Below are 70,446 nucleotides of genomic sequence, written 5' to 3' on the forward strand. Positions count from 1 at the left end.
AAGAGGCATGAATGTATTAGGGGGCCGTTCAGTGGGAGGAGGTGGGTGGAAGGACGGTGTGTAGAGGTAGCCTGGAGAAAGGGCCGCTGAGCGCTGGTGGAGCGGTTGTGTGGAAGTGTGTTCTGGCTGCCGTGTTCTGTAGTGCTGGCCAGTGAAGTGGCATTATCTGTTGGGCAGAGGCTTATATTTGAGACTTGCTGAGAAGGGAAGAATGTTTTGTTGCATGAAGGACTTGCACTGGCATCCTGTGACCCCCTTAATGAGGTATCTGAGGAAAATAAAGGAGGAAAGAAATGGAAAGGGTAGAGATTTATTCCCTTTATTAAGGCTTCTTGTTGTTGACATGTAGTCTCTGTATTTATGTTCCTTTTTCTTTTTCCTTTTATGCCCTGAATGGGCATGTTTACTGCTCATATTGCTCAGCTCTTGCCTCTTTACCAGTCTGCTGCTCCCCAATACTCGTGTTTTAACAGCTTTTCTTTCTACCTCTGTGTGAACAGAATTCTGAGTTGTATATCTCTCTTTAAAACTGGGGCGATGCATGTGTTCCGTAGGCTTTATCAAGCCCATACGGTTGTTATGATTTCTTAGATTTCTGTTGGTTCTTGGGTTATGTTTATCTTGTATGATAGATAATAAAGTCTAGATTCCTGAGTTTGTAAGTCTGTGCAGCATGATGCATTACTCTGTGGCTGTCCTAGTTTTTGTTCTGAAGCAGTGTAACTGTATTTGTATAATGATGCAAATGACTGTGGCTTCGTGATTCAAACTGTTCAGCTGTCCTGAGTTACAGAACCTCAACCTGTGCTTGCAGTAGGCTCTCCCCTTGGCTTGATCGGAATATGAACCGAAATTTCTTAAGCTGGTAGAGTTGTTAAATATATTGTATAGTGAGTTTGTAGCTTTAGTTATTTAGCCCTGATGTGGATGGTTCTGCAGTACCAGGTAAGTATGGTTATGCTGCATTCCTGTGTGAGTTGTCTAACGCAGTGCCAGGTTTGTGGGTACATTGGGAGCAAGCACAGTCTAAATGGAAGTGCGACTGTTGTATGTAGCATCTTTCTTAACTTATTTGTGTCTGTTGAATGTGGCCGGTGTCTAGTACTGACGTTAGCTTACCATGAAATGTGCTCTGTGCTCCTAATTAAAGCATTCTATTTTCTGTTTGCTGCTTCTTGTGTGTTCTGTCACATTTTTTCTTGTTGAAAAAAGCCCTCCTTGTCTTGACCTGTCAGAGACATATCCTCTTACTTTCAGAATCTATTTCTTTAAGCTGTTGCACCAGCCTACTTTCCTGAAGCTTTGGTCTCTGCTTATTTGTTACGAGCCCTCTGTGAATTGATTACAGTAAAATGTTATTAGATGTCCTGCTGATTACAAGTTTTGTGGATAAGCTACCTGTGCAGGTGGTAGACTTTCAGTTACAGGAAAACTCAAGCTTGCTGTATTTGCAGACTTCAAAAAGATGTTTAGAGAGTAGTTCCAAGTACTTTAAAAAAAGCATAGAAGGCAGCTGCAGGAAATTCCCACCAATTGAAGCATTTAGGAAGCATGACATAGCTCAGCAAATGAGAGGTGATAAATTTTGCCTTTTATTGGAAATTGATCCGTGCACTCCTCCTTTTTGATGTGCACTTCTGTGATCTGGGCATCTTCGAGCTTCAGACTGCTGGCTGAAATGATCCGTTTGATTATACAACCTTGTTATACGTAGGTGATATATGCAAAAATAGATTTTAAACTTATTTTGTTGGGGTTTTTTGGGGGAGTGTAGGGTGAAAATAAGCTATGCTGAGAAGGCAGAGATGATCTTCTTGTGCATGGTTTTGCTTTTTTTTTTTTTAATATTAGTAGCAGTGGCATAAAGTATATAAAGTATAATTTTCCTCTCGCCCACCGCTTCCATGGCTTCCTTGTAGGAGAGCAAGTAGCACATTGTGATGTCTCAACAAACCTTCTGAGATGGATTTCCAGCTGCTTGTTTGTGCTGGTGAACGAGTTGGATGCTGTCTCCTCCTCCTGTTGTTTCACTTGCCTTCCCGTCCCATCAAAGTGAAAGTACCAGCTGCTAATCCAAGGATGGATCCCTGTGTGGGGGCAGCTGTTGCTGGAATGTGTCTGGAATCTGCAGTTCTTATGTCTGCTGCTTCCTGCCTATTGCAAGTGCCCTGTGCAGAGGAAAGGAGTTGTTCCCTCACAGCACAGTTCTTTGTCTCCAGATGTGGTCTTTTGTAGGTGAAAGAATTGCCAGAGGCAATTGCTGACACTGTCTAGAACAAGGAAGATAACTTTGTTCTTTTTGTTATATCTGTTTATCATAAACCTGTTCTTTTTAAAATACCAGTGCGGAAGGTGAGATAGTCTCAGCTACAAAAATCTGTCCAGCTGTCTCTTCTCTGCTTAAGAACTCCATTATATGAACTGTCAGCATCTTTGACCCAGGGACAGAACAACTGTGGAAGGTGTTGACGTGAAGCTCTGAGCAGAGCCTTGTAGCCTACTCTCTGTCAAGGCTAACTATTAACCTTGAAAGATGAGGACATCTCAGATCTAGCTGCAGATGTTTAGTATCTTAGCTGCATAGTTTCCAGTTCCCCTTGGTCATATATAGCAGACAGATGATGTTGGGAGGCACCGGTCTTCCCCTTCATGTTAAAGCAGCAGTGCATGGTGATTATGCTGGGTCTGTATCTGATTTCTGACAGCATCCTAACTGTGGTTAGTTTTGTTCCTGTGAATTGAGTGTAGTTCATCAGATTGATGGTAAAATGAGGTAATTCCTCTGAAGAATGCAGCTTTTTTTTGGCCTCAAATACTTCTGTCTCTGGCCATGTAAGTATTGACAAAAACATTTACCTTGATGATGTCATTATATGGAAATTAATAAAAACAACTAAGAGAAGAGTTTAAAGGCTTTTTAGACAAATCTGATTGTTAAAGAGTATGTAAGACTTCTTTGTTAAAATATTAAAATTATGACAGTTGGGATTTCTTAGACTACTAATACATTTAAAACTAAGCTTAGGCCCAATGTTATAAAACAAATTAAATGAGCTTAAAATATGTTGTACTAGAAATCGTTGATTTAGCATATGGAAGTAAAGTTTGTTGAAATGCAGTTAGCGGATTTTAGTAATAGCCACTTCTGGTACAGAGATATTTTTGTTGTCAGAACTGACAAAAATGTTGGAATCTTAAATTTAGTCAAGCTAAGGAGAAAAAGCTCTTTGTTCCAGGTTTGCAAAGGGGAAGAGGAACTAATAAAAAGATCTATTAACTCTGAAAAATCTGAAGGCCTGACAAGCAGAAACGATCTATTTGGTCACCAGATTTACAAACAGAACTTACATGTTAGTGTGGAAGGAGCATACGTGTTCAAGTGGAGTACCTTACGTGGCTTAACACTTGGAGTTCAGTGTAAAAGAATCTCCCCGTCTAAAGGCAAACTTTTAAGTGACCTTCACTAGTATGTTTCAGTAGACTGAGTTGGTTTCATTCTTGGAGGAGAGGGGGGAGAGTACAAGTGCCAAACAAGTCAAAGTGAATATAAATTTCTCCTGTTTGCTGTTTTAAAATATTGTGGCTGCAGGGGAGACAGATGAGGGGCAGTCAGATGAGACAGCTGTGTGGGAGAAAATACCTTATTGATTGCTGTGGAACAGTGAAAAGAGAAAGAAGGTAACGGTTCAGTTTGGGGGAAAGAATCTGTGACACCTCATTTTCTGCCTTTTAAGTTTTCATCTGTACCCAAACATCAGGCTTCAAGGTTCTGGAAGATGGCTGTTCCAACAAAACGTGAGATTCATGCTTGTGAAATGCTGCCAATCAGCCTAAGCATGCATAACAAGCAAGAAAAGATGAGATCAGTATTCTTCCTTTGTGGTCACGGACTTGCTTTTTGGAAGCAGCATCAGGCATCTCGCATGGACACATTACCTTATATCTAAATTATTTTTATTTAGAAGGAAAACCTAAGCATTATCACCTGCCTTTGCAAGTATGCATAAAAATAATGTGTCGGAAGACTTAAGCATGTAGCTCAGATCTGAGTTGAGGTTTTGAAGTGTGTGACCTATCAACCTATTCTGTGCACATACATGCCAGTATAACCTTTATTAATGTTTTTTCCCCTCATATGCTGTATAAATGTTACTCTTGAATGGAAGAGAAAATCTGTGGATTCTGTGATATTCTCTCCCCTTGTTTTTTGGTGTTTGGTCAAGATTAAAATCCTCTGCTACCTGAAGTAGCATTGTATGAACGCAGTGTGAGTCAAACAGCAGTGGGCATTGCCCGGTGCGGTCATTGACCTGTAGTCTGTATGGATGTTTGTGGAGGGGCCTGTGCTTGTGGGGGGCAATGTGGAGAGCTGTTGGGGACATGAAAGGAGTTTGTGTAAAGAATAGAAGGGGTTTTCCTGATGATTATGGAAAAGAATCTGTGGTGTAAGCAAGCTAGAGGGGTCTGAAACAGTTAAAACTGGTGGGGACTCTTCAGGCCCTTCTGTGTGTGGCATTGCTTTTGGCATGTGTTCAAACCTAGACATCTCCGCACCTCTGCATCTGCCTTTTGCAGCTGTGTGGATTGGTTTGGCACTTCCCTTGATGTAGCAGTGTCCTTTTTGTTCTGTTTCAGGAGAGTTCTCCAAGGAAGACTGCTCTGCAGCTTCAAAATGGAGTGGTAGAGCAGTGTTCAAGACAGCCTTGAGTCAACCATGACTTGGGGCAGGGTGGGGGCATGCCAACAAATATCATCCATATGCTGAAGAAACAGGAGGAGGTCTCTTCTTTGTGTAGCCCGAGGAGATGCAGGTTCTGCCCGGGTTTGAGAACCATGCTGTGCTCAGTATGGCCCATTCACAGTGTTCCAGTGAAGGTGTCACAAACTCTGTGCCACAATACTTGAACACATTCATCTGTCTCTGGGCAAGTGTCAGATATTGGTGTAGTCCGTGTGCTGATATCAAGGACAAGAAATATGTTTGAGGCAGCTCTGACCTTGTGTTCAGCACAGCTGGTGTTATGCTCACCTCTGCATCTGCAGTGCTACAAGGCTTTCACTGTCCGGAAAACCATTTTGCATAAATGAGAATAGGTCAGTCCCTGGAGTGATAAGACCTGCTGCCTGGATTTTAATGAAGGTGCTAATTGCTGGCATGAAGGAGCACAGAGCTCACTGCTACTGGAAGAATTTCCCATCTTATGTTGTGCAGTAGCTAAAATGCTTATGTTACCTATCATCTGTTGAGGTGTCTGCATTCGAGTTTGTGATCCCAGTAGAGCAGACCTGTGAACAAGGTGTGGGTGAGCCTCTTGTCTGATCTTGAAAACCGACAGTTATTTATCTTGCTGATGTTCCTGTTTCAGATCATGTCCTCAGATCCATACAGGCCTGTCTTCTTAGCAAACATTTCACAGTGAAAGACTTAACTGCACTGTATCCTAGAATTCTAGATGGAGATACTGAGTGTCATTTGGAAGAAGCTTTTATTGGTCTGCTGCCAGAACCATTTGTGACATTTTTCTTTTAAACCTTCTGGGATCTTGTGTACTTTTGTGAGAAGGTGATTGTCATGGTCAGTGGAATGTTTCTGAAAAAAAAAAAGCCTGGAGAGCTTTTCAGTCCAGTCTTGAGAATGCACACCTGGCTGTTGGTGAATGAGCAGTCTTTGAAGCAGATAGTGAAGCGCTGTGAATTTGAGCCCCTCCAGAGTTAATGGAAGATTTGGGCACAGTACAGATGGTTCCTGGTGGTTGCTGGGTGCATCCTTGCATCCTAAGTTTGAAGGCATCTTACACAAGGAAGAAAAAGAAGGCTGCCTTTTAAAACAAGCTGTTACAGGATATGGTTAGTTAAAAAAAAAATCTCATTTAAGAACTGCAGTGCAATGGAACTTAGTCTTAAGAATTCCTTTTTTTGGGACATAGAATTGAAGACCTTTTTTGGAGAGGCTGCAAAGGACCAGTCTTATTACAGGTAGCCTTCCTGAGTGGAGATGTTAGGTCTTGTTTCCGTCCTTGACCTGACCACTGAGAATATAAGTGCAGTCAGACTTCTGATTTATGTCAGTGTGGACTGACGAATGTCAGTTAATGAAGTTACAGATCCAAGTTAGCTTCTAGGCTTAGTTCTCAAGTCTGGAATATTTACTGATATAATTTGATCCCTCTGAAAAAGGATCAGGAGACTCCTTCAACATATGTCAGTGAGAGTGGAATAAAAAACTTGCTATCTATGTAGCATTTCTAATTTCATCCATACTGACCATCTTTTACCACCTTTTCTTTTTGGAATTCTTTTCAGTATGCAAAGGTTAACAGTTCTTCAGGGGCTGTTTTTATTCTCACTGGAATGAGAACTGTTCAACCACCAGCGGAGGAAGTGGTTTCCCACTAACTTCCAGGATGGCCAGAAAGTGTTAAGTCTTGCAGTAGATTGTGTAAGTGCTTGGTGAAAGATTAGGAAGGAAGAAGCATCTTCTTTATTAGCGCACTCTCCTTTTCTCTACTATGCCTTTACCGCTTCTGCATGCTTTTGTTCCTGGTATCCCATGAAAATGTTGCCAGTCCTTTATCCAAGGACTCTATACTTTTTTTCTAATGTCTCAATAAAAGCAGGTGGAAGGCTTCCTTCACAGTTCTAATTGCTTCTGAATCAACAGTGCCCTTGGCACTCCTTGTTTGTCATGGGGAGATGTAGATGGAAGTATTGCAGTGAGATTAGAGGCTGTGGTAGAATGATTTAGTTGATAGCCACTCACCAAACTCCTGTCAATTTTGCTTAATGCCAGATGTAAGTCTGGTGACCTGCCATCGTGGTGCGTTGGAGTTTTCTGTGCTCAGTATTTAGCTGTGATGCTTGCTTTTTAGGCAGCAGATATACCTTAGGGGATAAGGAAAATAGATTTTTTTTTTTTAAAGTATCGGAAATAGATAGCAACTTCTCAACTTGACAGGAGGAGAATCATGGCAGCAGGAAAGATTTGTATTGTATCTTGGGAGAATTTGGTTGAAGTGAAGGGAATTTGAACTTTCATAAAGCTGGGAAAATCTCAACGCTTCTTCCTTTGCTTGCTGAATACTCTAATTGTACTGTACAACTTCCATACTCATTAACGTGTTGGTGTGTTGTGCTTGTACAGCTTGAATTTTATATAGGACAAAGGCAAGCAAAGCTGCATTCCATTAAAACAATTTTCAAAACATAAGTCATCTGATTTTATAGCTCAGGTACATTGAACAAAGAAGGTTCAGCTGTTTGAGTGTCATTTAGCAGAACGAGAAACTTTTCAGAGGTTGTGCTCAGACAGTTTTGACAGAGCTGGAAGAGAATGTGTATTTAATGACATAATTTCACAGTACAGCTGAGACAACCTGGCAGCTTAAAATCATCTGATGGGGGGGAGTCTCTTCCCCTGCCTCTAGCTTTGCAGTTTCTCCTCTTGCTCTCCTGTCCTCTGGCATTAACTGGTGCTTATCTTGCTGCAAGGAAAGCAGATTAAAACTGCTGACAGAACAAAAAGTCCTTCCCTCCTGGTGTAGTTTTCCGTGCTCTCGTGGTACAAAGTAGCTATCCCGTGGGCAGAAGGTGCTGGGGCTTGTTCATGTTGATACTCGAAACACAGAAATGGGAGGTAGAAGGCTAGTCAGTGTGCGAGGGGGAGCAGGACCTTTCCTTCTATAAGATGTCAGCTGTGAATGCTTCAACACATTTAAAAAACCCTAACCCATTCAGTTTATACTGTGTTAAATCTCAAATTAACATGAGTCTAGTCATGGCTTATTCTAAAATGGTGTACTCGGTTAATGCCATTGAAAAGAAATCTGACCTTCACAAGAAGAAAGTATGAAATAAATGCCAAACATGACTTAACAATAGCTACCAGGCAGCATTCCCTTTCTAGATTTAGGATTTCTAGTTGCAGTTCCTGACTCTTTCCATTGTTCAACTTCTGGTTGTCAGTAGTGGCGTGGTCCCTGGAAAGGCTCATCCTTTACCCTGATCTGTAGAATAGAGCAGCGTACCGTTGCTGCTCAGGCCCTTAGCATAGAGGGTGGTGGGGTAGTTTCACAAAAAGCTGATGCTACGTAGTTGTTGTGTGGTGTTAGTGGTTGTAACTCAAGCTCGCTGTATTTGAGAAGTATATGTGGACATAGGAATGCTTCTGACCCACCTTAATGTAACAGTGAATTGGTGAATGTAGACAGCATTGATTTATGTGATACTTGCCGCCGTGCTCTGTGTTGCGATGAGCTAGAAGCTTTTGCATCCTCTGAACACTTGACCTGACGTTTACTGGTGGCTGATAGCAATATTTTAAACTGTTCTAATTCAGTTTGGATTGATTATCCCCTCAGGTGAGATTAGCACTGTGCTATTGATACCTGCTTCAGATGAGATGCTCAGTTCTCTGGCAAACTGCAACTAGAGGAATTTTAGTAGTAGTTGCGTATTTATAGCATTTTATTTATTCTTTCGGCCAAATGAGTGTATTGGCCAAAAGTTCTGTTGAAGTAACACAAAGTTCATTTTGAGGTAATGAATTGTTCTGTTGTGGCACTGGGAGATTCAGTGAGGAGTAGGTTTCATGCTGGACTTGGAAGGTTGACACTAAACTTTCAGAAGGGAGTTAGTTTCAAGTCTGCTAAATTTCCAGTTCTTGAATTTGTTATTAGACTGATCTCTTGCATCAGGTGAAGCATTCATTTACCTTTATTCTGGAAATATGGTGGTTTGAATCTGAATTTACAGAGCTGGTAAGGTGAGTATTGCAGGAACAGATGATTAGCTAAGCAAGCCCTGCTGATTTAGTTAAATGCAGCCAAACCTCTGGTCTGTTCTTGGGGTGAGAACTCTGGATTAAAGAGACTCAATTATCTCAGATTAGCCTTAATTTAATCAAAAAATAAGTGTTTTGATAAGGTTATAAAAAAATAACCTACTAAAATAAGATTTTATGCCTCTCACTAGTGGAGTCTGAATTGGAAATATTCATACTTACACCATAAAGTTGCAGTGATGTTTAAGTTGACATGTCTTTGTGATGTGAATAGACCAGAGTGTCTGGATGCTGTGCTAAAACGCACAAATAGTGCAATTTAAGAGGAGGATTGCTGAACTGAGGGTTAGGAGGCCATGAATTCAGCGTTTCTGTTAATTCTGTGTGCTTCACAGCTGGTTTTGAAGAGCTGTTAAACAAAACTGTGTTGTTTTGGAGCGAGAGATGTTTGGCGCTCTCAGAGAGGATGAACAACTGCAGTAGTGGACTTGAGAACCAGACTGGAACCATAGACGTTGGCTTGGTGGTGTTTTCCAGAGAACTGCCTGAATCTCCTAGACCACCACCTTCTCCTGTTGCAGGCATGGGGTTTAGGTATCCCAATTGTGACAGTTTCGAAGTAGTTGTAAAAGCATTGTAAAATCTACTGGCAGGCCATGGAGGAGAAGCAGCTTGGGCCCGCTGTGAGTTTGAGTTGTAGATGTCCTCGGCATCTGAAACGACAGGCTTCAGTCCCTGCTGGTGGCTGAGTAAGGCAGGGAGTATCTTAATGTGGTGGAACTTCTGAGTGCTTTCTCAAGGCTTTCTTTAAAAAGGTGTGAAAATAGAAACTCTATCAAATACTCAATATGCGGTGTTCCAGTATAGATTAATCCATTTCCAATTAAGCAGTCACCCGAAGGCAACCACTTAACGATAACAGGGCCTTCAGATGCGGGGTAGGCAACATGTAAAGGAGAAAACAGTTCAGGAAATAAATAGTCCCTGGTTGAAATACTGCGCTGTGTCTGGTAGATCTGGCTGCTGCTCCTCTTTCTGTTGTTTAAGTTCTGAGCATAAGGTTGGAATTAAGGTTGAGGTGGTGGTTTTGATTCTGGCTAGTCAAGTGCTTGGACACAGTGAACATGGTTTTTAACTCAACTGTTGTATGTTGGTGTTTACAGGAATGTCTACAAATTCTGTCTCGATGACTTTTATTAACGTTTAAAAAAAAAACCCAAAACCCTTAAGAGCTCTTTAATGGTACACAGCTTTGTAAAAGGGCATGCTTGTTAGTTTGAAACAATGAATAGTCCTGGAATTTTCAACAAATAATGTTTGTTTGAGTGGAAAAAATGTGTAATTGAAACAATTGCTTGTTCTCAGTTTTTAAAAAAATAAATATTCAAACTTCTTTCAGGTGGACAAAGTTCGGCTTATTGAAATGCAAAGATCTAGAACTTACTTGGGATTTTTCTCTTTGCAGATATATTATAAAATGTCTAATGGTTATGAAGATCACATGGCTGAAGATTGCAGGGATGATATTGGTAGAACAAATTTAATTGTGAACTACCTCCCTCAGAACATGACGCAAGATGAGTTACGAAGTCTATTTAGCAGCATTGGCGAAGTTGAATCTGCGAAACTTATTCGGGACAAAGTCGCAGGTATAGTCTCGTATATAAGAAATTTTTACTTTGTGATGGACTGCTCAAGCAAATAATTGAATGCAATTTAATGTAGAAATACTAAATGTTTGTGTGTGCAATCAAACTATTGACAAGTATGCATATAACTACAGTAATGCTAAGACTAGACATCGAGTATTGGGAAGATAGAACGCTTATGGCTAAATTAATGACTATTCTGTATGTGGTGAAGAATTCAAAGAAGTAGAGTTTCCAAATTTGAACAACAATAGGCGTATCTAAAACTGGTTTGAATTTGGTCCCCAGCTTGCTTATTCTTCCTACAGTCTGAGCATTTTTGACTCTACCAGAGCTCTGAATATGTAAAGAAACCTTTTGATCTGATTTTGATCAGTAAAATAGAGGTGTGGCATGTCTGAAACGCTACGCTGAAAAGGTGGGCCTTACCACTCTTCAAGAATTTGTTCTTGAACTTGGTCTTTAAATAGGATTGTTAGAAGTAGCTTTAAAAAAAATGAGAGGAATGAATTAATCAGATTTGTGAAACTTATTGTTTCCTTGAAACCAAACAAATGCTGGTAGAGCAACTGGTTCCATAAGCTGTATCTATTTAGTTTCAGGAGCTTTTTATCTGCTCTGTGAAGATGTTTTAATTCTTGCACTGTTAAAATGTTAATTTACAAATTCTGGTTATTCTTGTTGAGAATTCATGGAATCTTGGATTTAGTGGGAGAGCATAGTTGTTTCTGTAAATAAAAGTAATTGTGCTAGTAACTAGCGATGCATGCTTGTTTGTTCTCAGCCTGCAGATGATTGCCTTGTGGAATTTTCTGCTGCACACGCTTAATCTTGTATTTCAGAATCTAGCAATACTGATTTAGATAATTATCTAATCCATAATGAAACAGGTCTGAAGCTACTTCCCTGTCTTGTAAAAACTTCATGAAAGCTGATGAAACACATGAGAATTCTTCGTGTGTTAACTGACTTCAGTACTTTATTTTATATGCTTGAGAATAGACATGAGAACTGAATAATTAAAAACTTTAGCATTTACTTCCAGAATGGCTTCTCTGATTTCCATGTCTTTAGTTTTCCTGTTTTCTTTCAGATGAAGTTTCACATGATAGCTGTCTATCTAAATCTGTACTTGTGGAATGGATATGTAAAATCATCATTAAATAGTAATAAAATACTGATTTTCTTGAATATTGTGATAGCTGAGTATTCAGCCTAGATTTTGTCAAGTTTGAGATGCTTAGAAGTCGAGGCTTGCTCTAGAGGGTCCTTTTGCAAGGAAGTAAGGCCACTTGTTTAACAATAGCAAGCCAGTCGTCAAATGTCACGGCTGGTCCACACCTTAGACTTTCCAATAAGCACAAAATTGTCTGTGTGGGAGGTAAGGATATTTGAAATGGGAAGGAAGACACATCGTGACCTGGAGTTCGAGAGTCTGCTTCACACTGTTTCCTGTACTGGTGAATGCTCCGGTAAAGTGTGGTTAACTTAACTTTGAACTTGACTGTGCTGGGTAGTTTAAAGCCCAAAGCATATGCTTGTGTGCTTCAGGTTTTTCTTAACAACCCTCTGAAGAATCAAAAGTAAAATTCCCATTAGCACTGCATGGAGTCCTTGAATGCCTGTGGACAAAATGCTTGCTTTTCCTTAAAGTGATTGCAAGTGCTTAGCTCCATGGCTATGTTGGTCAGACCACCTAATTTTTTTGTTACCTAATTTTTTGTTCACTTGCAACACTGTTAGAAGCGATTACCAGTCTTCTCCATGCTCACTGATAGTTTTGGAATATCCGTAACTAAGAACTGGCTTCTTCAGGAACCTTCTAAAAAAACCGTACAATTTCTTTTTTCTTCCTTTTGCTTTTCTTTCTGCCCCTTCATGGTTGCATTATTTCTGTACTGTAAAACTCTGCTCTAAGCAGATCTGATGTTTGGCTGCCCCTGAAAAGAGCAGTCTTGTGGCAGAGTTCTGCTGTTCTTGTGCACCACTTGCATTCTTCTGACCTTATGGCAAACTGTTAGAAAAGTAGAGCTGCAGAAAAACCTGTTTACCTCCCCAACCTTGGTTTCGGTGAGGTCAGATAAGTCATAATATTGGCATGTAAGATGTAGTGGCATTGAGTGGCCTGGACAGGAGGGATGTAACCTCTCCTTTTGTTTGAATTAGACTTTTTAGAACAGTTTAGTTCTTTTCAATAAAATCAGAGCTTTGGTGCCCTCATGACATTCTATTAAATCCAAGCATTTTGTCTTTGAAGTTGCTTTTATTGATTTAATTTGTAGAGTTAAAATCCATGTTTGCTAATTCTTATTTTTCATAAAACAATGACTGATACTATATTTTTCTCAATTCTTTAATAATGAAACGTAGGGCAGAAAACGTCTTCTGCCTGAAATGCAGTTTTGAACAGAAAACTGCATTTCAGTCACTCACTGAAATAGCCTTAGCTTTCTGGTGACTGATTACTTTGCCTCAAGAATCGATCTGAAAGCCAGAGTTTTGTTTTGAGCAAAGTATTTCATTATGATCAGAGTATATGTGTTGTTAGGTTTTGTTTCCAGTACAGCATGGTACTGAACAGTCTTATTTTCTGTATATTAGACTGTGCTTATAAAATGTAGAGAAACTCTTTGAAACCACTAGACCACTCATCCTTTATTTCATTATTGATGAATGCTATAGGAAGTTGGAAGTAGCAGCAAACCATAGTGTCAGTTTTCATTCTTTACTAAAAATTTTCTGCTCTGTGTACACATTGGATTATAGCAGCTGGTAAAAAAAACCCTATGCATTTGTTATCTGAGACATAACTTCTTTTTCTGTTTTTTGCAGTAACTGTAAAGAGAAGCTTGTACACAGTAGATGAACATTAGACAGGGTGCAGTGCTCCTTCAGCTCTTCCTGATCATGCTGGAAAGATAGGGCGCTGGTCTCTTCATTCTCCAGTCTGTGTATTGCATTTCTAAAGCGCTTCCAGACATGGCTTTGCTTAACTTGTGATGAGTGAATCAGTACTTGGGGTCAGTGGGCAAATACTGGATGGTTGCTCCATTGCTCACTGTACTTGTATTTATGGTAAGTGTTCTTGGACATGCAGGATTTTCAGAAGAGAATTACAGAACTAATATTGGATGTTGTTCTTTCTGTCAGATCTTGAGACTTAGCACTAGCCATACCTCGGGGCTTTGAGCCCTGGGGAAACATTAGAAGGTCGCTTCCCAATATAGTATGGCACAGAGTCAAGTCCGAGATGTAAGTTTTCACTGTTACATCTCCTGGCCTTTTGTGGTAATTGCTGAGGCTTGTGAGTCGCCATTGACCCAGTTCAGTTGATGAAATCCTCTCTTCCTGTGGCTCTGCCTCAGGAGGCTGAGGGCAAGGAAGAGTTCTGGCGTTTGTCCCGTCGCTCTGCACTGATCAGATTGTAGCCCTCTAGAACTGACTTGAGATACAGTGGTGCCAGTGTGCTCTGTACTGATTCCCTACCCAGCAGTGTGTACAGAGTTAAATGCACTCTTTCCTGGAGCAGCTGCCTCCTACCAAAGATGATTCCACAGAAGAAATATGTCCTGTACCATATTTTGCATTGGGGCTGCTTGACTTTGCTGGGACAGCCAGATTCTGGGGTCTGGGTTTCCAGCCAGTCTGCTGTGCTGGACTCCTCTTACAGGTTGACATTTTTAAAGCATTTTGCCTCCTTCAGTATCTGTTAATGTAAAAATCCAGGTCTTTGTGTCGCTCCAGTCTTGCTGAATGTCTTGCAGTGCAGATGCAGGTGGCTCATCGTGTTAGGATATCTGTGTACAATGTGGATGCTGCTAATCAATAGCTGTAAATTTTTTGAGAGAACCTGGTTGTCTTTGGTCTGCTGGTGTACACGGACTGTTAGTCCTTCTGGACCAAATGCTAAAGCTGAAAGTTAGTCTGCCGTGAGCATAACTATTCGGTTTCTGTTTTCCCCTTACCCTGTTGAAGTGTTGGTACTTTCAAACCCTGCTGTCCTAGAGCTCTGAAAAGGTTGGGTTAAACTTTCCCCATGTGTTTAGGGTCTCGGACCACTGTGGGATCTGTTTATTGCTCACGGCACCCATAGCCCTGCTCTGAGAACCTGGTGACAAGATTGATGTGTCCAGCGCTCTCTAAAAGTGTTCCATCTGATGGCAGTTGATTTTGTTAGGGAGACCTCAACTTCTTGAGGGTTCTTGTTCTGTCCCTTGCACCTTCTGTATGGCTTGAGCAGGGAATAAGCTGTCCCTGTGATTTCACAACAGAATCTCATGAGGTTTTGCTCTAGGAAATCTGGGATCCTTCAGGCTGTGCTAAAGGCTGTCTGTATCTGTCCATCTCTGTCCAGACACTGAAAGGAGATGCTGGGCTTCCTCTCCGCTGTCTACATTTACTTATGTAAGTTTTTGAGCTCTGTAGCTCACTGAGGTTGAACTCCTTGATCAGCAGCTGTTAGGGACAAAGGTATCGCTCCGCTGTTGCTGAAAAACGTGGAGCAGATAGACATTTTAGGGTGACTTTTTAAGGTTTTGTGCAGAAATCTGGGGTCCATTTCAAAACATACCGTTGCGGCTCAGTTGCACTGCAAGCGTGCACGTGGCATGTTGCTGTACAGGGCCAAAAAGAAATTGCTTCTAGGGAGTTGGAATTCCTCAGGAATCAGTGTGCATCTTCACCTGTTCCCTGTCTTCTGAGTTTCATGATGTCCCCTCAGGAAGACTCTTTCACAGAAATTACATAGCTGAAAAAGAAATGAATGTCCTTGTATTGTAGGCTTTTAAAGCAAAAAGAGAAGGAAGATTTTATTGTACCGCTTTCAGATGCTGGAAGGTGGTGAGTAGCTCTCTAGCTCACATGACAGGGTAACTATTCATTTCACTAGTGCAGGGGACTCCAGTCCAGAAACAGAATTCTTAAGTGTCCTTGTTTTGTGGAAAATATTTAAAGTATTTAAGTACTCTTTGGCTGAAATTGTTTCCTTTTGCATGGAAAACAACCATGAAATTGCTTATGCAGTTTTGCTGTTAACTGTGTAATTGGAACGCATCATTACCTCTGGATTTTTTTTCTGGCCTTTTAATCACATTTGGTGGTATGCAACTTCTTTAAATGTGCATTCTAGAATGCCTAGCAACAATGATTAACTTAATGAAAAGTGCAAATGGCTTGCAGACAGACTGGCCAAATACTGAAAATGTTAACATCCTTCTAGCTTTGGCAGCTTCATTTAATTTCCTTTATCGCAAGTTTGGCCATATAAACTACCTCAGAGGCCGTAACTGAGTTCTAGCAAGGATAGGGGAATATACTTAATGTAAAGGTCGCTTGGGTTTAAGTGGATTCAGAGCACAGCTAGTAGAAGCAGCAACTGATTCCTTGGCTCTGTCTAAATGTTCTGGGGGTGTCTGGGAGCCCTCTGAAGAACTGAGTGCTTGCTGCTGCTGGGAAAGGATTGTAGGAGCCATTGACTTCTAGCAAGTTGCTTTGAACTCTGTCAGAGCTTGATAAGAGGGAGGTTGGAGCTTTTCTTCCAGTTGACCTCTGGTTAGGGACAGTCAGGCATGTTTCTAGCTGTTGCTTGGGACAGGCCTGTGTAACAGTCTAGCCTAGAGCATAGCTCCCAGGGCACAGCGATCCGGCGTAGCGGTGCAGATGGGGACCATGGACTGCAGTGATCAGCCTGTATGCACTCAGCAGTGGTGGGGACAAGCTGCACAGTCTCCAGCAGTCATCGTAACGGCTGTAACATCAGAGGCCTGGGCCAAAAAGGGATGAGCTCTGCAGGCCTTGGGCTGAAGGCAGTGCCTGGGGCTTCTGGCTTAGGCTGGGCAGAGAGCCATGTTCTTATTGCAGCAGGAGGTGTGCGCTGCTCGAGGACCTCTGTCACCAATGAAGGACCGGTGGTTGAATTGGAAACCAAGCTGAGGTTGGTGACCAGCAGCACAGAGTCCAGCTGAATCACTAGTGGAGAGCCCAAAGGTTTGAGATCACGGCCAATTCTGTTTAAAATTTTTGTTAATGACCTACATGATGGGACAGATTGCACCCTCAGCATGTTCGCAGCTGGTACCAAACTGGGAGGAGTGGCTGGTACACCAGGTGGTTGTGCTGCATATTGAGAGGGTTAAATATATATTTGTGCTTAGTATCCCTCCTTATGATACATAGGCATCTAAAGTCAAAAAGGCCAACGCAGTTGTACTGGCCATTGCATGGAATGATGATCTGTGTTACGGAAGCTGACATCTTCATAGCTTTTGCCTTTTCCCTCATCAAGCCATAAAAATGAGCCATACAGAAAAATCTTTAGTTGTACTCAATATTTCTCAACATGTTTTTAGTGGGAGTTATTGTTCCACATCTTAGAATACTTCCATTCTCTTCCAGTGGAACAGCAGTATGTTTTTGCAGAATAATGAATTAGTTCAGCTTAACCTACGATCGTGTGGACTCCGAATGCTTGCTGAGGCTTTGGGTAGTAATGTTTGCAGTAAAAAAGTGTCACTATTTGAAAGCTGAAGTTTCTTCCTAAGGACATGGGGGAGACTTTTCAACCCTCAGTGTCTTGAATAGTCAGGTTTCTGTTCCAGCCACAGATGAACAAAATCTGCCCTAAAGTTTAAAGAAATGAGCTCTTATAGTAAGTGGGCAAGGCATTTTCCTCCCACAGTTTTCCTCAAGTAATCAGCCTGTGATATTCATGCACAATTTTGGGCCTGGTATTTTCTGTGTTCACAAATGCTTCTCACTTCACAGCATCTAGGGTGCTGGCTATTCATCTGGAAGAGCCCTGAAGCAACTTAAATTAAATCTCAATAGAAAAAGCGTTCTGAAAATGAGAAAAAGGGAAAAATAGAGAAGATGGAAATGATAAGTATGCAGAAGGGCTTCATTAAATGAAATTTAATTACTAAAAATGTTAAACTGTTTGTTTTCAGGATTTAAAGCTGTCACTCTTACTGCATATGGTCACACTTTTAAAATATTGTGGAGATACTGAGATCCCTGGAAGCTGTCTCTTTGAGCCAGGGTAAAGAACGGACTTATGTCAACTGAGCTTTGTAGCTTTTGACTCTTTCTCAAGAAATGTCTGTTTGATAGCTTGTAGTCGGATGACAACCTGTGTCTTAGTTGTAGAAACTGTAATAAAGCTGAATTCACTTACTGTGGAAGAAAGGTAGTGAGCTGTTGCATTGACACGGACCTTAGAGGCGTTTAAAGGGCAAATATCATGGAAATGCAGAAGTACAAACCTAAACTTCTGGTTTTGTACTCTAAAGGGTATGCTTTATGCTTTAAGTGGAAGTGGAGCACGGTGTAGCGAATCCTGGTGTAGTGTTGACCTGACTAATCCAGCCTTACAACAGTACGGTGTTTCCCAGGTGTCTTATTAGGTTAGACACAAGACTAGACTATCCATCTAGGCTGAGCTTTGCCCCCAGCCTGACACAAACACAGAGTCATAGAATCATAAAATCCCAGAATCACTGAGGTTGGAAAAGCCCCTGAAGCTCCTCCAGCCCAACCATGACCCCCACCCTGACCGTTCCCAACTCCCCCAGACCCCTCAGCGCTGGCTCAGCCCGACTCTTCAACCCCCCCAGGGATCCCGGGGACTCCCCCCTGCCCTGGGCAGCCCATTCCAACGCCCAGCAGCCCCTTCTGCACAGAAATCCTTCCTCAGAGCCAGCCTGACCCTGCCCTGGGCAGCTTGAGGCCATTCCCTCGGGGCCTGGCGCTGGGGCCTTGGCTCCAGAGACTCATCCCCCCTCTCTGCCCCCTCCTGGCAGGGAGTTGCAGAGGGCCGGGAGGTCTCCCCTCAGCCTCCTCTTCTCCAGACTGAACCCCCCCAGTTCCCCCAGCCGCTCCCCAGCAGACCTGTGCTCCAGACCCTGCCCCAGCCCCTTTGCCCTTCTTTGTGTTATGTGGGATTTCTGCAGTGTTCTCTTGGTGTTTGCGTGACTAATGATAGTTTTGGACAGCATTTATGACTAAACTGGAGGTGAAGCAGAACTGTGAAAAACAATTCAGAATGATTAATTGTAGCTTCAAGAAGTTACTCAGGGGGAAAAAAACCCAACTTGCTTCCATTTTCCAAAATCTCTTTAAAGAGTGTAGAATATTTTTTGGGCAAAGTGGAAGCGATTTTTAAGACTAACTTCAGCACCTGTACTAAAACTACTGTATTTTAGTTCTGTCTCAAGCAGCCCATTTTCTAGTTTTCGGGGACTTAATGTGGTTGCTGAGGTACAAGTGGGAAAGAATGGATGTGTTTCAGAGAAGGAAAGGAACTTGACACTATCACTGATGAAGCTGGGTGTAAGGGCTGAAGAATAGAGGGCTGGGTACTTGGGGACTGGATCAGGAGAAAAACTTGTGGTTCAGACTCAGAAGGGTTTTAGCTTCAGATTCATGTGACTTCAGAGTAGCTGAGATGCATCATCTGTATTTTTAGTGAAGGACTGAGTATAGGGGGTATTTCCTGTATTTTCAAAAATGTACTGAGAGCTATGTAGTAGTCTAGGAATAAATAGAATCACTTCCGTGTTGTGATGATAGGGTTTGATCACAGTAGGCTTGTAATGGAATATCATGCCCTTCTACTGTTAGTTTTGAAGATCTGTGATTAAATACTTCAGATGTTTGTTCATATCCAAAAATACGTTTTGACAAAAATCCTTCAAGAAGCTGTTTTCTTTTGTAGTATGAAAACAAAAACTGCCAAGGGGGTAACAGGTAGCTACTGCTTGTCTCCAGAGTCGAGCCAAGCAGTTCTTGCAGAACATAGCAGGTTCTGAACTTGGCATTTAGAGTATTAAAGTGAAAAAGTGGTTAAAATTTATGATGTGGAGCAGATTTTACATTGGGCTGAAGGACATGAGGAGCTAGAATCCAACATCATCACCTGAGACCAGTGGACAAAAAAGTGACAGAAGAAAACTAGTAGAAACCTACAGAAGTGAGTTTTCTCTAAATTAAATATAGACTATGAGAGTGGGTGTTACCAAAAATGTGTGATGGAATAACTAATCCACTGAAAATTGGAGTCTGTGTTCCTATCTATGTAGAAGTTTTGGTAATTCCAAGATCTGGTTTAAGCACTACACTAGGAATAAAATCAAAATTTCGAAATGGTTTGAATGGGAGAAAAATACTGTGAGGGAGAGGAAAAGTGGGATTCTTTATCTTCTCGAAACCTTCCCTTAATACTTCGTTCTGTTACATCATTACTTATAGATGACCCATGCCTATAGGCTGTCTTAATACAAAAAGACCTGTGCAACTGGAAGAACATGAGATTACTGCAGCGTTGAGTTCCTCTGTCACTTGGATCATAGGCTGGTGCAGTTTTAAGGGACACCGGTCCAGCCTCTGTCTCAGAGCAGAGTCAGCCAGACCAGGTTAATCAGGACTTTATCCCATCTGGTCTTGTAAACCTCCACATGCTCCAATCCCCTGAGCATCTTGGTGACCCTTCACTGAGCTCACTCCAGATTATCGGTGCCTTTCCTCTATTGGGGGACATTAAAAATTGGATGCAGTATTCTAGGGGTGGTCTGGTGAGTGTTGAGTAAAGGGGGATGATTTCTTCCTTCTGTCTTCTGTCTGTGCTTCTGTTAGTACAACGCGTTCTCTGTCACGGTGCGCTGCTGGCCCATGCTCACCTTGCTCTATACCATGATTCCCAGGTCCTTTTCCATAGAGCTGCTCTCCAGACAGTAAGTGCCCGGTGCAGAGGCCTCTTACTTTGGTACAGAGTGAGGCAAAGAAGGCGTCATGTGCCACTGTACCCAGCTCGTACCCTCTATTCAGCAGCTGTCCCGCATTTTCCTTTTTCAGCCTTGCACTGCTGAGACAGCAGTAGAACCTTTTCTTGTTACCCTTGATATTACTTTTTTTGTTTGTTTGCGTTCCTTTCAAGTCTCAGCTACAGTTGAGCTCTGGCTTTCCTGAGGCAGAACGGACAGTGTTTCTAAATTCCTCCTTTCGTAGGCTGTCGCTGCTTCCATCTCCTGTGTGCTGTCTGTTTGCATTGGAGCTCTGCCATGAGTTCCCTACTTAGCCAGGCTGCTCTGCTGACACATCTGCTTGTTTGCCTGGGTGTTAGGATGTTAGGAAACAAAAGATGCTATATGCATAGTGTTGACTCGTCTCAGGGGGTTAGAATATAGCCTTTGATCACTTGCTCTGCTTTGCTGCACTTCTGTGTTGGCATAATCCTTTTTGGGGAAGTTTGATGCAAGGGTGCTTGCGTTTTTCTGAGGGTTGATGTGATTGTGTATCCCCAGCTATGCAGTAGTGCAACTGTACTAAAGGAAGGCCACACAAGGCACATCTCAGCACTTTTAATCTGCTCTTATCCTCTGAAACTACGGAGTAACCACTTCAAATTCTGCTTTTTCAGCACATTCATGTCTGGTATTTGGACATCAAGAAGTGGTACTTCTTGATGCGTTCATACATACTTAAGCTATCTGGTTATCACTTACAGCACATTTTGTAAAGCCAAACAAACAAAAAATCCAAACCCAGCTCTCTTTCCAAGATGCTGCATCCTCCCTTGAGTGACATTTGGGGAGATCTGTCCCATCCTTCTGTGTTACTTACTTGGGCTTTTTTAATTTAATCTTAAAATGCTCTTCCCAAGTTCAGAAAACATTCTGAACTAAAATGCCTTTATACGGAGGTGCTCTGACATAACAGGAGCCAGGTTTAAATTTAGGTTTTCTTGAGCATTGGATGGGTAGAACCTGTGTTAGAGGGCACAGATAGTCTGTAGTGAAGTGGAAAATAAGTACTAGGTCTGGTCTCGTGTTAGACTCCCCAGAGTTGTCAGTCAACAGGAGGGGAATAAGAAACGAGCTAGTAACTGAAGCTGTGCGTCTCGGGGAGCTGGGAAAGGAAGCAAGGACATGGACAGAAAACCAAGTGATGCACAGAAAGAAAATGAGTGCTCCCTTTCATGAAAGGGCTTTTTATCATGGAAACAAAACTAGATTCTTTTCTACTGAAGGAGCGTAGTAGTTTCCTTAAAACTAGGTTTTATGGTCACTTTGTTAATTATTCATCCAGATAAGGACCTATTTGTTGCTTTTAAAAATCTTTGTCTCTTGAGTACATTTGTATTTATGTATATGCAAACTTTTTTAAAGGTGTTTTTTTTTTTAAAGGATCTTTAATTTACTATCCACTGAAATAGTTTGAAAACTTGTCACAGCACTGCTTTCTTTTGCGTGATAGATTTCTAGCAGGCTCTTAACATCACCGTAAATGAAATAATTGGTCTCGTTGCCCGAGGTAAACACTTGACAGAAATCATAATTCTGTATAAATGTCAGTTCCTTATATATTTTCTGTCATGCCCTAAAAGGAAGGTAGTTTGTACTGTTTAGGTGGAGAGAATGTGGGGTCAAATTTTGAAGCAGAGAATATTCCTGAAGAGTGATCTGTCAGGGGAACAGTTGAACGTGCCTCTTGTGATGACAGGACTGTCATGTGGTAGATATCCCAGCCTGTTGAGAGGTTAAAACTCATAACCAAATGGCAGGAGATGGCTGAGACTGATGGTATCAAGTATGTAGAGCAAGATAAGTTAATACATGTTTTCAATTTTGAACGATTTGGCTTTTTTTTTAACACTTAAGGACTATAAAGTCATGTTACACTGATGTAATTTAAAGGTAAGTACAGACTAAAAGGGAGGTCTGTATTCTAGTTTTTTGTAGAGAAGGATGGGTAATTGATATTTTCTTATCTTGTGGCAGGTAAAAAAGTTAACAGGACTGTAATTTCTAGGTTTTAGTACAAACATTGTCAAGTACCTACAGCAAATACAAGAAAATCTTGTAACTGTTGTAATCCTGCCACTTTTCAGACCCTTTATTTTTTAATCTGTGTGTGTTTCTCTATACCCATTCCATGCCTGTCCTCTCTTTTCCCAAGGTATTTGAACTCTGATAGTCATTGAATAGTCATTGAGCAACCTCTATAAAATTAGAAGTGGAAAAGTTGCAGAATTTTGCTTGGATGAAAACAGTAAAGAAGGCCAAGGGGAGATATATCCTCACTGCTAGTGTGTACTTTGGGGAACAGACACTTGGAGGGGTAAGCGTGTGTAAGCTCAAGGACAGTATTTGTGCGAGAACAAGTGGATATGAAGTATGAAGACCTGCATTTAGAAAAGGAAGAGCATTGGAGGGAGTTTGTGAAACATTCAGTTGGAGTGCCTGGGACAAAATTCTTAACTGCTTTTAATGTGCAGCTTGATTATGTTTTGTGATTACAGGGACTGGACCCAGATCGTGTATGTCCATGAGTGCTGTTACTTATATGGGATAAAACCAAAACTAAGTGGCTTAATCTTCCTTCTCACTGATCTCAAACGGTGCATAAACACATAACCTGTCTGATGCTTTGCGAGGAAGCTGCTGGCTAAGAAACAGTTGTATGCCTACAGTGTTCTCAGGGAACTTGTTGCAAGAAAATTTGGAAGGATACTCATTCTCACTGGTCACAGGCTGAGCCCCTGATCTCTGTGGCTCGGAGTACTGAAGATAGTTCAATAAATTTATACAGTGTGGAATCCTGCTCTTCCTCTGTCAGAAGAGTGTAGTCACCCCTTCCCCAGTGCAGCATCCACCCAGGGAGTGACAGCCGTGACTGCTGGGGCTCAGTGGTTCAAACTCGGAGGATTAGTCATGTTGAAATCTGTTTCCCTCATCTTTAAGGGCCTATTTCCATAAACTTTATTAGGACCTGGTTCTGTTCAGTAGCCTGCTGGATTATTCATGTTTATTTGGCTTTTGGGAAAGACTGAAAGTATCTATAAAGCAGCTGGTACTCTGAACCTGCAGAACAGGTGCTGGCACGCTGGGCCTGTGAGGGGTGTCAGACTCTTCCCATCCTCTTGGGGGGGAGAAAAGTCATTGCCTGCTGTCTGTGTGATGTTTGTTCCCTCTTAAACTTATCTTTGTTTTTTTGGTCAGACTTTGGAGAAATAAGCCAGGGTCCAGTTACCAAACATTTTTCTAATTGTTAAATTATTTGTTTTCTTAATCAGAGGAAGATAATCTCAGTAGGCAAGTGATTGTGAACTAAACAGATTTGATCTGAACGATTGACCATCTCTGTGTAATAAAACAGAAAATGAACGTTATAAAGAAATCAAAGCCCATGCTGTAGGTACATGCAAGGTATGTCTGCAAAATCCCAAGCAGTGTTATTGGTAGATCTTTAAAGCATTAAGGTGCTTTTAGTGCATTTCTTTGTTTCCTGTGTAGAGTTAAAGCCTATCGAAGAGTGATTTGCTGTTTAAAAGTTTGATCTGTGCTAGTGGAGATGTTTTAACACGAGGTCTAAGAGAACAACCCTCAGACAAGAACAGCATCCTGAACACAGGGGATGTGGTTTCTTTAAGAGCTTTAGCAGACAGTAACAATTAACTGGGACTGTTTATACAAGGAGTGCATTAGGAAACAGGCAGTGACATTATTTGGATGAGTTACTGGTCTGTTACATTTCAAAACAAAGCAGACAGATGCAGAGGACATGCCAGGAGTTGTGCTGCTGTTCTGCAGTCAGTCTGTCCTGTATGCGGGTAGTAATACCACTTGGACGGATATTGGGAGCTTGCTTCCATCCCTTGTGGTTTTCAGACTTGTAGGTCTCAATGCCCTCAGTAGACCGGTGATTCTTTTTTCAGAAGATGGAGTTAATCTGCAGTGTGTGTTAGAGCCCTTCTCTTCAGTTGCCCTCACATTTTTTTTTCTGGGATAATCACTATTTGACCTAGGCAGGGAGGGAGAAGGGAAAGGAGAGGGATATTTGGTGTTCAGGCATGTCTAGAAATGTAAGAAAACTTCCTTGCCAGCTAAGTCTATTGCAGAGCCACACTGTGATTACAAATGGGCTGTATTTCAGAAGAGAATCCTCTACCATAACGATTGGTTGTGTCTTCTAGTGTTCTTAAGCCTAACAGTGGAGCTTAATAATCCAAATAGTTTATTGTTAAAGTAAAACGGCATATTCTCCTGTGCCTGCTTACAGTTTTCTTTAGAAAATTCCATACATCTGACTGAGACAATGTCTGAAAAATGTGTATCTCTTATTGATTGGGAGTTGCTTTATTGCACTGAGACAGTCATTAAATATTTTAGGTTTTAGGTCGACAGCAATAAGAGCCTCTAATTGTTTGGAAACTGGAACCCCAAATGATCTTAGTATGTTGTGTTACAATTGATAGTAGTATGTTGGAGATAGAAGAAGAAGAAGAAATAAGCATCCAAATAAATATCCTTTGCCTTAAATGTTTTAAGGACTTGTATTATTAGTATGAAATTACATTTGTAAGAGTTAAGAGTGAACTTAAAGTAATAGTCCATGAGTTGTCTGTATTAAAGAGAGTTTTTCACTCTTCAGTTCCATCCTGTGTTTGGGAGACTTACTGCTCGTTAGCTGTATGGATGTTGGAAGGCTTGAAAATTTTTTTCCCTCTTCTCTCCAGGAGTGACGGTTGGAATAGCTACAGAGAAATGACTAACCTGATGATCTCTTACCCAGCAGTTGATGCTTTCTCACTTTCTGCTCTTTATCTACAAGAGTTTGTGCTAATGAACTTTGTTAAATTCTTGCCTTTGTTCAACACCCATTGTTTACAAGACTGTTCAGAGTTGGTATTTTAGTCTTGAATTTCCTACTGTTGATGGATCATCTGCGGCCGTCTGATACGCACTCGAAGACAGAGGGGTGACCGAAGTGGCAAATGAAAGAGCTTATGTATGTCAGCCTCGAGAAACTTGTTCAGCTTACTTAATTGCTGTGTGGATTGTTTACGTTGAGTCCATTTTCTCATTTGCATTTCCTTTAATTTTGATGGTGATAACTTCCTTTTGTTAGGATTAATTAAAAAAAATATTCTTCCATGTAGGACACAGCTTAGGCTATGGCTTTGTGAACTACGTTACTGCAAAAGATGCTGAAAGAGCAATAAACACACTGAATGGCCTCAGACTTCAGTCAAAAACTATCAAGGTAGGATGTTTAGATTTTTTTCAGTCTTCTGTGAAAATGGCACTCTAATAAACTTCATTCTGATGGTAAGGCTTGTGTGCTCTCCAGCTGCAAGAAGGGTAGCACCTGGGAGAAGAGCAGCGAAGGGAGCTGTTAAGCCTCTCGGGTTTTGTAGCAGCTTTGTATTCAAAGATTCCCTTTTTTACATTCCCACCGTTTTTACAGCATTGGGTGGGACCATTCCGAGGTGTTGCCAGGCTTTTGAATTCACGTGCATCTCAGATAGCCGATGATCTCCATTTCGTTTTAAATTGTGTTAATACACCTGCATTCCTTTTCTGAAATAACAGCCAGTACTGTGTATGTGGAAATCACACCTGCTTAGGTGATATTTGTAACTTTATCTGGTAGCAGAAATTAAGATAGAAAACTGCACTCGAGCTGATAAAATCTTTTTGAGGCTTTCAAGAACTTGTGCTGTCAGTACAGTTTTTTGTGTGATCTGTGGTTACTAACAGGCCCAGTATCAGAGTCAGAACTTCAGACAGGGATTCTTCAGTGTAGCAGATAAGTTTGAAAGCATGAGCACTAGTCTGCTGCTGTCTCTTTATTGCATTACTGCTATATTTTTTTTCATCTGTTGGATAATCTCAAACTGAATGGATTTATGTAGCGCCCTGAACATATGTATGTTTGTTGGGTTTTTTTTAAGGTTTCCTATGCTCGTCCAAGTTCTGAAGTTATTAAGGATGCTAATTTGTATATTAGTGGACTACCAAGGTCAATGACACAAAAAGATGTAGAAGATATGTTTTCACGTTTTGGACGCATCATTAACTCACGCGTGCTTGTGGATCAAACTACAGGTGAGTTCTGTTGCATTAGCTTGGTAAAACTGTGGTGCATGTAGCACACTTGACACTTTCCTGAGACTGGCAGTTCTTAAACTAAATGAGACTTTCGCAAACAACATCTGGTGTCAACCACTGATACAATTTTAATGGGATAGCTTTTTCCAATGATTTTTTTAAAACACAGGATGACTTGGCTGCCTCCTTTGCTAGCTTGCAGTCTAAACCTTGTATCATATTTTATGCTCTTATTGTCAGGCTGAGCTGCTGGTTTGCCAGATCTTCTCTCTTGCTATGACACTTGATATTACTGTAGTGCAGTGTGCCTCTGGGCAATGTTCTTAATCTGGAATGCTAATGTTACCTTTATTTTGCACATACTCAACTATTATCCACAGGTAAATTCCAGGCCATAGTTATATATTAAAAAGCAAACCAATGTTTTATGTTTAATACTAATTTGGAACTCTCACAATTTTCTCATATTTTAAAACATTTGAGGTATTGCCAGTCCTCTGTGGTTACTGCTAAGCAAAAGAATTAACTTAATACACTCAGTATTACCCTCTTGAATTTTCTGGATGTATTTTGTTTGTTTAAAAAAAAAAAAAAGAAAGAAAAAGGGAAGTTGCTTAGTTAAGCACTCAGCTCAGGAGAGACCAAAGTTAAGGATTTCCTTTATAATGTTAATTCTAAGTCTGTTATGGTGTGTTTTCAAAGTTTTAATTCCTTACCTAATTACTTCAGATTATGTAATTGAAGAGTATGCCTTATGCTATAACCTTAGGTGTTCTGTGTTTTTCAGTAGCCCATACTGCAGAGAACTTTTTCAAATACACTTTTCATTGATTATGCATGTGCTGTATTAGAAGCTCATCTAATTCTACCAGTTAGATAGTGTGTACATTTATACACCGTAGTTAAGCAGCAACTTTCATGCTCTGTGAGGAATCTGCTGTAATTTAGAGTAGGCCACCAGCAGCTTTTGGTGGGATTAATCTGGCTAAATGCTAAAGTCCGCAGTGTTAAGTATTTCCATCAGAGCTAGCTCCTTGGACAGGCATCTGCTTTTCAGTGCTTTGATTTGGTCAGACCACGCTGTAAACTCAATTGTGCGCAAGAGAAGTCTGAGGTGACTGGATGAGATCTGGATACTGACATTGTAGACACTTGGCGTCTTGAGCGAGGAAAATCCTATCCTTCCTGTCCTGGAAAGGAGGATTCGTTTTGTCCAACTTCGATATCCGTATCGTTCTGTCTCCAGGCCCAGTTATCTTGGTGACAGCTATAGGTAGAAGCAAGAAAAAGAATTCTAGAGCACAGAAAACTTAACAGGTGTCCAAAACAGTCCTCCTTCTCTGGCTGCCAGTGGAACCTAGATAGCTAGCATCTGTCTTTGACAGAGCTATGAAATGGGATGACAGAAGTCATGCAATTAAAATCTCTCCAGGAATAATCCAGTGTTCGTTGAGTGTGCTGAGGCATGATGCTGTCTAACGCAGTGTCAGCTCAGAATATACTGCTTGCTCTCAAATAACCTAAATAATGTATGTATTGTTTGAAGAATGTATTCTCTTTATAATGTAAAGTTTAATGAATGCATAGCCTGGGTTTCCTTTCCCTTCAAGAATGTAGCCATACCTTGGCTTTCAAACCTGTTTCATATCTTGATCTATTCCCAGTTAGGACAAACTTTTAATTTATGCTTTTAGATATGCCCTCTCAGCAGAGGTTGTTTTCTAGCTTTTGAGAATTAATCTGCTTAAAAACATGTTTTCTACAATATTTCTTTTTCTAAGTGAATGCTATGATAGTTCAGGTGGGAAGCACTAAGACAAACAGCTTGGAAGTGGAGAAGTAGTGACAGTAGGTTGGACTCTGGGGTAGTATTTGCTGACTTCTGGGCGATGCTGCTGTTCTGTGCCTTTCCAGGGTGGGGCATGTGGTTCCTCCTGGCACAGAAAGGCTGATCTCAGTGGTATCGGGGCATATAGTGCAGTCAGCTCTAATTTGATGACCCAATCTGGTCCAGCCTCCTGTTTTGGAAGTAACCAGCAAGAAATCAAAACCGGAATAACTTCCTCATAGGTTGACTCCTTTCCAGATCACTCTAGAAACACCAGCCACAGAGCTGCTGCTAGCCATCTCCTGCTGTTATTCTGCAGGTTTTTTTTCTTCAAAAAGTACAGTGACTCAGGAACTTTAAGTCTGTGTGACTTTGCATATTTAACAACGTGCAGTCAACAAGATAAGTTGTTAGTTATGGAAGTTGTCCCGGTGCCCCAGAGGAAAATCCGCCTTTCCTAGAGACCATTCCATGGGTGGTTGTAGGGGTTGGGTTCCCTTTATTTGCCTGCTGCGTGCCCAGGGTTCTGTCATGCTGTATTTGTTTCTGTGAAGTACAAGAAATCATGTTCAGTTGTTGTAAACAACTTGTTTAATCTTATCACATAAATTACGACTTCTGAAACTGCCTCTGAAGATTGCCCTGTGTGGGTGTAGAGACGAGACAGCATGAAAATACTTGATACGGCCCTTTCTGAAACAGAGCTGGTAAAGTCCTAGAATTGGTCTAGCCATGATATCTGCTTTGGAATGACATTTAAACAAAATGTACCCTTTTAGCTTTACTGTGACAAACAATAATTCCAGACTGTGGTCAAGTCACAGGTGAGAAGCCAGGGGTGAGAGGGAGAGATCTCGTAAGGCGTAACTTCTGCTTCAGTCAGGATAACAGCATTCAGTGCCTGAGGTCTGGAACTAGGGGAAAAAAGTACGAAAGTGTTTAACAGCAGTGTAATTGTTCCAGTACAGTTACCAAGAGGTAATTCTTAATCAGTTTTTAATGAATTAAAAATAAGGTATGTGACAGCTAGAAATAATGGACGTGACATTGATGAAATTGTGATCTCTTCATTGCAAAAGGTTAAACTGCTTTAGTACAGTTAGACCTTTGTGCCCTCCTCTATGAACCAGAGTGTGCTTTCAGCGTGGAAAGCTGAAAATATTTGCAAAATGGTGTCAATTTTGTTTGCAGATGCTTTTTAGTGATAATCAAAGCTAAGGGATTTTGTTTTGTTTTTAACCAACTAGAATTAATTTTTTTTTTAATTCATTTAAAATGTTGGGAGGCTTTTTTTGTTAACGGAAATGTCAGTTGGTGAAGGGTTTCATGAAATTCTACCACACTGGTGTGTTTTTAAGTGTTTGAGTCACTGTGGTTGTTATGGCTGAAATGAATGTGTTAATTTGTCTTTTGTTTCTTAATTTTGTATTTTATCCTCTAGCTGCTGAAGAAACATTAGTAAATGTAGAGAACTTGGAAGCCGTGACCATAGAAATATTTAACTTTTTCGTTTTTTGCTTTCAAAGTTATTTTGAGTTTATCCTGAACTTCAATTTTTTTTTTTTTTTTTTTTTTTTGGTCGCATTTATCCGGTTTGACAAAAGGTCAGAAGCAGAAGAGGCAATTACAAATTTCAATGGTCACAAACCCCCAGGTTCCTCCGAACCCATTACAGTGAAGTTTGCAGCCAATCCTAACCAGAACAAAAATGTGGCACTGTTATCGCAGCTGTGTCATTCACCAGCTAGACGGTTTGGAGGGCCAGTGCATCACCAGGCGCAAAGATTCAGGTAGGTTAGGAGGAATAATGCATTTAAGGCTGTCCTACTGTTCCCGTGTCCGTCTGGGAAACTGCACTCCTGCAGCTGTGCAGTAATAACTTCATTGCAGCATGTGTGAATGAATACATAGAGCACTGTGTGTTATGTAAATAAATTGTTGAATTAAAATATGATTAAATTGAAATCTCACTTGTAAAATTTATATTTAAGTTAATTACGTAGAGCTACATACACTACGGTGTCTGTTTCTTCAGTTGAGTCTATAGCGAGATGGTAAAAGTAGCAGATTCCAGATGGGTATTGGTAGATGCTTGTCTCAACAGATCCCCATTCTGTAGTCCACATATGTGAATGCAGATATAATTTGGCAACTTAATGAAAGCTCTGAACCATTGGTTCCAGCAGGGAGGTGTCAGTAAAGTAGGATCCTTATTGCCGATGAAGGGATTCGGTGGGATTTCTGCCTACGTCTTGAGCTGTGCAGTGTTCTGTAAGGGAAGAGTCCTCACAAGTTCAGTGAGATTGAGTAATTGCAGCGTATTGTCTGCTTCCAGAGCTGCGGAAGATATCATGTATTTTGCCTTTGAGAACTGCCTTAGTTGTTCTGAATATGAATTGTTTGAATTTGAATTGCTTTAGTTGCTTAAAGGAGGGTGTTGATAGTTGGATTGTGCTCTGGAAAATGCATTTTATTTACTGTCTTGTTGGTAAGTAATTGGCTTTGAGATGTGCTCATGAGAGTTTGAGTGTAGTCTATCCCTGTTGAGAACTTACTTTTTTTATTCTTTTTCTCCTCTGAGATATCCAATTAGCTTAGTATAATTGGACTAAAAACTAAAATATATTTTTGTAGTGCTACTGTTACAGTATTGCTGTGACCTTTCCATAATGCTTTAGTTCAGCATTTTAAGAACAGCTAGGTGTAATGTCTCCCCAGTGAGAATTAGTACTTCATAGTCATCCCTTGTTTTACACTAAGGGTGATAGAACAGGTTGCTCAGAGAGCCTGTGGAGTGTCCATCCTGGAGATGCTCGAAACCTGGCTGGAACGGGGCTGAGCAACCTGCTGTAGGTGCTCCTGCTTTGAGCAGGGAGTTTACTAGAGGATTTCCAGAGGTCCCTGCCAACCTCACTCATTCTCTGATTCTCTTCACCTGTAGCCCAGGCAAGTTTAGTGCAGGCAGCTCCTCAGATAAGTTTTCGATTCCCCGAAGCCCTCATCCAGATCTCCATACCCAAACCTTCTAAGCCACACCAAGGAATTAAATTCTACATTTTAGGTGAAATATTAAAAAACTTACACATCTGTCTTTTTGCATCAGCCAGGGCTACAGTGTGTCCCGGTCCTAGTAAAATCTTGAGGCTTATGTCTCATGTTTTCATTCTTAATGTAATTGGACATTTTCATCATCATTCTTCCCCTTAAAATTTATAACAGAATTAAGGTGCATCAGAATAAGCAGTACAAATAATACATCCATAATTAAGATACTAAATAACTAATTCTGTCCTGTAATGATCACTCAGTAACAGTAAAAATGATTAATATATTTGTGTTAGTAGTTGCAGGTGAAACTAAATTTTAATGGCTGGTTTGTTCATTGTTCTTTTATTGTACCATGAAGAGCAGCATTAGTGCTATTTCAGTGCATTTCCCATGTTTCTATAGGCATGGGTTTTCACAAGTGGGGATAAGACAGAAGAAAGTGTCTGTCTGTTCCATTCCTGCTTCTGTGGTAACTATGTCCCCTCAAATCATCTGTGCCCAGTGCTCATTTGTCAACACATTTTGGTCAACTTCTGCTCCAAGTTATCAGCTTGCTGATGGAGGAAGAGCTGAAGAGTTGTAGGTACTGCAGGCTGGCAGAGGTAGTGACAGGACAGTTCTGGGCTAAGCCACGGTGTTACACATAACTATGGAGACAAGATTCACCAGCTGACTTGACAAGAACTGTCCGTCTCTCCATGTTTTGTCACAGACTTGCAAGAACTCTAACACTTACTATAAAACTTCCTTCCCTCGGTCACATGCGCGTGCATAAACATATGTACATGTATGCACAACGCACACACCATCCCACAGCCCGTCTGACTTCTCACCCTTGGTGTTAACTGCGAGTTTTTCTAGTGAGCCTTCCTAAAAGGGTGGTGAATTCAATGAGTTACAATTATTCATACTGTGGTAAAGCTTAGGAACCTTAGCTTGGACTGAGTCTTGTTTGTTTTGTGTAGTGAACAAAACATGATGAAAGGATAAGCTGCTTCAGAAGAGCTCACAGGCTGTATAAATTACACTTGTGGTCTCTGCTACAAAGAGGTTGAATACTTAAACTGACATTTTGATTACACTTCATCTCATTCCATCATATCCCTGTAAATCCGGGATTAAACCTTTAGTATCTCTAATTTGTAATTATTAATTTCCTACAGATATTGCTCAGACTCTTTTGTTTAGTGTTCTGTTAATCCCTTGTAGTTCCTGTGGTATTTGTGGCTCACATCAGGAACTGGTCTTAATGCCTTGTCCTGCTGAGCGCTGGGTTCACCTGCTAATCCTGAGACACAGTCCAAAGTGTGTTCTGTTTCCATCCGGGAGGAATGATGCTTCAGCATGGGATAGTGCGTGGAGGATAGAGAGAACCCCTGGGGCAAGGCTTTCTTTTGGGTATCAGATTTGTTTGCTTAAACAGAAGAGCAGATCTTTAGGTGTTGAACTCCGCGGCAATTAAGCAGTTTGGCTCCTAAAGCTTGAGAAGGCTGTCCCCAGAACTCCTGCGCTTTTACAGCTCACTAGAGCTTTATGCTGGAACAATCTTCTTTCAAATCTCGAAAGTATTCCCAGTTCAGGTGGTTTTGCTTTCAGACTTGATCAGGGTTGGAGCCAGTTCCCACTTACTTTAATGTGCATACTTCTGTTGATATCAGAGTCTATCAGTTAGGCCCAAAATGCTTGTAGGGGGAGTTGTTATTTCTTGATAATTCTTTGCTCAAGGGGAAATGCGAGAAGACATTAGCGTGTTTCACCTTGTTGCTGCCATTATTGATCAAACAGCTCCCATGCATCTGTTCTGTTTTTCACTTCAGTGAAATGTTTCAAATTTTCAGCTTTGAAGCAAATTTGTAATTTGGATGCAAGTTGCCTGTGTTGACAAAGCCACAGAAGAAAAACATCCAGAGTAGTACTTCATCGAACTCCTAGCAGTTTGTGGCACTGAAACCCCTTATTGCTGCTGCTCTCTGATACGTGGCTGTTTAATTTAGCACCCTGTTATTTCAGGCTTAAAGCTTGTATCACTGACTTCTCAACAAGCCTTGTTTTGTACACTGGAGGTTGTTCCTATCTGTATTGGGGTATAGGAGAAAAAATTGCTTGTGGGGAAAACAGTGGATGTGCCTGTTATCAGTGTAGTTGAACTCCTGCTCTTTATGGAACTGTTCAAAAATAGAAAGATTCCAAGCTCATGTGAGAAGGCAACATAGGCTAATATTTAAAAATATTACTGCTTATTAGCATTGTGTAAGATGTGGGATTGCTCCCACTTGCGATACTGTGTATAGCTGTCTTCGGATTGCAGAGAATCCAGCAAAAAGAATTTATAGGACTTTCACAGAACTAAAAATAAGTTGTTTTCATTTAGGAGTGTCATTTCTGAGATTGTCCTCTAGTGTGTTAAAGTAATCCCACAATCTATTAAATGGAGATTTCTGTCTCATAACTGTAGAGCAAAAGGTTGTTCACATAAACGAGAAGCTTATAAAGTGAAAAAGATATAATTAAAAATACACTGTGTTGATACTTAATGTCACAAGATGTTGGAGTTTTGAGGCTAGCATGACTTAAAAGAACCATCCATAGATAACATCATCTACAGATGCTTAGGGAGGATTGAAAAAGCCGCGTGGAGGAGACAGTACAAAAATAAACACAACAAAAATGAGGGCACCAGCAGTAAGTATGAGAAGACTGAGATCATTTGAAATTTACAGTATTAATGGAATTATAAAACATTGAAACATCTTGGATCTCTGTGGGCTTTAGTGTTTGCCCAAATTGTAAACATCCTTAAGTATAACTTTCTAAGAGTCATCTTAAATTTGTGTGATCAGAGAAATTTTTTCCTGTAGGATAAAGAGTTATTACATGTCAGCTGCTCTGTGCCAGGCTACGTACAGGCTGTTATCCCAAGCTAACCAAGAGATCTTGTGTCCCTCTTGTGCAGGCCTTCAGTCCAGGATAAGCATAGAGATTTATCAGCTCAGCTGAATTGCAGTAGGAGCCCGCTCTACTCATCGTGAGTGCTCTCGCTCATGGCCTCTGTCCTGTGTCGTGCTTCCAGGTGGATGCAAGTCTAAACGTAAACTTAGCCTTCCACATAGGTCTAATCCTATATTATGTTTACTGTCATTTTTGCAAATTTTTTTTAATGGTTGCTTTTTAACCAACCAGAAACTTTTGTGAAAGGTTTCTTTTTTCATGTAAACTTGCAAAGTATAGCTTCATTTTGGAATCATATTAGAACTGGGTAAGAGGAATATTATGTGTGCAGTTATGTTTCCTATTGTTGTTTTTTTTCAAATGACTCTTCAAGTCTTTTAGGGGTGTTTCTACCCTGTTTTTTTTAAAAAAACAGTAACATTTTTGTGAATCAAAGCAGGAAGAGGAGAATCTGTTTGAAAGTGTATCCAAAGAACAGAGGTACTTGCTATTTTAAATTATTTTGCCTGTAGTATGCATTTAGACTTGTCGTCTTCCTGTGTTGAACCCCCAGCTGCTCTTTTACAAGTGTTTCCAATCCTTGATGTACTGTTGATCTGGGCTTGTGGGCAGAGCCTGAGGCTTTATAGCAAGCAGGTTCAGAGCTACACTGACTGCTGGAACCAACATCAGGCAGTTCTGAGCTTAGAGATTTTCTGCTCCCGTACACGTGAGCAGGAACCCAAGACTGGTGATCTGTTGAGATGAAAACTTTCCAGATATTAAGATAAATACATCCTACCAGATCATTACTTAAATGGAAAGAAGCTACAGAACTGAAGGTGTCTGTCAGAAAAAGTAAGTGTATAAAGCATGCAAACACAGGAACATTTTAAAATAAAAGCAAACCAAATTGTAGATATGTCACATAATCATCAGATCACACGGATTAGTGCGTCTCATTCACATTCTGATACTCTTAACTGCTTTTTCAGTTTTACTGTAGTACAAGGATTCCCAAACTTGGATTTGCTTGGGGCTGGCCAACAGTGGCAGCAGCAGTGAGTATGTGCGGCATGAGCTCAGGTGTGTCCGCACTGGGCTCTGGAAACACCAGTGGCAGGGAGCCAGCTGGGCCAGGTCATCTCCGGTGCCTCCAGGCAGCCCGCAGCAGCTAGGGTGTGATGGAGGGGAAGGGCTCCCCCTGCTCTGGGTCCAGGAGGGTCTGATAGCTCAGGCATCCAAGGAAATGAGCTCTCTGGGCACCAGAGAGCTTGGGGCGGGGGAGATGGGGACTGAGTGGTTATCTTGTGTGAGTGCATCAAGCCAAGTGCCACACTGAACATGAGCTGACTTCCCTGTGTGTGTGTGTGCTGCTGCAGCTCTGCTCCCCTTCCTTCTGATGCACGTTGCCTTGAGCCCTCCCTTCTATAGAAAGACTACAGCAGCTCCTACCTTTATGCAGGGCAAGAAAAAGTCAGTGGGGAAGTGTTTGGCACTTAATGCAGCGTTCACTGCCCAGACATCCATTCCCTGTTTTCTCCAGGTCAGCAGAGAATCAGGAACTGCCACCGCCATGTTCTTGGCAGAGAGCAGCACGTGTACCGCTTTTAAGTGGTTTGCATATCACCAGTGGTACACCACAGTTTGGGAACCCCTGGTATAGTATAATTATATTTCTACAATCACGTGACCTCACATTTTTAAATAATACATAAGCACAAGGGATCAAATAGAGTTTTTTGCCTTAACTTTCACATTTCCTGACCTTTGAGTGCTTAGCTGTGCAACTGTAATACTGCATTAAAATATTCTGAAGCTTTGAATTTCTAGGATGGAGAGCAGAAGTAGAATAAAGGGGAATTAGGGATGTGGGTTGTAGGAGAAGAGAAAATAATACAAAGCAAGACCTAAAAAGGAAAGGGTTTTTGCATAAATACTTCTGGGGTACTGGGCAGGAGATGGGGTTTAGGAAGAGTGAGTGGGTAGGTGTTTTAAAAAATCCAGTTCAGTAAAGTCAGATAAGTTTTCCTTTTATGAAGTTGGTATAAAATAAATAAGAAAACCATACATGCATACTGAAATTGTGAAACTGTGTACTTAAATGTGGTTTGCTATTTTGATGTTTGAAAGCTACTCTAGTTAGAATATCTGCATAACCAGTATGAAGGAATAAAAACGTGAGATTTAAATTCTGTAGCTAGAAGTGTGGGGCATCCCAGCTACTGAGAATTGACGAAGTGCCGTTATTTTCTTAGCTGCCTAGTAGCTGTGAGTATGCACAGATGTGGCTTACCCAGTAGCCTGCTCGTATTGGGAGTGTTTGCCAGCACCTGCTGCCTTATGGTGGAAAAGGGAGTAGGCTTTGTTCTATTCCACAAAAAAAAGAAATTTAAATTAATAACGCACGCTCTCTACTCCTAAAAACAAAACTCCCTCCCGCCCCAGCAAAACCCAAAGAAACTGTTTGACTTAAGAGTTCCCAATGTGCTATCTTAGAGGCAAGAAAAGGAGGATATGGGATGCAATCCCCTTGAGCAGAATAAGCGGGAGATGCCCGAGGGTGGCTTGAAGCAAGCTGGGGCCTCTGGGGAGGTGTTGCCTGTTACCTGCACTCAGTAGTTCTGCACTGATGCCATGGAGCACTCTTAACAGCCTGGCTGAGTTTGAGATCAACCCAGGTCCCCTGTGAAGGTGATCACATAATCTTGCCTTGCAACTGTCCTGTTGCCTACCTATGTCCAAGGATAGTGCCCTATTGATAAAGTAGATGGAATACTTAACTTTTTCCTTCCTGGCAGCTGTCAATTTGATTGTCAATTTGAATGGGGAAACATTTCTTTCTGGCAGTTTTGATGTCCATGTAGAAAAATATTCATTCTCAGTTGCTTCCCATTCAAGTTAACTTGCTTAATTGAATTGAACTTTTACATGAAATATTGTGCTTTTTATTTGCTAGGTTCTCTCCTATGGGTGTAGATCACATGAGTGGGCTTTCTGGTGTAAATGTTCCAGGAAACGCATCTTCTGGCTGGTGTATCTTCATCTACAACCTTGGTCAAGATGCTGATGAGGGAATCCTCTGGCAGATGTTTGGCCCCTTTGGTGCGGTTACCAATGTGAAAGTTATTCGAGATTTCAACACCAACAAGTGCAAAGGTTTTGGTTTTGTGACCATGACAAACTATGAAGAAGCTGCAATGGCCATAGCAAGTCTTAATGGCTACCGCCTGGGGGACAAAATCTTACAGGTTTCCTTCAAAACCAACAAGTCCCACAAATAACTTGCTCGTGCTTTTTGTATGGAATAGATAATTGAGTGACAGAAGTTGAAACATTTTTGTTAGTGTAAAACTCATTTTGCGCCAATTTTCACAAGTGTTTGTCTTAGTCTAAATGAGAAGTGAAAAAGGTTTTATATTCTGGGATGCAACTGACATGTTCAAATGTTTGAAATCCCACAATGTTAGACCAATTTTAAGTTCCTTTAAGTTATTTCATTTAAAACATGTTAAAAATCCCCTGAAATCTTAAGTAGATTGCATTAACTAGACCCTCTGGATGGTGGTAAAATTGAAGCATGCTTTCACTTATGAGACTAACATTTGTTCCATTGAATGTTGTCTGCAAAAACTGGAATTTTCTGAAAAAAAATATCAGGCTGAATTCATTAATTTTCTTGTTTTTTGTGTTTGTTGTTTTTCCTACCCATTCCCCTGACCTCCTCTACCCCAGACTCAGTAGTATGGAAGAAAAGTTGAGAAATACTAATGTTTTAGTTGACAGTAAATTGTTTGATGAATTAATACTCATTACTGCATCTGTAGTTGAGGATTAGGCTTTTTAAAGTCAAGGTCTTGTAAGTAGTAGCATGCCAGCATAACTTTTAACACCATTGATGAGGTAAGTTGCACACTGAGCAGTGGCCGAGCTGTCAAATTCAAAGGTTTTTAGAAAACATTACTTTTAAAGCCCACTTTCTAATAGGAATGGACCAAAGAGTTTCAGAGAAACTCCAGGAAGATTTCAGACTCAAAATGAAACTCCAAAAAGAGAGTGTGAATATATATGTTGCTACTTTATCAAACTGAATCTCTTCTGTCCAAGTATTTAATGCATGGTGCACTACTTACTGGTACATTGTAATGCAGCAAGATACTTACTCATTTTCAAAGATCATTATAGTTTGAATTCCTTTGGTAGTTGTATTCTGTAAAGAAAAAAACAGTTATAAACATTTGAGCATTGTATTTCTCGCATCCCTTCTAATGAGTGCTAGATTTTTTTTCTATTTTAATAGGATTTTGTTTTGACAACTAGCTTTACTTATTGAACACTCAGCAGAAAAGTACTTACTACTTGCAAGTTAGATATTAACAAAAAAACCCTTTGATTTGTAGATTTAAAGATTAATCCCCCAAGTTTTCTGCAGACTGCCTTGAAACTTTGAGTTGTTCTGTTTCTGTTAATTTTCTTTTGCTTTTTTGTGTTTTTTGTTTGTTTTTACTTTTGCATTTAAGAACATTAAATTTGATTTTGTTTTGCTCAAATTTTGTTTTGTTTTTTATTTTCTGTTATTTTTTTGCTAAGTATTGCACAAAGTGTCCAGCTTTCAAACGAGTGTTGTTTTAAAGAACTGTATTCCTCCTTAAGAGTTTTAAGTTACTCCTTTGACAGTAGAAGAAAAAGGGTTGTGAAACAAGCACACGACAATAAATCTGTCACGTAGTTTCTATGTGCCACGGGCTGATGTAACCCTGCAGGTGTTCTTTGCTAGGAAGCCTGAAAAGGATGACTCTATCAGGTAAAGGCTGTGTAAGGATACTGTGCACGACTAGAGACTTGGCCTGGGCACCTTTCAGGCCCAGTGTTTAAGTCCAGTTGCCAGAAGGTAGAGCCAATGTGCGTATGAGGTCAGCGGCAGTTTCATTGCAGTGTCTCCTTTTTTTGTGTGTGAACCTCTACCAGTCCCAAAGTTTATTTTCAAATTCCGGAGGCTGCTCCATGCCGCCTGTTTGTGTCGCTCCGTCCCTAGCTGACTGTGCCTTGTGTTTGCAGTCATCTCTCCGGTTCCTGCAGTAGGATCTGCAGTCTTGCTCAGCCCATCAGCATCTCTGCGTGCTGCCACCGAAGAGCGGCTGAACTAGCTGCCCATCTCCGTTGATTACCTTCAGCTCTGCCTAGCAAATGCTGTTGCTGACATTTCTGGAACTGCCTGCGGTGTACTTAAAGCTGTACAGACAGGTGTTCACGTGGTGGGCAGCCTCCCGCTGTTCTTCAGCTTGTGTGCAGTGAATCTCAGTGGGATTTTTACTATGAATGCATCCAGCCTTGCCTTTCCTGCCAGTCCTTTCACTCCACCGTCGTCTGAGAAGCACGATGGGCTGTAGAACAGTGGCTGTGACAGAGCAACCAACAGCTCCCACCCCAAAAGTGTGCTTTCAGACTGTCTATTCCAGATGTTCCCACTAGTTCCATCATCATTCTTTTATCACTTCAATGAATACTGCTTGAGATTCAGGGGAACTCTCCCAAGTTAAAACTCTCTAGTATGGGGAAGTCCTCTTACTGTGTCCCGTCACCTCTTAATCTCACACTGTCCTGTTCCACAGGAGTGGGTGTGCACTCGTTTCCAATTTCCTGTCGTTCTCTCTTGCTTTATGTCATATAAGGTTAATTCTCAGTCTGTATGGGAGTTACTGTTTTATCACAGCATTTAGATGGGTGTTCTGACTTCCAATAAATGACACCCTAAATGTGACTTTGCATCAGTAATCATTGCAAGTGTGCTGGTCGTTGCAGCAGTGCCAGCAGCACACTGCTGTGAGCTCACCAGCTGTCACTGCTTTAATAAAACTTTTCTTGGAGGCTTTTTGGCATCACTGTCATCTGAATGCTTCCCTGTTTTTCCATCTCTCATTCTTTGTTAAATAAGAAGGAAATGCAGGAAACTGTTTCAGTAGCAGTATGAAAACATCTCTTTTGGGAAACATCTGATCCCATCTTCATTTGATAGTTGCTCTGAAAATAGTTACCAGGCAATTTGTGTGAACGAAGAACTGCTGTTTGGGTCAGGAAAAGAGGAAGAAAAATCCTGCTAAAATATTAAGAGCTGATACCTGAAGCATGTGGTCTGCACTGTTCTAACAGTCAAGAAGAACTTGGCGTAAGTGTCTGGTCAAGAAAGGATTGTGTAGATATTCTTGATGCGTTTGGTCCTGAACAACAAAGAACAAAAGGAAGTTTCTGGAAGTGGAAGCTAAATTCTAACAACAAATCTGCCAGCAGTTCTAACCAGAAAGGTAGGAGCAGCTGGTTTCCTTACCATGTCATCCAGCATACCCCCTTTGAAGGTCTGCATTGGACATACTTGCTTCAAGAGAGGTTTTCACCTCTTAATCCTCAGGGGGTTTAAAAAACTGCAGATACATTCTGCTTTTCATCCTTTAATTGATGGAACAGACATTTCCTTCAAGTGACGATTCTGTCTCTGCTTAGAAAATCTTCGTAAAACCAAAGGCCTGTCTCAAACCAGAGGACTCTTACCTTTGTGGTCAGATGCAGTAGGCTGAATGAAGTCATGAGTACTGGAAAGTTTTGGATGCTGCGTTAGGATGTGATGATCAGATTTTAAGGACCTGGGTTTGATGGTCCATACTGGAGATGTGCTACAGGGAACAGCTGTGATGGGAATGTTGTGGGGTCCTTCAGAATAGTTTAGAAGTCTTGCAGGACTCCCCCAGGGACCTGCTTCTGAAGGATCAGGTATAATTCCTTACGAAAACACACAGTTATGGCCAGGCTGCTATTTCAGGGCCTCATAGAGAGGCTTTCCCATATCTCGGGGGGCAGTGTTTGGTGTTTGTGCCAGCATTTCTGAAGGGATCAGTCTGCCTTTCCTGAACCTGCAATTTGGGTGACACCACTTCCTTTTTACACTTACTTGATCAAACAGACAAATGTGGTGACAAAATGAGAAGTCTTACCTGTCTGTGTTTAGAAAGAAAAGGGGAGAGAAGGCTTTATCATCAGTCCCCTTGTGGTCAGGGTAGCTGTCCTCAGAGCTGAAGATCTGCTGACTGGGAACAGGAACGGCAGGACCAGTGATACCACTGTCAGGCTTCACCTGGGCTTTATTTTCAGATGGACCTGTTTGCTTTGTCCAAAACTCACTTGCTTTCACAAAGAGAGAATTTGTTTGCATGTGAATACTCAGCACTTCATTAGAAACTGCCCTTTGCTTCCGTAGGTGAGTCACCCTGGGTTTTCCCTTCACTGGCCGTGAGCCATCTGGTTTGGAAGGCAGCGTACAAACCGGTCACCTTTGGCTTCTGTGCCAATACAAACGCTTCTCACCGTGCAAGGGCGGGATCTTACGCTGGGACTCGGTCAGTCTTCAGGACTTTGAATGTTAAGCCAATTATTTTTTTCAAGTGGTAAAATTTCCTGAATATCCAATGTCACTTTAATACTGCTTTGTCACTTTTAGCTTTAGCATCACTTTGTTTCATCTCGGTATTTCTTTTGAAAGGGAAACTCTGCTGCCCTTACTTGATACCTATCCCTTCTCCACTTTTTTCAAATACCGCTTGTATCTGGTACTCCAGTAAGGCTCTTGACAGGCCCAGGCATGGCTGCTACCCGTGCTTGTTATGGGGCTGCTTCCAGAATTGCACGTGAGCAGTCTTCATTCTTTGTGAGACTGTGGAGTTTCACTCCAAAATGAGACAATGCCTAGCTGAGAGCAAGACTGTCCTGGTCATGGTTGAAGACCACCTCTAAACTCCTCTGCAGATGTTCTGGGCTTTAGTTGTGTTGTACAGTATAAAAACAAATTTTGGAAAAGAAATCCGGTTTCCTTAGTATGTACGAAAATTCGAGTTTTGTCAAAATTAAAATTCCTTGAAGGCTTTATTCGGACTTGGTCTTTTCTAGTCTGTTGATTTATTAATGCAAGTTTTTATTCCTGCTCAGTAACTTACACTTGCTTCCCAAATTTCCACTGTGAATGGAATTCACCCTTGTGCAGAAAGCTAGCCACAAGCCTAATCACAGTTTAAACCTTCTGTTAACCATTTGCAGATAGGGAAATTTCACAGTAAATGTGGAGAAGGAAACTCTACTGTTGCTGTGTACTTGGTATAAGCTGGCAGAGGCGAGTACAGTTCCTTCAGATAAGGAGATGGCGACATCAGAAAAGCGATAAACATGAGTGGAATCAAAGCAGCTTAGTGTGTTTAGCTTTCTTATGATTCAATTTTAGATGGTGTCTGTATATTGAAGTGTTGAATTTATTTTGTTCTTCAAGCTACGTCGTCGTAAGTTTGGTTTACTTGACACGCTGTGCTCCACTCTTCTCTGAGGGAGGGGACCCCAGCCAATGCAGTTAATGTTGCCTCCCGTGCCGAGCTTGTGCCAATCCCTTCGCTTCTGTTCTAGCTCTGGGACTGAGAAGGACTTGAGGATCCATCCTTTAGGGTGGAAGGAGAAGTCAGGAAACACCACTGTCCAGAACAGCACCCCACGGTGGTGTGTGTCCGCACACCTTTCCTTCTCTTTGGTTGGTCACGTTTTCTCATCTGTCTGTATCATGATGGCATGGAACCCGCTGACAACTCAGAGATACACAAGTCACTAAAGTAGGATAAATTTCTCACTGCAGTGAGTACTAGTTGGTCACTTTGTGGTCACTTACATTCGTCCAGATGACCAAAGGGTGTCAGTATGGAGAGGACACCTATTTTTGTAGGGGTATCGAACGTTGTAGTAATGTTATTTATACAAAGCAATTAAAAAGCTTTAAAAAAAAGATAATTGGCATAGTTACATTTATAGAAGGACTGTTCAGCAGTTAAAACCAAAATGATGAATATGTGTAAAGGCAATCCATTATTTTGAATGCTAAGTTTTGGAAATGAATAGTCCTGAAGGTCCTTAAACGTTTATTATAATCTTATGTTTCTTTAATGTTCTGGGTAAGGTCAATAAAGTAGAGATTCTTCAAATATTTCAGGAGAGATTTTTTTTTTTTCCAGTGTATTCTTAACTGTAATAACTGAAGTTACTTTGGGATAGTTTATAGTTACATGTGTGCTTTTTTTAAAAAAAACAAAAACAAAAACACCTTGGAGACTGTCCCCATGTTTAGTTTTTAACAAAATAAACAGGTCTTATAATAAACTGTTTATTGAAAGTAGGTCCTCTGATATATCTACCTGCAAAGCGTTAGGGTTTGTGGGAGGTTCTTTAGCATACAGCTTTTTGTGAACTGCTGATGGTGATCTCATGGTTCAATCACAAAAGTCAAATCCAGAGCAATTTGTCTTAATGCTACCTCTGTCATAAGGTTACCATATTTTTGACTTCTCTAATGAGGAAATTTGTCCTTTGTAACACTCTCAGTGAAGCACCTTACTGTAACATTTCTATTTTTAGGCTCCAAAGAATAGCTTTAGGGTGAAGGGACCAAATTCACATTTAGCGTAAGAAAACACAGCTCCCTTTGAGCTCCCTTAGTGGAGCCGTACTTTGTTTTTTTTGGTTTTGGGGTTTTTTTGTGTGTTTTTTTGTTTCCTCCTCCCCAAGAACTGCGTTTGTCACCCTAGGTACTTCAATCTCTGTATTTGGAAGCAGAAGACTCTGTGCCGTAGGCAAGTTCCTCTAACGTAGCTCTGCACTTGTCAGTGTTGGGATACTCAGCACAACAGAACTGATAAATACGAAGGTCACGAGGCTAGTGTTTATCTTTGGGTTTTATACCTTACTGGGTTTTCTACTTAATAATTAAAAAAAAAATTAAAAATGCGGAGTTCATACGGTTGCAATTACCTCTCTCTTGCTTGTAAGAGGTGGTGCCTGCCTGTTCTGTGGCTTCTCCGTGACACGGCTGGCAGAATGGAAAATTGCGGTTCCTTTCTCAAAGTGTCCACTCTGAGATGAGTTAGGTACGGCATCGTTTTTGTCTGAGTCTTGTGTAGTAAAACTAAACAAGACTTCTAAAGTGTCGCTTTCTCCTGCATGATTTAAAAAAAAAAAACAAAACAGTTGAAGCCTTCATGATCTCTAAAGCAAAACATGACACCCAGCGAGTAGACGTGAATTCTGTTACTGTTTTTTTGGGGTCTTGCTGCGGTTATTTGTTATATATCACACTTGGTAAAACATTTACGAAGGTTGAACTAGAAATATTTTTCTGTTGAGTGGAATTTTCAGCACTTAAAATCTTTTTGTTGACAATGATGGAAAATCAGTACTCGAACTGCCACCTGAAACCTTGAAAAATTGCTACTGTGTTCACGTTTTAGAATCCTATCCTCATGCTGTTGTTCCTTATTTTTAAAAAATTTTTCAGCAACTTTTCAGTGGTACAGCTGAACCTTTTCACTTGGTCATTGCGAAGAAAATTACTTGAGACATTTGAAACATAAGTTGGGATAAACCTTTATTTGACCAGTAATTTTGAATTAATACTGTACTTCTAGTCTTTTTATTGATTTAATTTCCCTTATGTAATCTTTTGTTTATAAATTAATCTGTTTGTGGGACAGAAGGTTTTATCAATTGTTTTCCATACTGTACAGTATATGGTTAAACATTTTGTATATTTAGTGTGTTTTTAAGTTATTGATTTGTTTTATATCAAATAATTTATTTTTCAGGTACCATTTTCATTTAAACTTTGTTTTTACATGGGTTTATTTTAAATAAAGTATGACACTGCTTTCCAAATGTCTACAATGAAGTTGAATCCCATTGTGTTATTTTGAGACTACTTATGTAAATTAACTTATTTTAGAAATAACTGCAAAAATGTACCAAGTTCATACTTTGGTTGTGCTTCAATTCAAGTGCTTGGAAATTTTCTGCAATTATTTTTGAGCAGTTTGACAAATAGGAATTTTCATATTGAAACAGCACAAAGATTTGTTGAATGAAGCAGCAGCTTTGTAGAATCCTGTGGATGGAATTATGAGCATTGTTTTCTATGTGGTATTTTCAAAATTAAATGAAACAACGCCTAGATATTTTACGCTAGTGTTAACACTTAAATTATCTGTTAATTGTGCAAAGAAGTTTTGTACTTTTGCCACATGTTCATTACTGGTTTTGTTGTTTAGAACTTGCTCATGATGTTTTTAAATGATCCATGATGAAAGGTGATGTTCTTCAAAATAGAATTAGGCTTTTACTTAATTGTTCATATTTTGTCTCTTTTGTCCCTACAGGAATTGGATTGTTATTGTGCAATTTGGAATTTGACTTTTTTTCAGAAGAATCAGAACTGTGTTCATGAATAGGCTAATCAAGCTTACTCCACTTCTAGCCTTATTAGAAAGATGGAATTAAAAGAAGGCACATGATTTCCTTTTCATTTTTCAGGAAAAAAAAAAAGTTGTTCTCTCCATCTTACGATGTTCATCCTGATTAAACCAAAACCAAAGCCCAGCTACACTATTGCTCAGAAATGGGTATTGAAACTTCTGAGGAGAGCTCTTGAGAGCAAGAAACCCATCAGCCTTCATGTCAGGCAGGGAACTCTGCTTCCTCTTGCCCCCTTGCAGCTCTGGGGCAGGATAGGTACCCTGATGTAGCCGCCGCGGGGGAAGTTGTGTAAATCACCTTAAGAAACGCTCATGAAGTCGTGTCCTTTCAGTCGGAAGGAACCTGTATGCTACTGGTGAGACTGAACAGACTGTAGTCAAGTCTTAGTCCTTTCTTCACCAACACAAATTTTTAAAGATTTGAGGAATTAAAGTTGGTTCCCACTGAGTTTCAGCAGGTGCCCTGCTGTGTTCTTAGTCACAGAAATTGTCTGTCTCTTTTACAGCTGGGCTAATTATCAAACCTTTGAGGCACTGCCTCTGATTTGTCTTTTAATGACTTACCGGTGAAAAGAGATGTAAAATAAGAAAAAAAAAAAAAAATAGGGTCTCGGGTATGTTAACACGGAATGGATGGCAGTGCTGCGTCAGCTCGGGCATCTTGCTGCAGGGGAGATCTAGGTTTCCAGTTATTTTTCTTGTTACGGGAAGTGCTCAGTCCAGCACTGTTCACCGTTACATTTATTCTTTGTGCTGGATGGGTAAAGAGCAGAAATGGCCAATTCCTGTTCCTGCCAGTGTAACACCAGATTGCCGAATGTGCAGCACCCCTTGCAATCAGGAATGCTCTGTCACTAGTGCAGAACTTGAGACCTTTCCTGGGTTTTTCTTGGGATGAAGCTGGGGCAACTACTACGTTCTTACTCCTACCAGATGTTAGTCCCATGTGATTCACTTCGCACGGGTTCGTTCTGATCACCATTGTGTTTTCCAGGTTTTTCCTCTATGCAAAATCACGAGAGAAAACGTGTATTCACCACCAAAAAGCTTCATCATGCAGTACAGCCATGTGAAGTGTGGGCCCCTCTCGGAAGTGGGTGTTTTTTTCAAAACCCAACCAAAAAATTTAGTGTAGACCCATTAACCCCCACGTGGAGATTCTGTTTTTTCTGAATTCCCAATAAACTCCCTGGCTTTAGGCTCTTCCCCCTGTCTGTGCTGTGGGGGCTGTTGGGGTCCTACTGCTGAATTTCACTCCATCTGCAGAATCCTGGGGGGAGAGGGGGGTGTTCAACTGCACTGGTTGCCATCGTGCTGCTGTGTCAGGGAACAAGGTTCCCTGCCTTTATATTTTTCTCTGTATGTTCCATCTTTGGGGAAAAAAAAAAAATCATGGAAAAATATTAGTGTGAGGAATGGGTCGTGTTAACGGTGCGTTTGGCTCAGGATTGTGTCTGCGGCAGCGGCAGCTGTGGAAGGAAAGCGTGTTAAGCCTGGCTGCCACCCCGTCCTCGTTCCCCTCGTGCTCCCCCAGCACCAGCAGGAGTCGGATGTCAGAGGGGCCCTGCCTGTTCCCGTATCTCCTCTCCTTTGGCTTCTTGATTTTTGAAGCCACCTTTCTTTTCCTTAAACGCTTTTCTGCTTTCAGCAACTGCTGACAGCAGGAGACTGGGAGGAAAATGGAACGAGGTAACTTTCTTACATGGGTGTGTTACCTGTGAAGGTGAATAAATAGTGATGTTTCACTCTTTGTGCTGTGACACACTTTCTTTTCTTTCTTTTATTATTTATGTATGGAAGCAGTGAATTTAGCAAAACCAGAACGCAATTTGTCAGAACATAACTTCTACTAACATGTCACTGGCAAATTTTTTTTTTTTCTTCGCAACAAAATTAATTTAAACAATTTGTCACAGTTAAAATACAGATTTTATTTTTAATTGCAAGTACAGCGTATAATGCTTTAAATGTGGAGCTTTTCGAAATGGATTGACTTCTCTGCAGAGCTGTAGCTGGAGCGCTTATTAAAGAGCGTGTTCTCAAACTAGAACTCACCAGGAACTTCACTGAGTTGAATAAAAATGAGTTTGGGGCTTGCTGTATTCCTTGAGTATCAGTGGACCTGCTTAAACTTACTTGAACTGAAATTCTGTTTGAATGTGTTGGAACAGATTCTGCCCACAAGTCTACCCTGTGCATGCTACAGAGATAGAGGAGAGGCAAGCCGAAGTTGTTTGGCTTAGGAGCAGTGTTGAGTCAGTGTAGACAGTGCCGAGCTGCTCCCTTCTCGTAAACCAGTAGGCTCCAGCTCGGGTATCGTGGAAGGAGCGTGCACTTGTGCTGTCAGGATTGCAAGGCTGCACTGCAGCCCACAGACAGCTGTGGTAAGTAAGCTCGTGTGCTTCTCTAGGGTCGGGCCAGACTTGCAAAATCTGGGATGAAACATTTTTGTGGCCATATATCCTAGTTCACCTTCCTGTCCCAGATTTTTCTTCTGCTTTGCATCTTTCAAGAGATACAGTTTGCGTACACGCGTGTGTACACACACACACACACACAGACAGTACCCGTGTGTGTCTGCATTAAAATGTACGTAGACTGTATTTATAGATAGTTTTCGAATACGAGTGTGTGTATCAATTGTATGTATTAGTGATGTGTATCTGCTGTATATGCACATACACGATATTCCGCATGCCTACACAGTGCAGAATTAATTCATACGGAGTTGTATATCCTTAAAAATCCAAGTTTATGTGAAACCTCATAGTTACAAGGTATTGTTAACAATAGTACAGCACTGTGAGTTAAGAAAATCTCCAGGTGGGTAAACATTTAACATTCAAATTTTTCTAAAGTTTCTCTTGAAATAACTAAAAAATGGCCACGTCAGTATATTGTATCTTGATATTTCTCAACGGTGATCCTGTAATGCACAATAACTGCTTTTCGGGGAACACCTTCCGTTCACTTCTCCCTGTGAGACAAAACGCTGTCACTTCTTTGGGAGTCAGTGACTTCTGAAATTACTTTGATTTTGTTTTAAACCACCTTTCCTATGCTCTTTTCCCCCTTTATGTTTTTGCCGTGTTTCGTGGACCTTAATGTTTTAATCCTTTCTTACTGCAGGACTGGAGGAAGGAAGACAGTTCAGCCTCAAGAAGGACTGTGGTTCTAGCGAAATGGCAGCGACTGCCCGCGCGTGCCATGGCACACGGCGCGATGTCTGGGGCGCACCGCCGGGCCCTGCTCCCCCCCAGCCCTCTCACTGGATTCCAGGATAGACACCCTGGCTGCTTGTGCTAGCTTAGATAAAACATGTCGAAGCCTTGCCCAGGTGTCCTAAGTGCTTTTTTTCTGAACAAAGCAAAGTTAAGGTTTGACGTACGACACGCTTTGATGCCTTTGCCTTGTTCAATCCCTCAGCCTGGAGGGACTTGCACCCGTTGTTTTACTCCTGGGCAGCGGTGGCTCCAGCACTGATAGTTCCTAGGGAGTGTTCTGTCTGTCCTGATCTGAATCTTTTGCTACCCAAACACAGTAATTCTTAAAAGCACCACAAGATAAGTCTTGTTTTGGAGCTTTATGCTTTCCTCCCCATCTCGGTATTACAGCATGCTCAGCAGGGCTGATCTGAGCCTCACGTTCTCTGGTGGCCTTGATGCAGGAGTGTTTGCCCTGAATTTGGCCCCTCTGTGTTCATATCACAAATAGTGACCTTACAGAGGAACATCTCTAATATCCACTGTATGGAATCGAATGATTCCCCAGTTCCTTTGTCAGTATGCAGTCTGGGTTTGGGTGAGGGCACAATGCAAGCTAGTTGTGTCCAAGAAAGAAGAAAAAGGGAAAAGGACAGACTTGTTGAGTTGGTGAGATTAAGGCAGCCTGACATAATTTGTGAAACACTCCTGCAGAGAACAACTTGGTGAGAGTCTTGCAGCTGCTGGGTGTTGAACACAGTGGAAGGAAGGTGTCTGTGGGAGTGTTGGTGGCCGTGCTCCGTGTTGGTGTGGGGTGAGGAGCCCTTGGGGTGGGAGACCTGAGCTATTTCACCCCTTGGCTCACAGGAAGGTGAGCATCGTCTTACCCTAAGCCAACTGCTGCAGGAGCCAAAGGAGGAAGAGAGGTGTGACACCCTAATACGAACAAAGATGAAATATTTTTGCTCAGAAATGTTTTAGTCTTTTGTAGTATACATGCTAGAGTGGGATCATCTCACCTGCTGGGCAGTGCTGCTGCTGCTGTCAGCCGAGGCCTGTCCCTCTCCTGCTCCTCGGAGCTCGCTGAGTGAGAAATCCCTTACAACGGCTGCGCTTCCACCCTGTCAGCTCATGTCTGTGTGAGAGCTTAATAGGTTATTAAAGTACCTGTGATACGGCTTCAAAAATGGCTTTGTGTTACAAGAGGATTTTAGATGCTGAGGTCCTAAAAAATAAATAAATAATCGAATGTCATTGTAGACATCAGTAAGACTCCGGAGGTGAGTTCTGGGTATGGTTTTAGACGATGGTGTTGCTATAAATGCTCTAGTCTACCAGCATCCTATACCAACCTCCCCCCTCATATTTGTGCTGATAAAGCTGTTGGCAGGACTGACTTAAATGAAAGCCTCACCAGCAGTTACTTTAGACCCAGATCAATTCTTGGATCCGTTTTCCATGTAGTCCCACAGGGATATACCTCCCAGCGCTGCAACAGCTGGGCCTGGGGCTGCTTCAAGTGCCGCTGGCAGCAGGAGATGGACTCGGACTGCTTTGAGTGCCTGGTGGCAGCTGGGTGGGCTGATGAAACGGGAGGAACTCAGGGAAACCAGCTAGACTGGAGGTGGGCTGAAGGGATGGGAAGGAAATCCAAAATTGCTGGTATGAAAAAAAAATGCAGTGAGGAAAATACAACCCAAAATATTAAAGGAAAATAAGAGTAAATCTTTTGTGGAGAGGAAGCTTTGAGTTTAAATTGTTCAGGGCCCTGTAGGAGCAGGAGGGCAATGGTCAAATGGACTCAGTCGCATGCTTTGTAGCATCTTGTGTCCAGGTTTGGGCACCTCAATCCCGGAGAGATCTCGGGGGGCTGGAGCGAGGGCAGAGGAGGGCAACGAGGCTGGGGAAGGGCCTGGAGAATAAATCCTGTGAGGAGCCAGGGAAGGGGCTGGGGGTGCTCAGGGTGAGGAGGAGGAGGCTGAGGGGAGCCCTCATCCCTCTCTGCAGCTCCTGACAGGACATTGCAGAGAGGCCGGGGCTGGGCTCTGCTCCCAGGGGATCAGGGACAGGACAAGAGGGAACGGCTGGAAACTGCCCCAGGGGAGGGTCAGGCTGGGCAGGAGGAGAAAATGTTTCCCAGACAGAGTGGTCCGAGAGTGGAACAGGCTGCCCGGGGAGGGGGGAGTCCCCATCCCGGGGGGGGTTTCAGGGCCGTGGGGATGAGCTGGGGGGGATGTGGGGTAGGGGAGAGCTTTGTGGAGTCGGGCTGAGGGACTCGGTGACCCCGAGGGGCTTTTCCAACCCGAATGGCTCGGGGATTTCATGACACGGCACTGGAGATGGGGATGTGAGGGGCCCGGTGCTACGTGTGCCGTTGGTCTGTACCCTTTGGCTAGGGGATGCCCAAGGCTGGGAATGAGGAAATGATTCCAGGACAGGATTTGGCAATCTACTCTTGACCTCATCACTTTTTTAATGAAAATGTAGTGGAAGGCTGTTGATGAGAACTTGGAAATCTCAAAGCATCTGGTTGTTCAGGGGTTTGTCTTACAGGTGGCGTGGAAGGGGGGAGGCTCAGGTTGGCCGATTCGTGATTTCTCTCCTCCAAACAGGCTGCAGTGAGCGTCTGCAGAGCAGCTTTTTGGATGCGCTGTTCCCAGATGCAGTGCGTGACAGTGCCACGGAGCTCGTGCTTACAAGGCCTTAGGTAGAAAGGCTCAAGATTTTGACATCCTGTTAATTTTGAACTGAACTATTCTGCTTTTCTTACTCTGACCATGATCCAGTAGAGCAGTTTGGTGGTTTTCTAGCTGGGGATGGGACAGGAGTGGAAGTGAAGGTATCACGTGGGATGAGGACACAGTGAAATGAACGCATAGAAACCTGTTGAGCTGCCAGTATTTTCAACTTAGCTGTCCCCTGAGATGGAAAGCAGTGCGCTGCAGCTCGGTCGTCTTGATCTCACTGTGCACTTGGTACTCCCTCTGGGGATGTGCTAAAGGGAAAGTCAGCAGCCAAGTTTCTGCTTATGTACTGGGAGGTGGGAAAAGAGAAGATCTTGGGCGAGCACCTCGTCTGCTGGGACTTAGGTGAAGAGCCGGATGCTTTGAGGAAGGGCTGGGGAAAGGAGGAGGGAACGGGGCTGGTTGTTTCTGCCGATTTATGGGGGGTTTGCACCTTGCCCTGTACGTCTGGTCTGGCACTGCTGAGGCAGGAACTGGCGGGCTGAACATGTCCCGGTAGAGCTGCTTGAGGAGCCGGTGGTGTTCAGGCTGTGTCACGGCTACGAGACTGAGCTTGGCTCCGTGTCACTGAGCTGCTGCTTTTGCTGGATCATGAGGTGAAGGGAAGGGGAGGTTTTTTGATTGCAGAAGGTGAAATTATTCGGGTCCACAGGGGAACAAACATTTTTAACAGTTCCCTGTATGCATATTTTTTTTACATGGTTGAAAAAGCTTGGCTGTGAATGAGTACAAAGAGAGATTTCTCCTTTTATAACTAGTTGTGAGCAAATGAATAATTTTACCTGCAGAGGAGATGTGTGAATGTTTTATTTCCTACTTAAGACTTCTCATATATATATATTATGTATAAGAAATGCAAATCGGTGCTCGGGTTGGAAGGAAGCAGCTAATAACTGAATAATAGATGACTGGATGCAGGTATCTTCCCCAGAAGCTCTGCCAGTCTGTGAGCAGTAGATACTGACAGTTAAAGGTCAGGGTTGGCGTTTTGTTGGCATTGGGAGAACCGTGAGGCGTTTAGCCTGGCTAGAGCTGTGAAACCAGCAGCGGATGCCTGCCAGGCTCTAAGTGCAAGGAGCATTCCTGCTGTCTGTCTGCAGCGATTGCAGCCTGTCAGAGCAGGTGACTGCTTGGGATCTGGCATTCGGAGGGCAGACAAAAAGAGCAACCCAGAGTCAAGATGTCTGAAGACGAGACAGTCCTGAAGGCGGGGGCCGTGATGCTGCTGTTACTAATCCTTCAGCACCAGATTGTGGTTTAAGGTAATGCTTTGCAGATGATTGAAGACTTCAGGATTATTGAAAGGGGAATGAGGTGGAGAATGCCCAAATACCCTTTTTGTTGTGGTTCTGCTCAAGGAAGGACAGCGAGTAGAAGATCTCTGAGGCGAGATGACCAGGTAAGTGAAGCAGCAAGTTTTGGGTTGGGTATAATGTTTCAACCCTGTTGTGTTGTCCTGCCTGTGTAGAGCTATGGTTTGGGTAGTCCATGTCTCAAAATCAAAGCCAAAATCTGGTCTTGGGGAGTTTGAAGGCTCAGCATTCTAAGTATCTCTGCTCAGACATGTAATTTAGAGTGGATTCATCCTCCTGACTCAAGCAGTTCTTAGCCCCCAGTCCAAGCCCATCAGTAAGAGACTTCAGAAGACAGTTCATCTTCTCCTGGAATACGAGAGTTACTGCTCATAAAGGTGACTAGCTCTTCCAGTGGACTACAGGGGACAATTTCTGTAGTTTAAATGAGATATGTAACACTAGAAAACAAAGGTGAGTGTGTGTTGCACCCCTGGGCACCAGGATGTCCGTGCTCGCGTGAGGCAAGCCACCAAGACGTGGGTTTTGGAGCATCTTACCCAGGGGCGTTACAGCTTTCTCCCCACGCTGAGAACCTGGGAAGTTTGCAGATGGACAATGTCAAACGCAGCTGAAACGCGGTGCAGAATTGCCGGGGCTTGTGGAGATCCAGGCCGACGAGGCCGTGCGGCCTCTTTGCACCGTGTTCTGCTGGGTGGTTGCTTGGCTCTGCGCGGCGATGGTGGCGTAGCTGAACAGAAATCCTGCGTGCCCAGCCAAGCTGCGGGTGCGTTTGGACGCTACATAAAAAATCCTTACGAATTAGATCTGAGCTTTTGTTGTGAAACAGCTTGCAGATGGACACTAGCGTTGCTGTGCCATCTCTTCGCTCTCGTACCACTGAATCTCCAGCGGGATCTGTTGAATTACGTGGGGGGAGCAGGGTAATCGGTGGGTCGTGTCGTGAGGAGCAGCTGCCTGCAGGAAGGACTGGAACGATGTGTTCAGATCTTCTAGAAAGCTTTATTACATCAGACAAAAGCGAGGAATTCCTTAAGGAAATAGATTATGTGCAGCGAATCAGAAGGGAAGAGGCGGAGACGGTCAACTCCGACCGGGGCCCCATCCACTCCTTAAAGGAGCATTTAGTAAAGGTTATGTGCTGCCAGTTCAGATTTAAAAAGGGAGTTAAGCCATGAGTATCGCTTAGAGCTGCTTTTGGAAACCTGATTTTACAGAGCAACCTGGTGTTCTAATAGATTCAAATAAAGACTTTCAGAACTCGTGGAATGGCATTTTCAAAGTTATTCTAGAAAACTGGCACGGAATAATTTTGAAACTGATAGTACTTTAAATTAAAAAACGGGAGGCTTGGGCTATTTTTCACATCTGTTGTTTTGATTCTTTTTTGCCACGTGCTGCAACATTTGAGTTATTTTTGTCGGGTTTTTTCTGTTTCAGTAAGACAAACCGAGGTGCGTTTTGATCTTAAAGAAAAGGTAGCAGCGCTCTCTGCTGACTGAATATACAATTTCAAAGGTTACCGTGCCCCGCTGCTACTGTGGTCACTCTATAAATTCTAAAAAGGTGTAAAAATAATATAAAAGTGACAGTCCCTGATCAAACCCCATCACTTCTGTAAATTCGGAGGTGTAAAAATAATTAATGCTCTGGAAGACATCTAATAGCACGGGAAGGAGCCTGTTCTTTAAGATGAAGGCAACTTCATCGTGGACTGTAGAAAACAGCTGGCATCTCTTGTGTAAAGCTTCCCCTGGAGCGGGAGGGCCAGTTCGGGGCAAATTCGTTGAGCCCGAGTGTTCATGGGGAGTCACATCCTCAAATTCACCCCATCGGGGAAACGTCATTCCTTGACCAAAGCTCGTATGGCCGAGTAAGTGGATTTTCTGCTGGTGTTTGGGAGGTGCCGTAAAGCCAAGGGCTGCTTCTACTTCTTTTGTTTAATAACCGCAGAACCCGTAACTTATCGCTCAAAGGGATTTTAGTTTACAGAAGTAGCTTTATGTGATTTTTTTTTTTTTTTTTTAGTGGAAATAATACTTGTATAACAACCAAGTTCCTTTCCCCAGTTGCTTTCCAACTTTATTAGGAAGTTTTGTACACAAGCCATAATCTGGGGAACACCGACATCACAATGTCAGTTGAGATATTTATATTTGTGAAGAAAAGCAGGATTTCTGAGGAAGAAATTGAGGCTTTTGGAGCTTGTGTTCGTTCCGTGCACCAGATTTCAGTGTCTTTAGTACACGTGCTTTGTGCTGCCTGTATGTCTCCAGCTGCATGGAGATGCGACAGAAGATGATGGATGTTTTCTTCGCTAGAACGGAGAGGCACCTTTTTTTCGTACAGGTATTTGGGGAAACAGTCTAAGATACTGTGAGGGTGCAGCATATCAGTAAGATTTAGTATTTGACCTTTCTTGATGCTGAATGGAGCTTTCAGTTTGCTGAGCAAGACGCCTTGATTTGCCTGGCCTGGAGCGTGTGTCACCTTGCCTCCCTCCAGTCCTGCCACTCCTCAGTATTGTCAGGACAGGATAAAACTCCTTCAGGTGATGCCCAGTGACGTTGTCCAGACTCTGTGCTGCTTTCTTGTCTTCCAGAAATCTTGTCTGGAAATCTCTTGTCACCCAGCCACTGACAAGTTTTCACTTACTCTCTGTACGTGAAGTTGTGCTGACGCTTTGGGGTTTAACAGGTGCCTGTCTGCAGAGTTTTGGCAAATTGAGGCTGTCATTCCCTGCTGAGCAGCAGACTGGTGTAAATGTTCCTCCTGGTGGGGTTGGGATGGTACCGTCCCAGGGACATCAGCTGAGACAGCGGATGCCTTAGTAGCCACTTAACTTGGGCATTCAGTAAATCTGCTGCTTAAGCTTCTCTCCACAATTTATTTTTCCTGTTAAAAGGTGTTAAGCTGCTGCTTCTGTGCCCGTTTGCAGTGCTGAAGATGGATTATCCTTCCTGCCTTTGGCTTTTTCCCATCAATAATGATGGCTTCACTTTGTACCAGACCACAAAGAGACTTTCAGAAACATTTGAATTCTCTTTTTTCCCTTGTTTTATCCTGTTAGAGTGACAAAGAGATCACACCCGAGTTTTGAGACCACTGGGTGGTTAAAGCTCTCTCTCACTGTATTTCTCATAAGGTTCTGTGACGTGACTTTTTTTTTTTTTATCTTATTGGAACAACATCCTTGCTGATGCTAAAGAGGTGTTACCAGCACTTGATAAACCACAGTACTTGGAACTCCTGAGGCAAGCTGCGCAGAGTTGTGTTCACTTCGCCAGCTCTGGATTTATTCCTGAGATGCAGTTTTGTCAGCAATAGTTTGTTCTTCCAGTTGCAGTAGCTTGCGGATGTGCTGGTTTGAGATGTTGCTAGCAGGACTGCAGCCTTCGGAGGCAGGGGAGAAAACCTGGCTGCTCTGCGGGAGGCAGAGCCCTGGGATGTGAGTAGTTGCCCGGAGACTCATCCTGCATCCCCACCATCGACCCAAGAAGCCTTTGTTGTAGACATTCGGTCCTGTCTTATTGCTCGATTAAGATTCTGTGTTGTAATGTCCAGAGCTCGTTAATGAGAGGGGAGGATATCCCCAAAGCAGCGTTCGACTCAGCTGCTTCTGGTGCTGGTTGTCCGGGCTCCCCTTGGGCACCCAGCAAGGGCTGTGGACGCTTCAGGCACCACGAAGCAAGGATCTGAGCAGGCCTGATAAATTGTCCTCTTCATCTTCCCTGGTTTAAATTGCTCCCTTGGAACAACATGCTCCAAAGCGTTCACCTCACCGTTTGTGGTTGGGGAGTGGAGGGCCCTGCTGCGGACAGACGGCTGCGTAGGAGCCAGCGGTGCTCGGGTCCCTGCCCCAGAGCTGGGAGCTGCCTGGCGCCTCCCTGCTCTTCACCAGCATCCCGGTGGGGTTTTGTGTGCCCGAGCTTACCGCGGGTATAGAGGGACAGCCCGCAGTCCTTAGGTTTCCAAAACACCAGAGAGCGGTGCTGAGCACTGTTGTGTGTGATACATCCAGCTGATCATAAACCACCAGAGGAGGGGGCGGCCTGGGACGCCGCAGAGATCTCTTGATCTGAAATGTGATGATTTTTCTTTTTGCAAATAACATTACTGTCCAGCAGGAGCAGTTAAGTTTAAGAAGGTGTTAACCTCTCCGGTCTGGGAACAGAGGGTGAGAAAGGCCGGCGGTTACAGCAGTACCTCAAGCTCACCTTGACTTCGCTTCTGATTCTTTGAAGGCTTTTTGAAGCTACCCAGAAGATTACTAAATTTTTGTGCAAAAACGGGTTTATGATACTTCTGCTTTTCTTTTGGCAAAAGTGCAATTAATGTTTCTGCTAAATTAGAAAATAAATTAGAAAATATTTTGCATTTAGATGAGAGAGAAACGAATTCAGTGACACGCATCATTGGTATATAAAAGGCTTTTGTGGAGAAGGCTGCCGTGGGAAGCCTGGGTTTAAGGCTGTAATTGGAACTTGAACTTTGGGCCAGATCTTTAGCTGGGAGAATCCACATGGTTGCAGTTGGACCTGGTCAGTTAGTTTCACTGCAGTCAAACAGGGAGTAAAGACACGAGTACAGCTGGTCCTTCCCTCCCTGCGGGTAGAAGGAACCTCGCTGTCCGTGAGCGGAACGCTGCAGCCACCTGTCCTGTCTTGGTGTAGTGGCTGGAAAATCCAGTTATGTCTGACTTGGATTTTGAGCTCTAGACAAAAAATTGCTTAATCTTAGTTTTTAGATGAGAACTTAGTAATAAAAAAAGCAGTAATTAAAGAAAAAAAAAAAAAAAAAAAAAAAAAAAAAAAAAAAAAAAGAAACATAGAGTGCAGCCTGGCCAGCAGATAAGGGCTGCTGGCCTAAGGTGTCAGATTTTTGTCCCATCTCTATTGTTTTCTCATTTAGTCCAGTTCCAGTTCTCTAATACCCTCTCACCTCCCCGACCTTTGAAAAGAACTGGGCTTGGAAAAAATGCGAGGCATAAAGCCTTCAAATCCCGGCTGCTTCAGGTGGTCAGGGCAGCCGCTCGCAGCTGTGGCTTCGGTTGCAAGGAGGAGCCGGCTCCCCTCCCCTGAACGGCCGAGCCGTGCTGGCTGGAGACTCCCACAGTCTTCAGAAGACAGAGAGGGTTCTTCCACTTTCGGTGCCAGGTGAGGCCTTTATCTTGCAGAGCATCCACGTACAGCGTTCCCGGTGTCGGTGTTTAGCACCAAGGTCCCTTTCCTGGCCGTGGGAATGGTGACATCTACACCTGACAGATGTTGCAGTGAACTCCTGTCTGATCAAACAAAGTCTCTTCAATCATTTCAATCACGTTAGCTTTGAGTTGCAGGTGTGAGGCCTCTACAGAAGGAAACTTGTCTGTGTTGCTTACTGGATCTTGCTGCAAAAAGAAAAAAATACAATTTTAATTTCTTCAGCGAGCGCGTGCGCTGTGTTTGTGGGTAGTCATTGCATCTCCGGCAGCGTGCCCCCTCTCCCAGCTCTACGTACCGTGGGGGGCTTTGGGGCAAAGTCTTGCTCACAGACGTGTGCTACGATGCCAGCAGCCAGAGCATCACCGAGGACGTTGGTCATGGTTCGAAATCGGTCCCTAGAGGAGAGAAAGCCGTGAGGATGCGACTGGTGGCCACAGCCAACGTGCCTGGTGCCTTCTGTGCCTCTGAAACGTGTCAGCCTCCGTCCCCGAGGTCTCTGCCACTGGCTTTGCTAATGGCAAGTTGAGACAAGAGCACAGTGCTCCTGCCAGTACAGAGAGGAAACGGTACCTGCGGTGTCTGTGAGCCACGCAGGTGGGGGAGCTCCTTTTGTCTCGTCATGTTTCTCTTTTTAGTGCATAGACCCCCCTCTGCTGCTTTCCAAACCGATGCAGCGGTTTTGCCCAGTGTTGGGCTGAGCTGCCTCAGTGAGTCATAGGATTCCTTGAGATGCCTCTCGGGGAGCAAATCCTGTCCATCAGCCACGCACCTTCCTTGTTTATTCTTTATTCTTGCATCCCTGACATCAGTAGAGAGCATAGGCGCATTGCGGCAGGTGATGTTCTGGGTACCCCGCGGTGCTCAGAGGCTGGACTTACGTTGTGCTCTGATTTGACAAGTTTCACCTGAAATGTCAAACTCCCTTTTATGTGAAAGAAAGAGAGGAGCAGCCGGAATACTCGATGCTGTTTCCTCCCTGTCCGGGGTGGCTGTGAAGCGCAAATCAGCAACCCACGTGTCAATTATGGAGAAATCAGCATCTCCTCGCTATGATTTTTCACCTAGCTAACGTGCTTCGTTTTTATCTTTCAAATGGCACATTTCACAAACCGCCTGTGTTTGACTTCTGTTTGTCTGCAATAAATGTCACCAAGCAGCAGTTTTTGTCTCAAGATCAATCTGGTCTTCACCCATCAAGATGAAGACAGTCTCCTTGGAAGATAGACTTTGCGGTGTTGGATGCAGTCCTTTGAAAATGTCATCCGTGCTTTTAAAAGCTCCAGTGATGTCTCAGTTCTGGTGACATATGGGTTTGGGAGAGAAGCTGCTTATTAAATGCAGGAGGGGTTTTTGGTGCATCTGTTCAAGATGTGACTGTCTAATTTTCTGCTATGATTTGGTGTGCAACCAACTCGTACTTCACCTCGTTACTGTCTTGCTGTGACATCTATTTCTTTCTCTTTTCTACTTTTTAATTGCGAAAATGCCCGTGGTTTGGAAATAGAAACAGCAAACTGAATGAGCTCATGTAAATAATTACCAGTGGTTTATGGTTTATTATTGGTTTCTCTTACTGATTTTTCTTTTTTCCTGGAGATTATGCTTTTTTTTTTCCTAAACAACTGCATGTTTCCAACCCCTTTGTCACTCTTTTGTCAGCATCTTTCTGGCTAATTTTAATTTCTCCTTGTATGAAGCCAGATAACCTTTCACCCTGCCTTACCAACCTCGTTCCTCTTCCAGGGAGAATATTCCATCAAAACAAATACTGCACCATCCACCACTTCACTTTGACTCTTGTGCTCTCTATCCTTTGCTCACAGAGTGGACAGCTTGGAGAAGAGTAGGACTTGAGGTGTTTCTAGGGAGTATGCTAACCAGCAGCCTTGCTCGGTGATGCTTCTGAGGACAAGCCTATGGCCCTGCTTTCCTTTCCTACCTCTCACTGTGGAGGAAACTAGCATCTGTTTGATCTCTTTAAAGTATGAGTGTGTATGTTTCAGAAAGATTTTGTGATTTATTTGGGACCTCCAAGAAAGACGTGATAGGAATACAGGTAAAAGACCAGGCTGGTCATGAGAGGGTGGCTGAAAATCATCACCGCTTCTTCCACAAACAGCCCTTAGTGAGGCGCTAGCAGCGATGGACACCTCGGAACAGAAACACCTCGAGTCAAACACTCCTTTAGGAGAGTGTCTGCCTGTAGTTATCATGGGCTGCTTCAAGAAAATAATCAGAAAGTGAAGTATCTAACGCTTGGCTCCTGGTCTTGTTCTGTGACCCCTTAGTCTGTATTTGCCCCGGTGGAAGCTGTTCCCAATACAGCGCCGTGGATTGGCACCAACGCCTGTAACGCTGCGTCTGGGAAATACTCACAGAGCCCAGTCGACTGCGATGATGAGTGTGATGTCGTCGGTCGGCAGCCCGACAGAAGTTAGCACGATGACCATGGTAACGAGCCCAGACTGGGGGATCCCAGCTGCCCCGACGCTTGCTGCTGTTGCTGTTATGCTGCAAAGACAAGGTGGCTGGCAATTATTTTGTGGGGTTTTTTTTAAAAAAAACAAACAAACAAGCGTGTTTGCGTGGCAGAGTAAGTTATTGCTGTAAGGAAATCCCTGCTGTGCACACGGTGGCCAAGCTCTTGGCTTTGTGCTTACGCAACGCCCCTCTGCCGTCCAGTGTAGGTAGCTCCCGCATAAACATTGGCAACTGCCCTGACTTTTATCTAATGGGTGCTTTATTTCCCTGCTTATAAGATGAGGATATTCCATTCCTGGAGTAAATTACACCTGCACAGCCCCTTCTGTGCTAAGATAATTCGTCCGTGCTGTGGGTGTTGAGCTGTGCTAGCCGTGCAGTCCGGCTTTTATCTACAGGCAGAGTCTTTGATTCTGCAGCAAATTCTGTGGGTGCGGAGCCCAAGCCTTCCCTGGCGGCCAGGGCGGGGGGCTGGCACATGCTGCGCCTCTCCCCGCTCCTCAGGTTTCCAGCAGAGTTCACTCTGTGCGGTAGCAAGATCTCTGCCAAATGGGGGAAGCGTGAGAGGTTGTTCTGATGTCGGTAAATATGAATAGAGAGAAATGACAAAGCTTCTACAAAGGAGTATTTACCTTATCGTTATAATTTGTCCCAGATCTAAGTCATAGTCATTTACTTGGGCAATAAAAATAGCCGCGACTGCTTCGTACAGGGCCGTGCCATCCATGTTGATGGTGGCGCCAACAGGGAGGACGAATCGTGCCACGCGTTTGTCTATTCCGTTGTTTTCCAGGAGACACTTCAGAGTGATGGGCAAGGTTGCTGAGCTGCAGAACAAAAAAAAAAAAAAAAAAAAAAAAAAAAAAAAAAAAAAAAAATCAGTAATTTTCTCTATTTTTTGCGTTGAACTTTATAACTGGGAATCAGCGTAATGGTGTACAAGTCCTCCTTGGGGGTAAACGCGGCAGCAGTATCATACAAACTGCTGTTTATTCAACTCGAACTGCCTGGGAAATACCCAGAATTAGACAAGTAGTCAGCTGCTGGCTGCAGGATGGACTGCTCTCTACGGACGGCTCCGTGAGATGCTCACAGCTTTGTTGTGCCTCCCTGGTCCTCACGTTGATCCTGCACCCCCCAAGCGCTGGCTGGTACAGAGCAGCATCCTCCAGCGGGGGCTGTGCCGGGGTCCAGCACACCCCGTTGTCCCTCGCTGTCTCCTCCCTGCCACACGCCCGAGGAGCAGCGGCTTCGCTTGCACCCGCTGACCTTTCTCTCTTGTTTCTGTCTAGCACGGAGGAGCTGTCGCACGGGAGTCGGGACGAGGACGTGGAGGAAGAAGGCTGAGTGGAAGAAGGAGGCGAGCGTGGAAAAGAAGTCGGTGGGATTGCGATAGGCAGGTGGAGGCAGGGGCTGCTTTCCTGAGAGGAGTCGGGCGCAGCGCCCAGCGCGGCGGCCCCCAGCCCCTGGCTGGGACAAGGCGCAGGGTGCTCCCGCCGTCCTCTGCGTCACAGCTCTCCAGCTGGGGGGGGAAAGCCTGATGGGCCCGGAGCTGGAGACCCAGGTTCAGGAGGGGATCGGGTACTGAAGAGTAGCAAGAGACCTGCAGCAGTGGCTGCCGGTTTTATTGGGGTTTTGTGAAGAAGCAACATCAGGGAAGCCAGGAAAGCCCTTTGCCTATAGTCATATGTTTTCTAAGAAAATGTTTTAATTTGTGTGTCTTCTAGAAAGGGTGGTAGTTTCTAATATAAAGTTTATTTGTTGTTATAAAGAATGCTTTTCAGTGAAAATAAAATCGATTCAAATAATCTAAAATTATAAAGTCTTATCAAAGCAGACAACGCTTTCCTTTGGAAGAGCCTCGGATACACCGGCGTTAAGATTTTCAGTAAAGTATTCAGAAGAGCTTTTGATGTTTGCAATTAAAACCCAGGGTCGTGGCTCCACACTGTTTTATAAAGCACCTGCAACAGCCCTATTCTGAATTCTTCGAAGGAAAACTGACTGCAGCAATGTAAAGCAGCAGACGGCGAGACAACCCTTGCTGCTTTGCTCTGGGAAAGCCCCCGGAGCAGGCGAGTGGAGGAGCACTGCCAGCTGGCCGGGTCTGAAGATGCACTGAGACTCTTCCCCCGAGTACCAGGGCAGTGCCAAACATCCTGCTTCCCACTAAAACTGGAAGCGATTTCCTTTCAAATAGTGCCGGAACATAATTTTTCTGTGTCTGAATTATAACTGTTCTCCCGCAGCTTGCCCGGCTGTGCCCGCAGGCATGTCTCCCTCGACTGAGCCAGGTGCCTTCTCGGCTGTATCGGCATATTTCAGCCACGTTTTCATACCTGGACGATGTAGCTAAGGCGATCAGCAAGGCTTGCAGTATCCCCTGAATGAAAGTGAAGGGGTTCTTCTTGGTGATGAGCACAAAAAGCAGAGGTAAGAGGACGAGTCCGTGGATGACTAGCCCTGTCACCACTGTAATGGAATATAGTCCCAACTTCTGTCCTATAACTGATGGATCTTCCATCTCCAGGATCTTTCCAGCAATGAGAAATACAATGCCAAAGGGGAAGTACCTGCACAGAATAAGGACAGAAGAATGTTTATGAGGATGCAGCAAACCCTGAAGCGCTACGCGACAGTTATTGGGGTGTTTGGTTCTGTGTGGTAGTCAGACAAAAATACATCCAGGGGCTCGCAATAGATACTTGTGTGACTGGCATTATCCATCAGATAGCAAGTAAGACAAGAACTGATTCAATCAAAAACAGATTTACCATACTGCCATTGAGACAATTTTCATAACTGCTTCATTCAGACACTGGCAGACGTTAACCAGGGGTGTTCCTCGCTCCCCCATTTTCCCCAGGAGCAGTCCTGCAACCAAGCACATCGGTTTAGTTACTGGGTAGTACCGCGGGAGCAGCGCGGGTCCTGCCCAGGGTCTTGAGGCTCTGGTGGTCACAGACTCACAGCAGGGCAGACTTAATGCAGATTTCCACGTGCTCTTACGGGTCGTGGTAATTCTCTGCTCCGAGCAAACACAAGCACCTGGGCTTCTCCAAAAACTCCCCCAAACCCAGGATTCGGACTAAACCTCGCACAGATAACTGATCATTGCTACTCAGTAACGGAAGAGCCACTGCTTGAGGTGGATAAGGTGTCTTTTTGCTGTTTGGTCATACCAGAATAATGTAGCTCCAGAAATAAAACCCGATTTTTTCAAAGGACTGAGCTCAGTGGGGTTATACATAGCTGAGGGGTGCGGTGACAAGGCGAGTCCCTGCCCTTGCTCGGGAGTGAGAAGAGCCACGCGCCACATCTGCCGCTCAGGTGAGCTTCCTCAGAGGTGCCCCGACAGCCCATCCCGGGGGTGGCGGCAGATCTCGGTTCCCTCGTGGGACGGGCTGTGCTGGCCCCCGACCAGCTGTTCCATGCGGATGGTTTTGCTGGTGACTCACAGGCTGCACCGCGGCGGTGACAACACGCTGCCATGCAGTAATACGTCAGGAAGGGTTTGAGTTGCTTAGATACAGGCGTTAAGCCTCGTGTCTTAATTCTGGTTTTTTTGATGCTGTTGTATTAACCGAATTTCAGTCTAATTTTCTGCTGAGGGAATACTAGAGCAGAAAGACAGGAGTGGTTGGAGGGATTGTGGTGCTTCTGGTCTGCCAGCGCAGAATTGGCCAGTGCTAAATCCCGTTGCTTTCACTGGTGAGGGGATTTCCCACTGGGCAGAAGCAAAATGAGTCTGTGAGTATTTGCCCAGGCAGTCTCCAGCCTGGTGCACGTACTTTCTGCGTGGAGCCGTTAGCTGAAATGACTTCTGAAGCACTGTGTAAGTGTCTGCTTTAGCCTGGAAAAGAAGAATACAGTCAGGATCTTGTCTCGTCCCTCTCACCGCTCTTCAGTCTTCAGGGCTGAGGATCCTTGACGGGTAGTTGGGTCTCTTGGCTTGCTCAGAAGAGAGATGAGTTAGGGTCGTCTTTGCCAGGACTTTCAGAAATGAGACAAGGTTTGACACATTTAAATCTCAGCTCTGTTGCTACTTCTCCAATATTTGGTGGCTGTAACAGCTGGTTGAAAGAAATCCCATTTCTCTGCAGGTTCTTCAGACAGCTGGTTTGGAGAAGATGGCCCTAGCAAATGGACAGCTCGCTTCACGTGCCCTTTTCTGGATTTAAAAAGCAGCAGCGATGACTGGAGATGCTCGGTGTCAGTGAGGAGATCGCTGGAGCTGGGGTAGCTGTGTGGGGTTACCGTCCACAGCAGAGATGCCTTGGTCTCAGTCCCACAAACCGTCTGTTGGCATTGGACACAAATTCCCTTTGCTGAGATCTCAACCAGCCCCACCTGGCTTCCCCCGCCTTGCTGCAAGGAGGAGCTGATCCCCGTCTCCCATGGCACAGAGCTGTGCTGCCTTCCTTGTCCCCCTCCTGTTTTCTGCCAGGCAAACCCCACTAATTCAACCCCTCCTCACAGGTGAACCTTCCCGCGGATCCGTGAATGCCCTTTTCCAGGCTGCCTGTCCCCGTGCAGGTGATGATCTGTTGGTCTGTGGCTTTGTGGAGCTCTCATCCAGGCCGTGCAAAACCCAGAGAGCGCACCTGGGTGGCCGGGCTGGCTCAGGTGATCTCCTGCTGTGTCCTAGCCCGGGGCTGATCCTCACTCCCACACTGCCGAGTGCTGGGCTGGTAATCTCAGAAGAGAAAAGCGGCTTCTCCTGGCTGGGCTGGAGGAGGGCACGCGTCCTGTGAGCAGGAGTTTGACACGTTCCCTGAGCGTCTGGTCTGCAGATGCTGTTGGCTGCTGGGATGGGAGACTGCCAGAGGCATCTCTTTTGTCCTTGAGGATCTGTGAGCGGGTCAGTGTCTGCCCAGTCGCACTGTGGCCATCTCCTCGCTGTATCGTAGCCTTTAAAACTGGTCGCTCTCCCCTGGCTCTAAGGGCAGTCTTCCACCCTTCAAATCCTCTAATTGGCTCTTTAGTTCCTTATACACTAAGTTCAAGCTTCTTGCCCTCGCCTCTTAATCTTCACGTAATCCTGCCCCCATGCTCATCGCATCACCTCCTACTCTCTTCCCTCCTGATTCCTCCCTCCCTCCCTCAGCCATGCACCCAGTGTCCTGTCTACGCTCTGAGTCAGATCCAAATTCCTCCTTCCCTTGACTTTCTCCCCTTTCAGCCTTCTTCCTCCCTATCCCTGCATGTTCTCTCCTTCCAACCTCGGCTCCTTTGTCCTTCCTGAAATTGCTGCCGAGCGCCTTGTCCGCATGAGGTCACAAGCTGTTCAGCGCAGGAAACTTTCTTACCTTCAGAAAGCCCTGGTACAGATTTCCATAAATTTGTGACAGGAATTAAATCTGACCACCTCTCACTTAATGCCTGCCCAGGGAGTTTGAACACTGCCAGGGTGAGGGGTTCAGACCATTTGTAACAACCTCTCTCCCAGGTAGCCTCTGCAAAAGTCACAGCTCACCTCGGCAGACTTCACAAAAAGGCCCCTTCAGCTTAGGCGACAATTTGAAACCCCTCAGAGCCTGTGCTTGGCTCATACGGAGAACCTGGGAAGGAAACAGTCTCCTTGGTGCTTCACCCCTTTTTTGAGCTCGATTATGGATGGTGCTGACAAAGGTGTTGGTATAAGCTCCGTGCCTGGTTCCCCAGGGACTTGGGCAGCTAGAGCTAAAATAATCTCATCCCTCTGAGCATCCCTTCCTTCATTTACACCACCCTGGGTTGCAACGGCCGCTGAACAGCCTTGCGATGGGTCAGGGCACGGCATGGAGCCCCGCTCTGCTGAGCAGGTACCTATCGTTGCTGAGAAGATGACAATTCCCAAGACGTTCATCTCATTACTGGTCCCGGGCAGCGTCCTGTAGGTCATCTCGGGTGAGGGCGTCAGCTCGAGGAACACAGGCCGATGAATTTCAGGGTTTTCATCGTCGGGTGCAAAGTAAATAAAACTCAGAGATTTTCCTGGGATCTTTGGAAAGGTGGGAGACTTCACCACCGGAACGAGAACAGTTCGATACTGGAACAGAAGCAAAGCAGTGAGGTTAATGTCCTGCTGGCAACAAACTCCTTCCTGCTCTGAACACAGAGGCAAAGTCCTCCTTGGGCCAGGTGGTGCTGGAGGCTCAGAGTTTGGTTTTCGGGTAGAAAAAGGCTGGTGAAAATAAGAGATGCAGGAAATGGGCAGGGGGAAGTGTGGTCGTTCCTGCAGCCCTCAGCACAGCCAGCCTCGGGCAGGGCTGCACCCCTGGCCTCTGCGGGTCAGGTCCCTGCAGGATCCCAGTGCAGCACTGGGTAGCGTCATGGTCCCCACGAAGAGGCCCCTTCACCCCCATCCCTCCTTCTGGGGGCTTTGCAGATGTTTTCCCAATACCATGAGTTTGCTCATTTTCCCTTCACCCTACCTGGCCCCTCCTTGGTCCTTCCCCTTCGCCCACCCCACGCTTTACTTCATGCATTCCCTCCCCGTGCCTGCTGCCTGCCCGCCGCTCTGCCCCCAGCCCCAGGGGCGGAGAAGCCGCTGTACAAGCGCGGGGGCCAAGGGAGGAGATGCTGTGCTGCTTGTACGGGAGCCCCCCCAGGCAGAGGGCAGGCAGGGGCATCCCTGTGAGTCTGTGCCCCCACCAGCACCCTCCCACGTTTGGGTGCCTGCCCTGGGGTGAGCAGGAGGCAACTGGGAGGCACCATCCCCACCACCTGCGGCGGTGGAGCCGGGCGAGCTCACCTGCTGGAACGAAGCTTCGATCAGGTTAGAAGGGAACATGTTTCTGTAAGAGAGCAGTTGTGCAGGGGTTAAAGTGTGTCACGAGAACACAGGGAACAACCTGGGCAGCACCTCTGGCGGGCGTGAGGCCAAGAGAAGTACCGATACAGCCAGCACCAGCTCAGCGTCCTGTGTGCAAGCTGAGGGCGGAGGCAGGCTGCAAGGTGAACAAAGAGCTGGACTCTGAGCCCCCACAAACTGGACTCGGAGAAGGCCGGAGGTGGGGTGTAAACCTGCCGCTTCAGTCCCCTGCTCAGAGCAGGACCACCTGCAGAGCTGGAGCAGGATGCTCGCAGCATTGTCCAGTTGATGGAGCACCTCCAGAAATGGAGATCCTCCCTGGGGCAGCGCTGCGCCCCCTCCCCGGTTCACCCTTGTCCACGGCTTTAACCCAGCCCTGGGCCAACTTCTCATTTTTGCCTTGCAAAGCCCAAGGAGCCACAGAGCTTGGCACGTCACAGCTGGGGCTGCAGAGGGAAAACCGCTGAGCTCTGCAGGGAATTTCATGGAATCATCTGCATTGGAAAATCCCTCGCAGCTCCTCCAGCCCAACCATGACCCTCCCCCTGACCGTTCCCAACTCCCCCAGACCCCTCAGCGCTGGCTCAGCCAAAACAATCTCCTGTTCTCTGCGGCTGCACCCCTCTTTGCTGGTGGAGCAGCGGGGGTGACAGTGGCCAGAGCCACGTGTGAGGAGAAACGAGCCCCGTGTTGATGGGCTCAAGCGTGCTGGTGCCTAGTCAGCGTGGCCAGCGGTTCTGGTTTCCCTTGAGATGTCAATACCTCCTGAGAAGGAAGTGGGAAGGTCTTGTCTGAACTGCCGCCATGAACTCGGCTCCTCCTGACATCCTGTGACGTACCTGATTAAATCCAGTAACGCATCCGCGGAGCTGAGCACCACTTTACCCCCAGAGTAGTTGTCCTTCTGGGCAGCTGCGCCGGGGTGGATGCTGACCACGAGGATGATGCCAACAGTCACTGCCATGAATGTTGTCCAAAGGTAGTAGGTGAGGGTGATCACACCCATCTTCCCACAGGCCTTGGAGTCCATGGTGGCCAGCCCGGACATAAGGCTGCAGCAGAAAAGATTGTGGTCAGCATCTGCACCCGAAACGGCAAAGGTGCATCTGATAGGCAAAATCTCCAAGGTGGGAGAAGTTTCTGTAGATTTTTTTTTTAACTGACGCTTAAGGGCATCACCGAGCTCTTGCACATCCGTGTGCCTGTGTCCACAGGATCTCACACCCAGGACAGACTTGTGGCAACCCAGGCTGAGCTGTGCAGGGCAGGACACCCCGCTCTGAGAACCTTTTCAAGGTCAGGCCATGTTTTCTGTTTTCTCCGAGGAATATGAAGTAAATATTCTTAGTGTATTTTGGTGGTGAATAACTAACGCTGATTTTTTTTTTTTTTTGGTGATGTTCTCTTAAATATCTAGTGCCCTGTGCTGGCGCTGCATGCCACTCTGAACGGTAAAGAAAGGTATTAGCAAGGTTTATAAAATCCTGGTGGGGATGGACCCCACTCCCCCAGGGAGAGAGATGCTGCTTCAGACTTAATGTACATGTAAGCTTTCTTAAGAAGTAGCCCATAAGCTACTTTTAAACAAAACTGGACTAAAAATAGAGAGGGCATTACAGGCTGCACGAGGAGGAAGAGCTGGCCAGCAGTGGTGCCAGCACTGGGGGCAAATGGGAGCATTTAGGGGCTGCAGGGTGCCCACACTGAGCTCCTGGCCACTGACATTCAGAGCTCCAGGGCCCTGCGGAGCCCTGGCTGGGCCTGCCCACGGTGCCGGGCAGTGGCCTGAAACCCCCCACGTGGGACGTGGTGTAGGCCGTGGCTGCAAGGGCTAACGCCATCCTTGGGGGTCCCCGAGGGTTGGGCGGCTGAGGCGGGGGCCAGCTCACAGATCCCCTCCAGCAGCCACATGTCCGGGAGGAGAGAGACCCCGGGACGCTCCAGAGGGGCCACAAAAGCAACGCAAAGGTGGGGGATGCTGAGCTGAGCCCCAGCCTGGACAAATCCGTCCCCAGAGTGCGCCTGGTGCCTTTATATGTAAATCCATGTAAGCTTTTCAAGACCTTGCTTAGACTTGAGTGTGACTCCATCAGTTCTGTCACCTATTTCTAGATCTGGAGGGGCTGATAAAAGTGGGATTTGCAAACATAGATGCAACATTGAGGGATGCTTGTGGTTTCTACCTGAGCTTCCTCGAAACCCGCTAAATGAGGAAATCTTTGAGTTTAAGCAGCTGCCCATTATCAACCGCCCACGGATGGTGCTGGCACCGCCAGCTGGCTGCGCCCAAACCGAAGGGAACAGCCCAGCCAGCGCAGGTGTCTGACCTGGGTGCAGGTGTCTACCAAATCCGGGTGAGGATTTGTCCCAGACCACTGCTGGGAAATCCCGGGGTTTGACAGACACCAGGGCAGGGGATGCTGCTTGGTTGCTGGCTGCCTGGGGCCGGCGTGATTCTCACCTGAGGCAGTTTAGGGGTGATCTCCTTAAAGGGAGATCGTGGGCTGATCGCTTCAGCGTGATGGAGAGATGGTACTTTAGAAGCACAAGATGATGACTTACCTGGAGGTGATCAAGGGCAGGATCAGCATCTTCAACATCCTCATGAGGAGCTCTCCAGGAAAGGAAAAGTACTGCTTCTCCTGCACAGAGCAGAGCCGTTGTGTCAGGTGAGAGCTGAGAAGTGTATGCTGACCACGGGTTAAGAGTTCAAACCTGATAAATTTGCCTTTTTTTCCAGCAGACCCAGCTCTGAGGTTGCTTCCCAGCAGGAAGCCATTCCGTATGGCACTGAGACACTGTTCCTCTGGCTGTCCCTTACCAGGAACTGGGTCAGGGAGGGGAAATCCTGGTCATATGGGAATCCCAGATGTGAACCAGAGAGAGACATGTTGGGCTGGTCCCCTCCCAAAAATGTCCTTGGGTCCATCACCCCCTTGGGAATGGTCCCCCTGGCCCCTCTGCCCCGAATGTCATGACACGTGTTACTGGGGAGCAGAGGCTCAACTGCATGTCGAAAAGTGCTCTGAAGTGTTGGGCGCAGCCTGCAGCTGGCAGCAAAAGGTGGAAATATCTGTGGCTGCAAATGGCAAAGACAAGCTCAGGGAGAGCCCAAGTATCTGGACCATCTGTGGTGCAGCCTCATGGTGCATCAAAGGAGGTTTCCACCCTGTGGCATCTCTCTACCCCCTACACTCCTCACACAGGCATGGGGACAGGCTGCCTGGAGAGAGTCCCCCAAAGCCTGGATCCCACAGCCATGACCGGG

At 44.0% G+C, this 70,446-nt stretch overlaps 2 protein-coding genes and 1 long non-coding RNA gene across 3 annotated transcripts in view; 2 read left to right on the forward strand and 1 right to left on the reverse strand.

Annotated features, from left to right (window-relative positions):
- The first annotated feature begins 10,222 nt into the window (after positions 1–10,222).
- On the forward strand, positions 10,223–42,961 carry ELAVL1 (ELAV like RNA binding protein 1). Its single transcript, XM_026865195.1, has 7 exons — positions 10,223–10,428; positions 25,361–25,464; positions 26,156–26,315; positions 28,577–28,583; positions 29,718–29,930; positions 35,663–35,776; positions 37,076–42,961. Exons 1-7 carry the CDS (start codon positions 10,257–10,259, stop codon positions 37,398–37,400), a joined length of 1,095 nt encoding a protein of 364 aa, XP_026720996.1. The 5' UTR covers positions 10,223–10,256; the 3' UTR covers positions 37,401–42,961.
- A 12,411-nt stretch (positions 42,962–55,372) lies between these two features.
- LOC113489475 lies at positions 55,373–62,177 on the forward strand. Its single transcript, XR_003400044.1, has 3 exons — positions 55,373–55,472; positions 59,056–59,066; positions 62,167–62,177. It is a non-coding gene; the product is annotated as an uncharacterized LOC113489475 (long non-coding RNA).
- Positions 55,858–70,446, reverse strand: part of LOC113489471 (excitatory amino acid transporter 5-like) — a 16,382-nt gene continuing 1,793 nt past the window's right edge. The window contains exons 2-11 of the mRNA XM_026865191.1: positions 69,741–69,820; positions 68,018–68,230; positions 67,119–67,161; positions 66,191–66,413; positions 63,157–63,256; positions 62,722–62,955; positions 61,015–61,209; positions 60,278–60,412; positions 58,197–58,296; positions 55,858–58,086 (exon numbers count right to left, since the gene is read on the reverse strand). Coding sequence (XP_026720992.1) covers positions 57,949–58,086; positions 58,197–58,296; positions 60,278–60,412; positions 61,015–61,209; positions 62,722–62,955; positions 63,157–63,256; positions 66,191–66,413; positions 67,119–67,161; positions 68,018–68,230; positions 69,741–69,820 — 1,461 coding nt within the window. The 3' untranslated portion in view covers positions 55,858–57,948. The remainder of the gene's footprint in view (positions 58,087–58,196; positions 58,297–60,277; positions 60,413–61,014; positions 61,210–62,721; positions 62,956–63,156; positions 63,257–66,190; positions 66,414–67,118; positions 67,162–68,017; positions 68,231–69,740; positions 69,821–70,446) is intronic.

The sequence above is a fragment of the Athene cunicularia genome (assembly GCF_003259725.1).
Source record: "Athene cunicularia isolate RWA chromosome 28 unlocalized genomic scaffold, athCun1 chr28_part2, whole genome shotgun sequence".
Classification (NCBI taxonomy): Eukaryota; Metazoa; Chordata; class Aves; order Strigiformes; family Strigidae; genus Athene; species Athene cunicularia.

Excerpts from the sequence above, each read along its gene's own strand:
- ELAVL1 (XM_026865195.1), top strand. The coding sequence starts at position 10,257 with ATGTCTAATGGTTATGAAGATCACATGGCTGAAGATTGCAGGGATGAT. Across the intron at positions 25,465-26,155 it reads TTCAGTCAAAAACTATCAAG|GTTTCCTATGCTCGTCCAAG; the intron begins GTAGGATGTTTA and ends GTTTTTTTTAAG. Across the intron at positions 35,777-37,075 it reads CCACAGTTTGGGAACCCCTG|GTTCTCTCCTATGGGTGTAG; the intron begins GTATAGTATAAT and ends TTTATTTGCTAG.